Genomic DNA, 72,089 nt, shown 5'->3' with positions numbered 1-72,089 from the left:
GTTTTTACTTAGAAAAATAGGAGCAAATATTAAGGTAACAACAAAGAGTTCTAACAATTCAATAACTCAAAATAAAAACCAAGAAAAACATAACAACTCAGCAAACATAAATTCGACTACTATGAAAATGAGGAACACACAATTTACAAAGAAAAACATCTCAGCACAAAAAAGTAAGTGGAAAAATGAAATTGTCAACAACACGTACAAAAAGGCATCAAAATGATAGCACTAAACACATTCTTATCTATAATTACACTGAATGTAAATGGACTAAACGCACCAATAAAGAGACAGAGAGTCTCAGACTAGATAAAGAAACACGATCCGCCTATATGCTGCCTACAAGAGACACACCTTAGACACAAACTAAAACTCAAAGGATGGAAAAAAATATATCAAGCAAACAATAAGCAAAAAAGAGCAGGAGTAGCAACATTAATTTCTGAAAAAACAGACTTTAAAGTTAAATCCTCCACAAAGGATAAAGAAGGACACTACATAATGATTAAAGGGACAATTGACCGGGAAGATATAACCATATTAAATATTTATGCAGCCCATGACAGGGCTGCAAGATACATAAAACAAACTTTAACAGAACTGAAAAGTGAGATACACACCTCCACAATTATAGTAGGAGACTTCAACACACCACTTTCAGAGAAGGACAGGACTTCCAGTAAGAAGCTCGATAGAGACAAGGAAGACCTAATTGCTACAATCAACCAACTTGACCTCATAGACCTATACAGAACACTCCACCCAACAACTGCAAAATATACCTTTTTTTTTAGTGCACATGGAACATTCTCTAGAATAGATCACATATTAGGTCACAAAACAAACCTTTGCAGAATCCAAAACATCGAAATATTTACAAAGCATCCTCTCAGACCACAAGGACACAAAAGTGGAAATCAATAACAGAAAAATCAAGGAAAAGAAGTCAAATACTTGGAAACTGAACAATACACTGCTCAGAAAAGACTGGGTTACAGACGATATTAAGGAGGGAATAAAGATATTCATAGAATGCAATGAGAATGAAAACACTTCCTATCAAAACCCCTGGGACACAGCAAAAGCAGTGCTCAGAGGCCAATTTATATCAATAAATGCACACATACAAAAAGAAGAAAGAGCCAAAATCAGAGAACTGTCCTACAACTTGAACAACTAGAAAGCGAGCAACAAAAGAATCCATCAGGCACCAGAAGAAAAAAAAATAATAAAAATTAGAGCTGAACTAAAAGAAATAGAGAACAGAAAAACAATTGAAAGGATTAATAAAGTCAAAAGCTGGTTCTTTGAAAAAATTAACAAAATTGATAAACCATTGGCCAGACTGACTAAAGAAATACAGGAAAGGGAACAAATAACCCGAATAAGAGACAAGATGGCCCATATCACAACAGACCTAACTGAAATTAAAAGAATCATATCAGATTACGAAAAATTGTACTCTAACAAATTTGCAAACCTAGAAGAAATGGATGAATTCCTAGAAAAACACTACCTACCTAAACTAACACAATCAGAAGTAAAACAACTAAATAGACCCATAATAAAAACAGACATTGATAAGGTAATCAAGAAACTCCCAACAACAAAAATAAAAAGCCCTGGCCCGAATGGCTTCACTGCAGAGTTCTACCAAACTTTCAGACAAGAGTTAACACCACTACTACTAAATCTATTTCAAAGCATAGAAAATGATGGAATACCACCTAACTCATTCTATGAAACCACCATATCCCTGATACCAAAAACCAGGTAAAGACACCACAAAAACAGAAAATTACAGACCTATATCCCTCATGAACATAGATGCAAAAATCCTCAACAAAATTCTAGCCAATAGAAGTCAACAACATATCAAAAAAAAAATCCACCATGACCAAGTGGGATTTATACCAGGTATGCAAGGCTGGTTTAATATTCAAAAAACCATTAATGTAATCCACTATATAAATAAAACAAAAGACAAAAACCACATGATCTTATCAATTGATGCAGAAAAGGCATTCGACAAAGTCCAATACTCTTTCATGATAAAAACTCTCAGGAAAATAGGAATTGAAGGAAAATTCCTCAACATAAGAAAGGGCATCTATGCAAAGCCAACAGCCAACATTGTTCTAAATGGAGAGAGCCTGAAAGCATTTCCCTTGAGAACAGGAAGCAGACAAGGATGCCCTTTGTCACCGCTCTTATTCAACATTGTACTAGAAGTCCTAACCAGAGCAATTAGGCTAGACAAAGAAATAAAGGGCAACCAGATTGGCAAGGAGGAAGTAAAATTATCTCTATTTGCAGATGACATGATCTTATACACAGAAAACCCTAAGGAATCCTCCAGAAAACTACTGAAACTAATAGAAGAGTTCGACAGAGTCTCAGGTTACAAGATAAACATACAAAAATCACATGGATTTTTCTACATCAACAAAAAGAACATCGAAGAGGAAATCACCAAATCAATACCATTCACAGTAGCCCCCAAGAAGATAAAATACTTAGGAATAAATCTTACCAAAGATGTAATGGACCTATACAAAGAAAACTACAAAGTACTAGTGGAAGAAACTAAAAAGGACCTACATAAGTGGAAAAACACACCTTGCTCATGGATATGAAGACTTAACATAGTAAAAATGTCTATTCTACCAAAAGCCATCTATACATGCAATGCACTTCTGATCCAAATTCCAATGACATTTTTTAATGTGATGGAGAAACAAAGCACCAACTTCATATGGAAGGGAAAGAAGCCCCGGATAAGTAAAGCATTACTGAAAAAGAAGAAGAAAGTGAGACACCTCACTCTACCTGATTTTAGAACATATTATACAGCCATGGTAGTCAAAACAGCCTGGTACTGGTACAACAACAGGCACATAGACCAATGGAACAGAATTGAGAACCCAGATATAAATCCATCCACGTATGAGCAGCTGATATTTGACAAAGGACCAGTGTCAGTTAATTGGGGAAAAGAGAGTCTTTTTAACAAATGGTGCTGGCATAACTGGATATCCATTTGCAAAAAAATGAAACAGGACCCATACCTCACACCATGCACAAAAACTAACTCCAAGTGGATCAAAGACCTAAACATAAAGACTAAAACGATAAAGATCATGGAAGAAAAAATAGGGACAACCTTAGGAGCCCTAATCCAAGGCTTAAACAGAATACAAAACATTACTAAAAATGATGAAGAGAAACCAGGTAACTGGGAGCTCCTAAAAATCAAACACCTATGCTCATCTAAAGATTTCACCAAAACAGTAAAAAGACCACCTACAGACTGGGAAAAAATTTTCAGCTATGACGTCTCTGACCAGCGCCTGATCTCTAAAATCTATATGATTCTGTCAAAACTCAACCACAAAAAGACAAACAACCCAATCAAGAAGTGGGCAAAGGATGTGAACACACACTTCACTAAAGAAGATATTGAGGCAGCTAAGAGATACATGAGAAAATGATCTCTATCATTAGTCACTAGAGAAATGCAAATTAAAACTATGAAGAGATTTCATCTCACTCCAACAAGGCTGGCATTAATCCAAAAAACACAAAAGAATAAATGTTGGAGAGGCTGCGGAGAGATTGGAACTCTTATACACTGCTGGTGAGAATGTAAAGTGGTACAACCACTTTGGAAATCTATCTGGCGTTTTCTTAAAAAGTTAGAAATAGAGCTACCATACAACCCAGAAATCCCACTCCTCGGAATATACCCTAGAGAAATAAGAGCCTTTACACAAACAGATATATGCACACCCATGTTTATTGCAGCACTGTTTACAATAGGAAAAAGCTGGAAGCAACCAAGGTGTCCATCAACGGATGAATGGTTAAATAAATTATGGTACAGTCACATAATGGAATACTACACATCAATAAAGAACAGTGACAAATCTGTGAAACATTTCATAACATGGAGGAACCTGGAAGGCATTATGCTGAGTGAAATTAGTCAGAGGCAAAAGGACAAATACTGTATAAGACCACTATTATAAGTGCTTGAGAAATAGTATAAACTGAGAAGAACAGATTCTTTTGTGGTTACAAGAGCGGGGAGGGAGGGAGGGTAGGAGAGGGTTATTTACCGATTAGTTAGTAGATAAGAACTACTTTAGGTAAAGGGAAGGACAATACTCAATACACGGAAGGTCAGCTCAACTGGACTGGACCAAAAGCAAAGAAGTTTCCAGGATAAACTGAATGCTTCGAAGGTCAGCGGAGCAAGGGCGGGGTTTTGGGGACTATGACTTAAGGGGACTTCTAAGTCAATTGGCATAATAAACTCTATTCTGATAACATTCTGCATCCCACTTGGAAGTGTGGCGTCTGGGGTATTAAATGCTAACGAGCGGCCATCTAAGGTGCATCAATTGGTGCCAAGCCATCTGGATCAAAGGAGAATGAAGAACACCAACGTCACAAGGTAATTATGAGCCCAGGAGACAGAAAGGGCCGTATGAAGTAGAGACTACATCATCCTGAGACCAGAAGAACTAGATGCTGCCCAGCCACAACCGATGACTGCCCTGACAGAGAACACAACAGAGAACTCCTGAGGGAGCAGGCGAACAGTGGGATGCAGACCCCAAATTCTCATAAAAAGACCAGGCTTAATGGTCTGACTGAGACTAGAAGAATCCTGGCCGTCATGGTCCCCATACCTTCTGTTGGCCCAGGATAGGAACCATTCCCGAAGACTACTCATCAGACATGGAAGGGACTGGACAATGGGTTGGAGAGAGATGATGCTGAAGAGTGAGCTACTTGTATCAGGTGGACACTTGAGACTGTATTGGCATCTCCTGTCTGGAGGGGAGATGGGAGGGTAGAGAGGGTTAGAAACTGGCAAAAGGGTCACGAAAGGAGAGACTGGAAGAAGGGAGCGGGCTGACTAATTAGGGGGAGAGTAAATGGGAGTATGTCGTAAGGTGTTTATAAGCTTACATGTGACAGATTGACTTGATTTGTAAACTTTCACTTAAAGGACAATAAAAATTATTTAAAAAAAAAAGTAACTTGCCTGCCCGACCTTGGGAGCAGTTTTGGCAGCAGCAGCAGCTCCTCCTGACTCCTTTTCCTTCTACAAGGAAATAAAGGTGTCTTTCCTGTTCTCCCAAAAAAAAAAAAAAAAATTACACTGGTGTTATTTAGGAACTTAGTCCTGCAAGAAGGAGGTAGGGGGGAAGAAAGAAAGAAACATAACATTAGGTTAAGCTCTTTCTTTTCTTTTTTTTCTACACGTTCCGATTCTTTGTAAGTTTTATATGAATGACAACATATATGCTGAAGATAAAAGTTTCTTGTGAATTTCACTTAGCTGTCCCCCAATCTGGGCAAAGTACTGGCCCAGGAGGGGTGATATTTAATGAAAAATGAGCAATGGAATTTATACTAATATGGGTCACACAAAAGCAAAGTTAACACTCTGAGTAACACTGAAGAAATATTCATCATGCATTGTCTTCTTCAGTGGTGGCCTTGTTCTCTGGTAAGAGTCTGCAGTTCAGTGGACATTGCTTATTACAGAAGGCCTGATAATGAGTCAAGGGACAGAGATCAGTTGACTTCATGTCTGTATCTAAAAACATTTTCTCAAGAGAAAAAAGACCAAAGAAGTGAAGAAACTCTTACACACTCTTCTTAGATAATGTTCTTTAATTCCAGCAAGGTCCAAATATGACAACTTAAAAAATTTACTCAGTAGGGTGAATGCGAATAGATGTCTGAAATATGTATTCACTGAGAATTTCTTTTTTAATTTCTCATTCATTGTTCTCTGCATTTGCAAACTAGAACTCTTTTGGTGAGAATTTACTCAGCATTGTGCTTGGGAAGCAAAATTTTAACCACTTTTAATACCTGTCTAGTGGAGAGTGCACTACAATAATGGGTTTAGTGCCAAATATTATGCCTTGACTACAAAAGAAAAATAATTAGCAAATATCTCAAACATATATTAATTGTCCTGGATAACTAGTTTTAAGTAAAATAGCCTATATTGTAATGGGAAGATTTGAATGTATGAGATTTTGAGTTTTTATAAAGCATTTGCATTCCTGACATTCAGCATTGTACAGAGAAAAAAATAATTAAAATAATTAAAAACTTTCATGATTTGATGGCCATAATTCCAAAGTTAAGAGGCAGGCATAATAAAATTTAGAATAAAATTATTTTTCCCAGAGTTAACACTGATTACCTAATAGATGTTTGAATAAGTCATTTAAATTTTGGGGACCACAGTTTACTAATTTGTAAAATGAATGCAAGTCTGTCACAACTCAGAAGGTCATTGTAATTCACAGCTTATCCCAGCCCTGACCTAGTGACAATGATAAATGCCTGTTGCAGTCTACTACCCACTTAGTCAATAAGACAATGGGAACCAAGACTGGTGGTGGTAGATTCAGAACCAATTCCCAATGAGCAAACAATATCTGAAATTAGTTTAGAACAGAGATTTCCTACATGAGAGACCACAGAACCAATGTTTCCTTCTTATTATGATCTTCTAAAGAAGAATTTCAAGGCTTCACACTGTAGGGCAAATAGTTTTCAGTAAAAATAGCCCCACTAAGCTACTAAATAAATAAAAATGAAACAACAACAAGTACGAGAGAGGGGGTCAGTATCCAGAGATGCTATGTTACCCAAAGTGTCAAATTTTCAACAGAAAATTACAAGACTTATAAATATTTAGGAAAGTATGATCTATACAAAGGGGAAAGAAGTAGACAACAGAAACTTCTTGTAAGAAGGCCCGGATGTCAGAATTAATATGCAAAGAATTCAAAGCAGCCGTTAAAAATATGCTCAAAAACTAACAGATACCATGCTTTAAAAAGTAAAGAAAATTATGGTGATAATGTCTTATCAAATAGATCAAGTTAACACAGAGATCAAATTAATACAGACATTAATACAGAAATAGAACCAAATAAAATCCGGAGCTGAAAAATACAGTAACTGAAAAGACAAATTCACTAGAGAGGCTCACCAGTATATTTCAGCTAGCAGAAGAAAGAACCATTCATACTGATGATATAAGAACATACAGAGAAAATAAAAAATGGTCAGAGCTTCAGAGAATGTGGAATGCCCTTAAGCACATCAACATATGCATAATTGAAGGATCAGGAGGAGACAGGATAGACAAATGAGCAGAAAACAATATTCAATAAATCAATGGCTGAAAAAATTTTGAATTGATGTAAAACATTAATTTACATATCCAAGAAGCTTAACAATCTGCAAGTAGGGTAAACAAAGAGATTCACACTAAGCTACCTCCAAGTAAAATGTTCAAACCCAATACAAAGAGAAAAATTTCAGATGTAGCAGGAAAAAAATGAAACATTGTGTACATGGGAACTCTAATCAGTTTAACAGCTGGCTTATCACCAGAAACAATGGAACAGTGAGAGGGCATACTCAGAGGGCATAACTTCTCATTAATTAATTAAAAAAAACTGTCAGCCCAAAATCATATACCCTGGTATAAGCATCAACAGAAAAAAAAAAAAAAGATTAAACTAGACCTCATCAAAACTAAAGACAATATATTATACAATTCTATTCCTATAAAATGTCTAGAACAGACAAATTTATAAAGACTGGAAGTAGATTAGAGGTTTCCTAGGGCTGGGACTTTTGGGGGGAATAAGGACTGTGAATGAGTATGGATTTCTTTTGTTGAGTAATGAAAATTATTCCAAAAATGTGTGAAATATGAGTCAGACGAAGCAATTTCCAAAATGAGAGATCTAAAGAGGGTTTTGAATAAAATCATCCAAGATGGTATTTGTAAAATTTTTGCTGAGGAGAAATCACTTAATAAACAGATTTCCTAAATCTCTTCTATGAAATTGTTAATTATAACTATGTAACTCACTAGTGGAAACCCTGGTGGCATAGTGGTTAAGTGCTACGGCTGCAAACCGAAGGGTCGGCAGTTCGAATCCACCAGGCGCTCCTTGGAAACTCTATGGGGCAGTTCTACTCTGTCCTATAGGGTCATTATGAGTTGGAATTGACTCGACGGCACTGGGTTTGGTTTTGTGTTTGAACTCATTAATGCTCATTCCTACCCAGGGAGAGTGATGATTTAAAAAGTCTTAATTTCAAGATGAGGACTTCCCCGTGAATCATACAGATAGCATGATGGCAAAGGGAAATTTCCAGACAAAGATACTGCGAGAGCTTAGGGCCCTGGAACTTGGCAAAATCGCAGGGGATACCTAGGGCTTCCCTAATGATCTTCTTGCTGAAGATAATTCAAAAGTGGCTGCATCAGCATATTGACAAGGAACTACCAGAAATTCAAGCCGGATTCAGACGAGGATGTGGAATGAGGGATATTGCTAAGGTCAAAAGAATCTTGGCTGAAAACAGAATACAAGAAAGATGTACCTGTGTTTTATTGACTATGCAAAGACATTCGACTGTGTGGATCGTAACAAATTGTGGATAATATTACGAGGAATGGGAATAGCAGGACACTTAATTGTGCTCGTGCAGAACCTGTACATAGCCCAAGAGGCAGTTATTTGAACAGAACGAGGGGATATTGCATGGTTTAAAGTTAGGAAAGGTGTGCATGAGGGTTGTATTCTTTCACCACACCTATTCAATCTGTGTGCTGAGCAAATAATCCGAGAAGCTGGACTATATGAAGAAGAATGGGGCATCAGGATTGGAGGAAGACTCATTAACAACCTGCAATATGCAGATGACACAACCTTGCTTGTGAAGAGGACATGAAACACTTACTGATGAAGATCAAAGTCTACAGCCTTCAGTGTGGATTACACCTCAACATAAGGAAAACAAAAATCCTCATGACTGGACCAATAAGCAGTATCATGATAAACAGAGAAAAGACTGAAGTTGTCAAGGATTTCATTTTACTTGGATTCACAATCAACAACCGTGGAAGAAGCAGTCAAGAAATCAAATGACACATTGCATTGGGTAAATCTTCTGAACAAGGCCTCTATAAAGTGTTAAAAAGCAAAGACATCACTTTAAGGGCTAAAGCGTGCCTGACCCAAGCCATGATGTTTTCAATCACCTCAAATGCATGTGAAAGGTGGAGAATGAATTAGGAAGACCAAAGAAGAATTAATACCTTTGAATTATGGTGCTAAAGAAGAATATTGTATATACCATGGACTGCCAGAGGAATGAACCAATCTGTCTTTGAAGAAATACAGCCAGAATGTTCCTTAGAAGCAAGGACAGCAAGTCTTAGACTCACATGTTATCAGGAGGGACCAATCCCTGGAGAAGGACAACATGCTTGGTAAAGTAAAGGGTTATTGAAAAGGAGGAAGACCCTCAACCAGATGGGTTGGCATAGTGGCTGCAACAATGGGCTCAAGCGTAATGATTGTGAGGATGGCACAGGATCAGGGAGTGTTTCATTCTGTTGTACATGGGGTCGCTATGAATGAGAACCAACTTGATGACACCTAACACCAACAACAGGGCTTCCCCGACTGGGCAATAGTATTAGAAGCTGATGGCTATTTTATCCAGATTTCAATGATTAGGCTGCCAGGAGATTATCTCTCTGTCACATGCATAAACATAGCTTCTAAAGGAGGTAATATATATAACATAATTTTTGTTTGGTTGATTATTTATTAAAGGCACTTCTGACTGCTTAATTTTCTATTCTCATCAATGGCCAAAAGGTGCTCTCCATAGTATCGAAAAGCGTTTCTTCTTTCCTCTCACCATCACATTCCCTTTCCAGAGATTCTAATGTGTTTATCCCCATATCAGCTACCCTAAAGAAGTTTATCTGGGAATCTTTAGGAAAGGGGCACATGATAACAACAGTTATAAACAACTAGGTCACTTGGATTTTTGGCAAGATTTTTAACAGACCTTCCTGCTAGGTGTTGTAATTCTATATCACGCAGTTGCCTGGCATACTGATTCAGAAATAAATCACATTCTATTTTCTGAAATTTTAGGAAAGCCAAATAAATGACACCAGATAATGGATCAGCCATCTTGAACAGTGCAAGTCTACTTCAGCAAATTCTTCTATGTGTAGGTTGGAAATTCCTTTAACAAGCACTCTGTGTGTGGCAGGGAATGTCCCAAATAAATAGCTATAGCTCAATGAAACCAAATCACTGTCATACCTGAGTTCAATCCAGAAATAATTTTTTAAAAAGGCATATAAATTATTACATAGCAAGGTGATAAAAGTTATAATAGAGGTGTGTCTAGAACCAGTAGATAATAGATGATGGAGATGTTGGAGCTGAGTTTGAAGGATGTGCATCGATTTGCTGGTGTTGGGGGTAAATGAGAGTGTTCTGGTTTGGATGAAAAAGAGGGTGAGAAATGAGAAACCAAGTAGAGATAAGACTGAAAATTTAGGCTAGGGCCAGATTATACAGGATCTTTTTTTATTAGACTGCGGAATTTGGGCTTTATTCTATAGGCATTCTAGGAGTATTTTCAAGATTTTCGAGCAAGTGTGAAGTAGGATCACAGTTTTTAGACTTTGAAGAAATTAAGCCAAATGGGGCAGGGACAGGAGACAAGGAAATCCTTTTGGAGATTCCTATAATAGAGTAGGAGTCCCTGGGTGGTGCAAATGTATAATCTCCTGGTGAAAAATCAGCCCCTGAAAATCCCATGGAGTGCAATTCTACTCTTACACAGACTGGGTAACCATGAATTGGAATTGATTCAGTTGCAATTGGTTCATTATAGAATCAATAGAGGAGGACAGTAGTTTTCAAACTAAGCAAAGCGCCAGGATTTTCAGGATGACCGTGGCAGTAACAGGTTGGGTGGCAGATAAGGCAGGTTGGGTGGGTGTGGCCTTTGGTATCACACTCACTTTATCTAGAACAGCTTGACTTTTATTTACTGGGGTAGGGAAGGGAACACATATGATTTTATTAAATTAAAGGGTTCTCCATCTTAAATATTTTAAAAATCTAGTTGAGAGAAAGAATTTGTGAGCTTTTTTCCAATTTCATGGTACACAAAAATTGCATTTTTTTTTTTTTTTTTGGTGTTGTTGTAGTGTGTGAAACTGGGGGGAATTTGGGGGCATCTGTATGTGAAAAGGGAAGAAATATTAGGTTTTCTTTACATTTCATAATTATGATAAGAAATATAAACTACAGACTGTTAAGTATGATGAATGATATTAACTGTTGATTTTTTAATAAAGCTTCAAGTAAAATTCTTCCTTTTTTTAAAAAAACAAGCAAGCTGAGATTGCTTTTATCAGCATAAATTTTAGATTAGGTTTTAGCCTTTAAATGGTCACAGACATCCTCTTTCAAGACATTTTAACAATAATGTCTTGAAAATTTGAAGTGTTACTATTGAGAAATTAGTTTGCTAAATTAGGAGAAAAAATATTTAATTTCTTTAACCATTTAAAATTTATATCAGTTGAAATTATATTTGAAGACTCTTGAAGCTTTTCATTTTCTGTCATTGGCAAGAATTTTGAAATTTATTGTGAAATTGCCAATGGATTTCGTATCGTATTGAAACTATACATATAAAGTATTTAAAAGTAATGATGAGGTTCTAAGTTTCAGAACGTGAATTCATTCTTCATGTGCCACCCTTGGGTAGCTTGGATGTCACTACATAGGCACCTCAAATGCAAATTGACAAAAATGTATGATACATGTTAAGGTATATTTAAGAGTTTTTCCTGAAACTGCACCTGGTAGGATTCCTGACTGTCTTTCCTGAACCATCCCAATCCATAACCTGGTCACACTTTGTCCTTTGAGCTCTGCTCCTTATGTATTTGTCTGCAACGATCACCCTTTCAAGTAGAATGTTAAGATATGGTTTCTTGTGAAAGTGATGTGAGGCAGCACTGCCTGTGAGAACTTATATTTTAGACCAAAAGCATAGAAAATCCAACAAGCAACATATGATTAAAGATATGATAGGAGTATTAACCAAAACAGGAAGAAAGAATCATGGCCTTCAGGGACTCATCAGATCCAGAGTTGGTTGTTTTGCCTCCATCTACAGGTTACCGACAATGCAGTCAAGTCTGTGTACCGTCTTCCCTCAGTCCCCTAGGAGAGCTGCCAGCCACTGGCTTCTCTTTGATAAATAGAAAGCAGCTGGTGTCCCAAGGTTGACTATTAATCTCACAAGATGAAAGTAAGCCAGGAGCTGAGCAATGCTTTGTAATTAGTGATTTGTGCACTCCCTTCCTAAGAATAAAAGATCTTTGAAGCAGTTTCTGCTTGGAAGATGGATAAGTTCTAATTGATACATGGTCACCTTAAGAAATGAGGGTGCACCAAATGAAGTCTATACTTTAATCAAAGCTTCTTTCGGAATCGACTCAACGGCACTGGGTCTGGGTTTTACTGAGCTGTATTTTTTGGGGCTAAAGTGTGGTGACATGGTGATTTAAGTTTTAGAAAAATGATTTCCTTTGAAAGAAATAGTACATAGATATTAACAATTACAACAGCCTTTGGAAAATCTTAGCTTTCAATCTTTTTAATGTTGGAATCCCTTTTCAATAACAGACATATAATTTACTATCATTCATATTATTTCAACATTCATTGGTAGAGACGTTAGAGAAAGAATTAAAATTTCTGTGAAACTGCACAGTTAAATGAACATGCATTTTATTAATCAAAACAACCATTTCATCTAAATGCAATTAAATGAGTTAAGTCAAGTAATAATGCATAACACATATTGTTGTTGTTTTTAGTTGCATTTGTGTTGATTTAGATTCATGGCAACTCTATCTGTACAGAGTAGAGCTGCTCCATAGGGTTTTCAAGGCCGTGAACTTTTAGAAGCAGGTCCCTAAGGTGTCTAACCTTTTAGCTAGTAGTGGAGCACTTAACTGCACCACCCAGATCTCCTTAGCACATATTAAGGACTCAGTAATTCTAAAATAAATATTTTATTTTTGAAACAACGATAATTTGGGTAAAATAATATTCAGTGTGGAGCTTTTGCAAATGGATTCGAGAACAAAATGCAAAAATGAGAACGTTTGGCTTAGTTTCTCCTAATTCCATTTCCTAAGGCTTTTGTGTAGTGTTTGTTTACGGAGGAAGAAAAGTGAAGGAGACTCGTTCTTTATTCATTAGAGTGTCATCATCAAATCTTAAACTTCGAAGATTGACAAATTAAATCCTTCCTATAGGCAGCAAATACTAATTTAATATGAATCCACAGACCTCCAATCACAGGCTTATCAGCAAGCTACCTCTGTCTACTGAGAAAATATAGGAAGATAGAGTTATGTTGCCTTATGCTCTTGGAGGTCATAGAATAAGTATTCTGGATCTTCTGATCTATTTAGGGCTACTCTTAATTTATATGCATATATATTTTTTTCTTAAAATAAGAGTAAATGCTAGGTCCTATGTAATTATTAAGGTTGCAGTAATTAAATCCCAAGACCCTGACTGCTGCAGTTAGAAAACTGAATTAAAGCGTTGGGTTGCAATTACTGAAGTTTGCTTGCACAGATTGGATTAACAGTTATTGTAGACTGACAGCACACTATCATCATTGGCCACCACCTGTCTGTCTGTCTTACTGTAGTGGCTTGTGTGTTGCTATGATGCTGAAAGTTATCCAACTGATATTCAAATTCCAGAATGGTCATCCATGGTGGGCAGGTCTCAGTGTAGCTTCCAGCTTAAGACAGAATAGAAAGAAAGACCTGGTGATCTACCTCTGGAAATTACCTAGTGAAAACCTTATGGATAGCAACAGAGCATTGCCTAAAATAGTGCTGGAAGATGAGTCCACAGATTGGAAGACACTCAAAATACAACCAGGGGAAGAGCTGCCTCCTCAAAGTAGAGTTGACCTTAATGACGCTTTGGAACCTTCATTTGATACAGAGAAACCAGCAGTGCTTTCGGGAAGTTCTTGGGGTCAGTAAGAAAAAAAAAAGGAATTTGGGCCTGACCACTACAACAGACAGAACTTTTTCAGCCAATTTACTGGAAAGAAGAGACATTCAGAGAAGGGTGAACATGACCTGGTCTCAAGTCCTTTTCCCATTTTTAATATACACTGGGCCCCCCCCCCAAAAAAAAATGCCTATTTGAGTGGTGGAAATGTAGAAAGGAAGAAAAAATAATGGAAATAGTAATGGTATTAGCAAATCTAAATGACTCTTGGCTGTATAAAACAAAAATCATAATAAGTTTAGAGTTTAAAATATATGGAAACAAAAAAATACATGAAACAATAACACGAAAAGCAGGAGGAAGTAAAAGTAGGTAAAGAATTCTAAACCAAAAAAAAAAACCAAACCCAGTGTTGTCGAGTCAATTCCGCCTCATAGCGACCCTATAGGATAGAGTAGCACTGCCCCATAGAGTTTCCAAGGAGCACCTGGTGGATTTAAACTGCCGACTCTGGTTAGCAGCCGTAGCACTTAACCACTACACCACCAGGTTTTCCTAAAGAATTCTAAGGTCTTAAAAAAAAAAAAATTTTTTTTTTTTCTTTAACAATTACCTGGGAAGTGGATAGTGCTTATTTATATAAGACACAAATAAATCAAGGTTTTATGTTGTATATTTCTTGGATTACTATTAGACAAATTGTAAAATATTTTATAATAAACAATTTAACAGATAGGAAATTGAAATAATAACGATTTCATTTTGTATTTCACTGATAGAAAATATGGAAAGAGATTAAAAAAAGAACATAGAATGTGCAAAAAAAAAACAGAACAAATAGCAAGGTGGCAAGTGTAAATCCAAGTATATCAATAATTTCATAAAATGTAAACAGGTTAATTACTCCTTAATAAAGTTAAAGATTGCTAGTGGGTTTTTATAAAGGAAAAATATATTCTGCTTGGAAGAGAGACATTTAAAATAAAAGGATTACTGAAAATATAAGTATAGGGAAATAATTTCAATTCACACATTTTTTAAAAAAAAGAAAATTTCTAGAGAGCCAATGAAGCTACACAAATATAGATAAATAACAATACATGGGTTAATCCACTGGGATAATATAATGTTCCTAATACGGATGCAACTAACATAGTATGGAGCCCTGGTGGCTCAATGGTTAAGCATTCCCCTGGTGGCTAAATGGTTAAGTAATTCAAATCCATCCAGTGGCTTTGTGGCAGAAAAGACCCGGTGATCTGCTCTCGTATAGATAATAACTTAGGAAAATTTCTAGGTCAGTTCTACTCTATTCTATAGGGTCACTTTGAGTGGGAATCAAGTCGGTGGCACACAACAGCAACAATAACATAGGATCGTGATTGTAAAACAAGGACTAACAGAAGAGAAGTAGAGAATCCACAATCAAAATGGGAGACTTTATCAGTTTTCTCAGTGACTGACTCAACAGGGAAACAAACAAAAACATTAAAAAGAATAAAATATCAGAACATCCTAGTTTATCAAATTAAATTTAGCAGCATATATAGAACACAGCATGTAAACCTAGAATACACATTTATTTTAACTGTATAAGAAACATTTACTAAAATTGCACATCAGATCTAGAGGGATATAACAATTGTTCTAATGAGATAGTTTTTACCTTTAATGCACATAGTTTAGCTATCTATTGCTGTAAAACTGACAACTCCAATAGCTAGTGGCTTAATCAGCAATATTATGTTTATTACTCAAGAGTCTCTGGGTTGGCTGGGCTCCACTAGTCAAGTCAGTTTTCTCTTGGGGAAACTTATACCAGTAGAATCAGTGTTGTCTAGGGTTGGAGCTCTCAGTGAGATGACTCACTTAATGTAGCTGCCAGGTGATGTGGGCTGTTCAACGGGAGCTCATGTGGAGCTGTAGAACAGGTGACTTTGGTTCTCCTCCGTGTGGTCTCTTCACAAAGTTTGGCCTTCTTGAAGTAGGGAAGCTGTATTTCAAGAACAAGGATTCCAAGAATAATTCTGGTACCAATTCTTAAGGTAATTTTTCAACCTAGGACAATATCATTAATATCACACACAAGCAAAGTTTTGCTGAAGATTAGTCAACAGCAGCTGCAGCAGTATATCGACAGGGAACTGCCAGAAATTCAGGCTGGCTTCAGAAGAGGACGTGGAACCAGGGATATCATTGCTGATGTCAGATGGATGCTGGCTGAAAGCAGAGAATACCAGAAGGATGTTTACCTGTGTTTTATTTGCTATGCAAGGTTTTTGACTGTGTGAATCATAACAAATTATGGATGACATTGTAAAGAATGGGAATTCCAGAACCCTTAATTGTGCTCATGAGGAACCTACACATAGATCAAGAGGCAGTTGTTTGGACAGAACAAGGGGATACTGAGTGGTTTAAAGTCAGGAAAGGTGTGCGTCAGGGTTGTACCCTTTCACTATGCCTATTCAATCTGTATGCTGAGCAAATAATCCAAGAAGCAGGACTATATGAAGAAGAATGGGCCATCAGAATTGGAGAAAGGCTCATTAATCTGCATTATGCAGATGGCACAACCTTGTTTGCTGAAAGTGAAGAAGACCTGAAGCACTTACTAATGAAGACCAGGGACCACAGCCTTCAGTATGGATTACACATCAACATAAAGAAAGCAAAAATCCTCACAACTGGACCAATAAGCAACATCATGATAAACTGACAAAAGATTGAAGTTGTCAAGGATTACATTTTACTTGGATCCACAATCAACAGCCATGGAAGCAGCAGGCAAAAAATCAAACGACACATTGCATTGGGCAAATCTGTTGCAAAAGACCTCTTTAAAGTGTTGAAAAGCAAAGATGTCACCCTGAAGACTAAGGTGCGGCACCTGACCCAAGCCACAGTATTTTCAATCGCATCATATGCATGTGAAAGCTGGACAATGAATAAGGAATACTGAAGAAGAATTGATGCCTTTGAATTGTGGTGTTGGCGAAGAATATTGACTATACCATGGACTGCCAAAAAAACGAACAAATCTGTTTGGAAGAAGTGCAACCAGGATGTTCCTTAGAAGCAAGGATGGCGAGACTGTCTCTTACATACTTTGGACAAGTTGTCAGGACAGTCCCTGGAGAAGGACATCATGCTTGGCAAAGTACAGGGTCAGCGGAAAAAAGGAAGACCCTCAATGAGGTGGATTGACACAGTGGCTGCAAAAATGAGCTCAAGCATAACAACGATTGTAAGGATGGTGCAGGACCAGGCAGTGTTTCATCCCGTTGTGCATAGGGTCGCTATGAGTCACAGCTGACTCGACGGCATCTAACAACAAATATAAATAAGTATGCAATTCTCAGTAATGAATTTAGTAACTCTCAGCAAATTCTGTTCTCTTTATGAAATTCTGAAATCAACAACTAGAATGTTATAGATATATGCCAGAACTACTACAATCAGTGTCATAATGCAGCATGAGCAAAATCAAGTAAAGCACACTGTTTATGTTTAGATGTGGAAGAGGGGAGAGAAAAGCATCCTTGTTAGAATGGGCTCTCTAAAGTTTGAGAATGAAGGGTCCATGTAAACCTATGTAATTAATAATCTCCCTTGACTTAATTGGCCCCAATTCTTCACCTTTCTTCTTTAGCCACAGCCAGATTTTAGGATATTCAGAAATCTACATTAGTTTGAGTGACTTAAATCTTGATACCCTTAAGAGCAGAATTATTTTATTGTGTGGGTGTTGAAGGAAGTGAGGGAGGTCATAGAGAATGGGTTAAGAAAAAAAACAGTATTGAAGTAAGGTTTTTAGATTTATTTTTGAATATGAGTACTTTGAAAAAAAGTATTTTTTAGTTCCATATATTTAGATGAAGAAGAGAGCTAAGTTATAGAATTAGTGATGTTGTTAGGTGTCATCTAGTTGGTTCCCACTCATAATGACTCTATGTGCACTGGAACAAAACATTGCCTGGTCCTGAGCCATCCCCGCAATAATTGCTATGCGTGAGCCATTGTCGGAACCACGGTGTCAATTTGCCTTGTAGAGGGTCTTCCTCTTTTTTGCTGATTCTGTCCTTTACCAAGCATGATGTCCTTTTCCAGGGACTGGTCCCTTCTGAAATCATATTGAATAAAATAACTTGGAAGTTGTAGCATTGATACCAAACAGAAAAAAAGAGTTTTTGTCTTAAAAAAAATATGTATAGTGTAGTGCTCAAAGCTATAAGAAATCTCAAATTGTTCTATTACAAATTCATTCTTTGTCTATATTATTAACAAACTGTTTCAATTTATTTTTCCTAAGAGAACGGTATGGGGGAAAGGGAATAGTACATACTAAGGTAATAGCACAGTTGTACGGAAGTTTTTTGTTTATTTTATTTAACTAAAAGTTGACATAAAAAGGAAACCCTGGTAGCATAGCGGTTAAGTGCTATAGCTACTAACCGAAAGGTCGGCAGTTCAAATCAGCCAGGCACTCCTTGGAAACTCTATGGGGCAGTTCTACTCTCTCCTAAAGGGTCTCTACGAGTAGGAATCGACTCGATGGCATTGTGTTTTATTTTTTAAACATAAAAAACTGGTGTTTTTCTAACTTTTTACTGTCCAAATTTCACTTAAAATTTGGAGCTCTAACTTTAGGTTTTTTCCCCCAGTTACTGCCTAGCACATATTTAAAGTCATTCTAAACTATCTTCAGAAACATTTAACTTCCAGTGATGACACCTGCTTTATTTCATTCACTATGAAGTCTATTCTAAATGAAATATAAAACTCAAGAACCAATGTTTCTTTTCCTTGAAATTGGATTTTCATCATAAAATTGACCTTTAAATGTCCCATTTTGTTAGACAAACAACATTATTTGAAATTAGTCACAGGTTTCTTGTTTTGTGCAAGCGAGGCTTGATTACAAGCCTTCCTGTAAAGCTTCTACTCAGTTTAATAATTCATACTTCTTTGCTTATCAGCTTCAGAATTCTAAAGCAGGCATTTGCCTATAAATCTTTCCCACTGCTGCATTTTATTTTAATGCACAGCAACAGAACACTAACATAATTGGTGCAATCTGTTATTTACAGATATGTGGGGAGACGCAGGTGGCAAACTCTTTTTTAGTGGTGTAAGGAAAACTAAGACCTTCTTCACAACTTGAGTTATGAGAATAAAAATTGTTGCTGGGCTAGGGCAGCAGCCATTGCCACTATGGTTGTTCTCTAATTTCTTGCAGTAAATCTTCTCCAGATGGAAACCTATTCAATTCCACTCAACACCAGAATGCCTGTTCAATGTTAAAGACATTTATTCTGCAAAAAGTGACCCCACTCAAATAATATTGTTGGGTTTTATGTGTATAATCCTTAGCAAATGTCCAGAATAAATTGGTGTACAATTTTTTTCTCTTAATAACATCTATAAATGATTTCTGAAACTAAACACTCATAAATATTTTCCTGCCTCAACCTTAACTTCTAGATTAACTCAAATCTTTGTTGCAATGAAGCTTCTAATAAACTTTTTGAAAAACAACTCTCTAGTAAATTCATTTGAAGGCTGGATAATAAAGTCTACATTCAATTAACTAAAATACTTGAAGGAAAGTTGCCTCCACTGTGAAAATTCATCTGGTTGAGGATATTCCTTTTCTTCATTGACCTTCTACTTTACCAAGCATAATGTCCTTCTCCAGGGACTGGTCCCTCCTGATAACATACCCAAAGTACATGAGACAATATCTCGCCATCCTTGCTTCTGAAGAGCGTCCTGGATGTACTTTTTCCAAGACAGATTTGTTCATTCTTCTGGCATTCCATGGTGTAGTCAATATTCTTCGCCAACACCATAATTCAAAGGTATCAATTTTTCCATCTTCTTTATTCATTGCCCCTCTTTCACATGCATATGAGGTGATTGAAAATGCCATCACTTGGGCCAGGAACACCTTAGTCCTCAAACCAATATCTTTGCTTTTCAGCACTTTAAAGAGGTCTTTGGCCGCAGATTTGCCCAATGCAATACGTCCTTTGATATCTTGACTTCCGTTTCCATGGTCATTAAATGTTGATTCATGTAAAATGAAATCCTTGACAACTGCATTTTTTTTTCCATTTATCATGATGTTACTTAATTTCTAAAACACACACAAATATTTTCCTACCTTGACCATAATTCTAGATTTAAAGATCCCAAAAATTAAACTCAGACATTGACTTCATTTGCCACTCAAATCATTTAAATGAAAAGCAACTCTCTAATAAAAGAACTCATCTGAAGGCTAGACACCAAAACACACACTCAATTAACTAAAATACTTGGGGGCAGATATGATACAGAATGTAGAAGTTCTTAGATTGTTTAAAAGTAATATGGTCATTGTTGTTAGGTGGCATCAAGTCGGTACTGACTCATAGCGATCCTATGTACAACAGAATGAATACGGTTATTGCTGTGTGTTATATACAACTCCAGCACCCTGTAATTGTGGATAAATAATTATACAGATATTCTTATTTCAATTCAATCAGGATTTCTATCAAACTGCTTTAAATTAGCTGCATATGCCTCCTGGTGTTTTAATGCATCCTGGATTACCTGCCATTCGTAAAGGAGGCTGTTTATGTATTATGGACCATTTATAATTAAAACTATTACATCAGTGATACGGAGTACTAGTTGTGACTGGACTGTGACATAGGATGAATTAAGTTTCTAGATCATGTTTACTTTTTCTAACAACGAAGATATCAATAAAAAATCATAAGAAAAGTAATATACAAAATATTCAGTATTTTTAAGTAAGATTTTCAATGTTCTTCTCAATGATTACAAATGTATTGTGCATAAACTAATTAGGACATTGATTTCATTTCAGTAGATATATAAAAAAAAGATATATACTCACCCTGAAATGTACCAAGCAAGGAATCAAAAGAATATTTCTCAGAAGAATAAGAAATTCCCTTTTCTGAGGTACTTGTGGTGTATTAAATGGAAAATATTTGGAAAAAAAAAAAACTAACAACTAATGATATGAATAAAGTAATAAGGAAATGTATATATTTTTATGGAAATTTCAAAAGATTGTGATTGTGGAGATCTCAATGGTTAGGTATAATGAGCATCTTTAATTGCAGTTTTAATATGGACTTGTAGTTTCGAAGAATCAAGTCTCAGATTTAGAATTTAGAATTTAAATTAAAACATCCATTTATATAAAAGTCTATTAGTTAAGTATATGTGCACTTATACTTCAAAACTTAATTATGGGACAATTTCACAACAGTAACCAGAATAATTATCACTCTCTATCTGCCATAAAAGAACTGTTCATTTCTGCAGGACATATTCAGAATGTCTTGGGGCAATTGCCTCACTCACTGCTCTAGCAAGAAGTATCTTAAACTATTTGTTGTACGTTTGTATCTTTGCTGACCTCTGTACTATAAAGGGAAATGATGAAAGTAGTAGCAGTAGAGAAATAAAAATTCTCTTGTTTTGTTCAATTCTCAGAAGAAAATATATTATTTCTATTTTAACCCATTTTTGTAAAATGTGCTCTTTCATTTAAATTGCCATAGTACTAACAGCCATAACCATGACAAATGGCATTGTGGGGTTCTACTATTATTCTCATACGAAGATTTCTCAGGTGAATCTGATTTATTTTTCTAGTTCCTTCAAAAGCAAACTCTATCTGAAAAAAATAAGTCTGTGTCTTCTGTTATTACAAGAGCTAATACCCATTGCCACCCAACTAATTTCGACTCATAGTGACTGTAAAGGACAGAGTAGAACTGCCCCATAGGGTTTGCAACGATCAGCTGGTAGATTCAAACTGCCAACCTCTTGGTTATCAGCCAAGCTCTTAACCACTGGGCCGCTAGGGCTCCTATAGGGGTTAACTGACACCTTTTTCTTTAAAATAACCAGGCATTAAAATGTTTCATATTTTAGTATTTTAACTACAGCCTTATTTTAACTATCAAATAATTTTAGAATTCCTTTGAATGTGTAATATTTAAAATAAGTATATAACATAAACACAATTTAACCTCTTTTTAAGCAGATAAAATATAAAAATAAGAAATATGAGTAAAGAAAACTAAGAACAAGAAGAGTGATGAGGATCGCTGCTATTAGTTGAACTTGCCATGTACTAGGTACTGCGTAAGCACTTGACGTATTTTTTTCTTATTGAATAAGAATTAATTGTCCCCCCCAAAAGATATGTTGAAAGCCTGACCCTTGGCACTTGTGAATGTAATCTCGTTTGGAAACAGAGGTTTTGAAGATGTTGACATGAGGTTATACTGGAGTAGGGTGAGTCCTAATCCAAGGTGAATGGCGTCCTTATAAAGGAAGAGACACAGACAAATACCCAGAGGGAAGAACACCATGTGACTATGGAGGCAGAAATTGGAGTTACACTACAACTGTAAGCCTGGGAAAGTTTGGGACTACCAGAAACTGGGAGATCCAAGAAAGACGACTCCCCTAGAGCCTTTGAAGAGAGCATGGTCTTTCTCTCACCCTGAATTCAGACACTTCTAGCTTCCAGAACAGTGAGAAAATAAATCTGTCTTCTTTGAAGGCACCCAATTTGTGGTAGTTTGTTAAGGCAGTCCTAGGAAACTAACGCAGCCCTCATACCCACCTATGACATTAACTTCTCATTCTCAAACCTCTATGTTACTCTGCTCTGCCCCTCGCAGAAGTTTCCTTACCTGTGACTGCGCTTGCTGATGGAGTATTTCTATTGCATTAATCTAACCTAAATCTTAGTTTGTGAGAGCAAATTTCTTCTACAAATCACACACTTGCTCCTTCTTTCATTCTAGACTATGCAGGAACAGTAAACAGAGTAGGAAAAATAAGTCTTGGATAAGCGATTTCACATACTTGATTTTCAAAAAAAAAAAACTTTTTTGTTTAAAATCTTCCTCTAGTTGGGACCTTAGCAATAATTAAAATGGAATATGTTTTAAACTGCTGAGTGAGATATCTTTAATCCATAGCTCATAATGCACTAGAAAAATGCATAAAATTCTTTAAAATGCCTTCCTTATTATTTTATAGCAATCACACATGCTTCACATAATATTGTTGTTCACTGCCATTGAGTCGGCTCCTGACTCATGGTGACCCCATTTGTTTCAGAGTAGAACTTTTCCACAGAGTTTTCTTGGTTGAAATCTTTATGGAAGCAGATCGACAGGCCTTTATCTGAAGAGTTTTTGGGTGGATTCGAACCACCAATCTTTAGGTTAGTAGCAGATAACAAACCACTTGTGTCACTAAGGCTTCTGTATTTTACATATTACTTTATATTTAATAAGTGCCAAAACCAAACCAAACCAAACCCAGTGCTGTCCAGTCGATTCCGACTCATAGCGACCCTATAGGACAGAGTAGAACTGCCACATAGAGTTTCCGAGGAGTGCCTGGAGGATTTGAACTGCCAACCCTTTGGTTAGCAGCTGTAGTACTTAACCACTACACCACCAGGGTTTCCAATAAGTGCCTGCATATTAATTATATAGGTATACATATATGTGTACATATATGTATACATATATGCATATGTATAAATATATAAACCTGTTGCCACCGAGTTGATTCTGAATCATAGCTACCCTATACAGCAGAGTAGAACTGCCCTATAGGGTTTCTGAGGAGCAGCTGGTGGATTCAAACCGCCAACCATTTGGCTAGGAGCTGTAGCTCTTAACCACTGCACCACCAGGGATATGGCAAACCTATGAGTTTGGTATTATTATCTCCATGGATGAAGAGGAAACTATAAAATTCTAATGGCCTGTGGTGGTGCCTACAGATATCTTTTGAAGAAATTGTCTCAGGAACTTTTTTTCCTGAACAGATTGCAATGACATATCATGTTCATTGAATATATTTGAAGCTACTGTACTGGATGCAACAGATGACAACAGAAATTGGTTTGGGAGCCAAAGTAACCTATTGAGAGAGATCATAATAAAAGCTAACTGCCTTTGAGGTGGCTTAGAACAAAACTGTCCCTAATTAAATGGTCCCTATTGGACAGTGATAAATAGACCCAGTCAGATGATGTATCTTCACAAATTAATGCTAAGCTCACATGGAGAGTGTCAAATAATAAACTTCAGGTCTTATTGGTTATGATGTTTAATTCTTTTTCTATTTCTCTGTTAGACACAATGTTCATTCTAGCTTAAAGACTCCAGAACCCGGGGTGATTATAAAACTGCTAGGAGTTGACTACACCACCACATTTCTCCAAATTTCCTTACAATAGACTGTCACCATTAGAGATAAATTGTGTCTGTCTTCTGCTGACAACTAGAACACAGTTGATTATTGATGAGGCAATTGAAACTCAAAGTGTTTGGGGGAATAAGCTAAGGTCACATGGTCCCAGGTAACGCTAGCCACAAACCCAATCTCCTTACTTCAAGGCTTCTACTCATGCATATCACACCATTTTTACTACAATTACGCAATATCGGGACACACGTCACATGACTTCAACGAAAGGTTAAAATCCATTTCATGTTAAAAACCCTCTGGGCAACAGAAAGTGAACTACACCCCTAAGCTTGGACACAGGCTATAAATTACTTCATCTTTATCTATAATTTCACTATGTTTATCTACTCTCTTTTCATTGAAAACTGTTACAGCAAAAGAGATTTAGCATTTTGAAATTTGCTTATGAGGAAAAAGTCACTCCATCTATGAATGGAAGATAATATATTCAAAGATAAAAGTAAGACTCATCTTTAACCTCAGGCTTACTAAATAAAACCTCGCAAGGGCAAAACACTTGACTTGATAATAATCAAGAACCAGCCTCCCTATCTCAGGAGAGGTCTGAACAGGTTGGACTCATGACATGATGCTTGTGAAGTGCCTGGAAATATTGTCACCCCTGCTGAGGCTCCTGATGCTGCCACTTCTAATGCCAAACCTGCTGTCTCTCCGTGTTATTCTCTTGTTCATGCCACTTTATGCTCCTGTCCAGTGAGCCCAGGGGCAAATTCAAAATCTAACTGCTCCAGGTAAAATTAAAACATTTTTAGCAACCAAATTATGAATTGTTGGTGCTAAAGATCAGTACCCACGACTGATAACACCCTAGAACTTGAGTCTACAAAGAATATACTTAAAACAGAAAACCATAAATTTGTAGTTAAAAGAAAGACATTCACTAAATCACCAAAATGTAAAACAAAAAGTTTAATGTACCTATGTAATATGGAGGGTTAGCGTATTGTTTTTTTTGGCAGTCATCAATACGATTGCCTAAATAACATATTACTAAAGGTTTACAGGCTAGGTGAAAATAAGTTATATAGAAAAGTACATCCTATTTCAGGTGTGGATTGTTGTTGTTGTTAGGTGTCCTGGAGTCGATTCCGACTCATAGCGATACTGTGCACAACAGAAAGAAACACTGCCCGGTCCTGCGCCATCCTTACAATCGTTGTTATGCTTGAGCTTATTGTTCCAGCCACTGTGTCAGTCCACCTCGTTGAGGGTCTTCCTCTTTTCCGCTGACCCTGTACTAGGCCAAGCATGATGTCCTTCTCCAGGGCCTGATCCCTCCTGACAACATGTCCAAAGTATGTAAGACGCAGTGCCTCCATCCTTGCCTCTAAGGACCATTCGGGCTGCACTTCATCCAAGACAGATTTGTTCGAACAAATCAGGTGCAAATAGTCAAGTAAATGTGTATTTAATTGGATTTTAAATCTCATTTATTTAAGCAGATAGAGATGCACATAGCATATCAACAAAAATTTCTAGAGGTTTCAGTTAACTTCACTCATATTTTCCATTGTTGCTTAAAAAATAAACATCACAAATACTTCAAGTGTATATTCTTTCTGTCATTTATTCATTCAGTCAATCCTAATTGTTGAATTGAAATCGCTGATTTATAGCTATATATTTAGCATCTCTCATGGGCTTTGGTTGTGCAAAACTTTGGCCGTACAATTATAAACAAGCTAGTCCCCATAACTGCTATCAAAGAAGTCACTATTTAATGGCAGGAGAGTATACATATTCCCAGAATAGTATACAGGGAATACATAGTATTAAGTGCACTAATAGATGTACAAGATGTTATGGGATTACATAAGAGAAAAAGAACTCAGTCTCTGGAGAATGGGAAGTTTTCCTAGAAAAGAAAAAAATTTTTTTTTTCATTAAACCGTAGCATACTAAAATATTTACCAAAGTCAAGAAATAGGATGAGAGGTATCAGAAACAGAGTTACCGGTGATCACAGATCATCCAGGTGGTCACAGGTCACATGCTGTCAAGAGTATAGTGTGTTCAAAGGAACTGCAAATTATTGCAATTGCTTGATGCATGTATGAGAAAGTAAGAGAAATGAGGCTAAGGAGGAAGTGGGGAGGGGAGGAGGTTGCTGACAGATGAGGCAGGAGCGAATTTATCAGGACTAAGTTTTTTTTTTTTTTAAAGAGTTTGCTCTTTGTCACTTAGGCAATGGAAAAGCAATACAGGGTTTTGAGCAGGGAAAAAAAAAAAAGATATACATGTTTGCTCTTTAGACTGACCACTCTGTTTACGAATGTGGAATGGACTGGAGAAAACAATGTGGAGGCAAAGACACCAGTGTGAAGGAAGTTAGCAAATATATTGCAGTAGCTTGGACCAAGCTACTGGAAGAGGAATAAAGGGAAGGAGACGTTATTTAAGAAATACTTAGGGAATAAAAATTGCAATCTTTAGTGATTGATTATATTCGATGTTATTAGATTGGATTGGGTTGACTTAGATTACTTAATCCTTTTGTGTTTCAATTTCTTTATGTGTAGAATAAGGAGTCCTGGTGGCACAGCGGTGAAAAAGATCAACTGCTAACCAAAAGCTTGGCAGTTCAAAACCACCAGCGGCTCTACAGGAGAAAGATGTGGCAGTCTCCTGCTGTAGGAATTTACAGCCTTAGAAACCCTGTTGCTAGGAGTAGGAATCAACTTGATGGCAGAAGGCGAATGCATAGAATAAGTATAACCAAGGTTCTTACTCCATGTCATGATGTAAAGGTAAATGGAGATAATTTTGACTTTTTTATGTTTTATATTGAGAAACTGATGTATACTAGTTATGCCAATTGTCCAGTTTAGGCAAATGGCTGACACTTTTTTGCGAAATGAGAAAGAAATCATAAATGCAGATGATTAGTTCTAATTATGTTTCTATTATTATTGCAGTCATCCACGTTCAAGCTACCATTATTTTTCACCTGAATTTTTATTTTCCTAAGTGGCCACTCCAGGTCAGCTCTTATACCCTCCAAGCTGTTTGCCAGACCACAAACAGTATTTTTAATCTAGATATCAGATCATCTCATTGCTTCTTTTTAAAATAGTTAAAAAGGTCACCATTCTGAGGATGAGTCTTAGAATAAGGACCCAAACTGTTAGTATTGCTATCAATTCTCCTAAGTCTAAAGCTTCATGTCTCGACATTTTTTGCTCTCTGTCTCAATTCCTCCCACCAAATTTCTTCCTTAAAATATGACATGTTTCCTAGTATCTATGATTCATAGCCCTTTCACCTGACATTTTGACTATTGTTTCTTTTTTAAAAACTTTATTTCATCCTTCAGATACCTAAACGTTTATATTTTTTAAAGAACATTCATTGAATTCTAACTATGTGCTAGGAATTGTTTTATTTATTTTTTTTAATGTGTTACTTGTTCGGGGAAATTTTCTTTGCTCTTCCCAGTGGATCACTCCACAATGGTGTATACTCTTCTATGCCCTTTTTTCTAACACTTAATAGAGTTTGTAATTATACTTTTAATTTGTGAGAATGTATGCTAGTAACTAGAAAGTCTGCTAGTAGTATGGTCAAATGATCCCTGGAGTTAGGCCACCTAGTTTTGAATTCTGGCCTCACTACTTACTAGCTTTATGAATTTGTTTAGTCATTTACAACATCAGTTTCTCCTCTGGAATTTGTTGAGAATAACTCTATTGTCTTAGTTTGAGTTCTCCTAAGGAGCAAAACTAGTGAAGCATGTATAAGTATACATGAAGAAAATTTTCTTCAAGGAAATGGCCCACACAATTGTGAGGAAATGACTCAAGCAATTGTGGAGGCTGGCAAGTCCCAAATCCATAGGTGACATGACAGGCTGAAGACATCTGCCTGCTCAAATGGCTTGGATATTCCAAAATCTGCAGGCCAGATGGCAGGTCAGAGGCTTCTACAGGCTTACATTTCAAGAACCAGATGTCAGGCAATGAGAAGAGCGCAGGGTGGAGAAAAAGGGCGAGGTTTGCAAGAGCATCCATTTATACACTGGAGTCAGGCCACACCCCTAAGGAAATTCCCCTTCCAGTTGATTGGCTGCCCACATCAGATCACAAAATGAAAGGTGATTTCTTATCACTGAGAATCATAGCCTAGTCAAGTTGACACATAACATTAGCCATCACAACTATCTATGACGTAGTGTTATTGTGATAGTTAACGCATGTGTGTTGACAAACCAACTACAGAAACTGGGCTCTTAGGCACTTTGATTCTCAGCTCCAAGAAAATAAAAAGCAAACCATCACTAAAGAAATGTGTAAACAAGAAAAGGTAAGATGAAAGTTTGAGAAGAAATTAGATATTTACATAATCTGAAAGTATCTCTCCCAAAATACTTATTAATAATAATGGGAAAATGAAGATGTTGTACTGGAAAAGGAGTCCCTGGGTGACACAAATGGCTAAACATTGGACCACTAACCAATTGGCAGTTTAAATCCACTCAGAGGTACCTCTGAAGTAGTTTGGTAATTTGCTTCCAAAAGATTACAGCCTTGGAAACCTTATGGAGTGCCATTCTTCTCTGCACACATGCGGTTGCCATGAGTTCGAATCAACTTGAGCACAACTAAGCAACAATAACTTAGTGGAAAAATCCACAAGACAGTATGGTAACCAAGTGATAAAGTTTAATATCATCAGTAGCAATGTCATCATCATGCGCCCTGTGATTTGAGGTACTGAGAAGGCTACAACATCACATTTTTATTGTTCTTATCCAAATGTGTGATGTCAGTCAAATCATGAGAAAACATCAGATAGATATGTATTAAGGGATATTCTACAAAATAAGGAATGAGCAAAAAGACAAGGAAAGCTGAAGAATTGCCAGGGATTGGAGTAGACTAAGGAGATGTAATGACTAAATACAATACAGGATACTGGATTGGATCGTGGAACAGAAAAATGGCATTTTAGGAAAATACAGTGAATTTTTAATAAGATCCATGAATTTGTAATCAATACGGCATTGTGCTAATGTTAATTTCCTGGTTTTGAAAATTGTACTACAGTTATGCAAGATTTTAACAGTAGGCCAAGCTGGGTGAATATTTATAGGAACTCTTCTTACTATTTTTATAACTTTTCTATAAGTCTAAAATGATTTGAAAATTAAAAAGGTAAAACAAAATGAAGGCAGGAAAAACAGCAAAGGTCAGAGGGGAAGCCCAATTAGAGGGTAAACGGATTTTCTGCATTGGACTCAGAAGTATAGAAGCGTGAGGGCTCACTTTTACAAACGTTCTTTTTCTAAATCTTGAGGCACTTTTTTAAAATCCTTGGTATTGCTGACATTATTATAGGTTTCTTTTATCCAGCAGTGCCAGCAAATGGAAAGGTGTTCTATGTAAGTGAATTCTTCTGATAATGGTGGATAGTAAGCATAATTTACCCTCTTACCCATGGAAAGACAGAGTGCCTAATGGAAAGAGCCTTGGAAATTAGAATGTCTGGATTTTTAATACTACCTCCCTTTAGCCCTGTGATTTTGACCAAATGTTTAACCTTTCCTGAAACTCAGTAAATTGGGTATAAAGATACTTGTGCTACTTAAAGAAAATAAAATCCTGTTGCCATTGAGTTGATTTCAACTCATGACGACCCCAGGTATTACAGAGTAGAACTGCTCCATAGGGTTTTCTTGGCCGTAATCTTTACAGAAGCAGATCACCAGGCTTTTCTTCTGTGGCAGCATTCAGTGGGTTTGAACTGCTAAACTTTAGATTAGTAACCCAAAAAAATTAGTAGTAGATTGCAAACTGTGCCACCCAGGAACCATCCATACCGCTTAGTAGATGCCAATTAAATGCTACTTCTTTTTCTCCTTACATTATATTACTTATATTACTTACATTAAGTCTATGCAAGGCTAACAACAATTTGAACACTTTTTTGTTGTTGTTGTTACATGAAATTTTACCTACACAGAGTATTGACATGTGAAAATGTGATTTGTCCTTGCACTAAACTCTGTTTTTACACTCTTTGTGTCTTGTTCCTAATTTTAATAGTTCTTTATTTTCTCTCTTATTTTGCTATAAGCTTTCTTTAGTGAGAGTTGTCCATGTGTCTTTCATCCAAGAAATAATATTACTTTTGCTTTGGCTACAGCATATGGTGAGTACTCAAGTATATGGCAAGTGAGTGGGTGAACGAAGAAGTATGTAAATGAATAAATCGAACCTTCTAGTATTCCATGGATTGTGAAACTCCTATGAGGAAAATTCAAAGTTCAATGAGACACTGAAAGATATTTGCAAGCAAGCTTTTCACAGGCCTTTTGTGTATAATTTTGAGTCCTTTATTATGTATCAGAAAACCACCTTTGTTGAGTAAGAAATCTATATAATAAACATATTTTTTACATAAACTTCAACATTATATTAAATGTACAAAATTCCTGTCATTGAATCATAATTATTATATCCTTGCACGTTCTTAAGGAGCCCTGGTGGCGCCGTGGTTAAGTGCTTGGCTGCTAACTGAAAGGTCAACAGTTTTAAACCCACCATTCGTTCAGCAGAAGAAAGATGTGGCACTCTGCTCTGTAAAGATGTACAGCCTTGAAAACCATATGGAGCAATTCTACTCTGTCCCATAGCCTCCTTATGAGTCAGAATCAACTCAATGGAAATTTTTTTGCATATTCTTAATTCCTAAAATATATATTCATAAATAAATCCTCTAATTCAATCAACCAAATTAGTTAAACTTTGCAGATTTGTTCCCATGCTACAAAAAAAAATGTAATGAAGGAAAAATATTTCTCTCTTTCATGGATATGAATTTAGAAAGTAGCAGACCAGATTCCGAGCTACAAGGCGGAACTTTCATTAATGGTTTTCCAGTGTATTTTATAATTTCTAAAATACCAAACATTGGTAATTTGACTGATTTTTTGCCATATGGTTCTTGGTTTACACCAGCTTTGATATCAGCCATCCAAGTGTCCTCCTCCCCAATCCCAAAATTCCTAGATCATTGAAAGAAGCTGGATCAGCATCTTCTGGGAATACATCACTTTAAAAGAGAGGAGCAAGGAGCAGCTGTGACCAAGATCTGGGTCAGAGCAGCTTGTCTTTTCTGCCTCTATCACGGCCTACCTCATTAATCCACATAAGGCTACCGCAGTTTTTTTTAACAGCTTTACAACTAAGTTTAGACTTTGCATCAAAGGACCTGGAAAAGGATTGATTGTGCAAACCATGTCTCCAGGCAGCCTTGTCCAACTCTCTCCTAGACTGAGAGCTCAGTTTGTTGGCAATGATTTTTTTTTTTTATTTTTAGAAACACTGAAATGGTATATTCCAAAATTAATATCTTTTATTGTGTTTATTCAACTCCCCTCTTTTTTTGTTTTCCCTTGTCCTTCTTTCTTTGGAGCTCTGCTCTTTCCAGACTGAATACCAGATGTCTACTGCATTATATAGTGATAGTTTGTGTTTTGATGAAAAACCACTGCTGTAGTTCAGCTACCAAGAGGGCCATTCTATGGTTGTTTCTACAATTTAACATTTGGATTGGCAGATGGGGTAGAGAAGGCTGCCTGAGGCAGGGTGGCATAATATATTGATCTATTAAACTCCTGGTGCAGTACTGTAAAACAGGAAAATAAAGGGAAGATCATGATGCATACTGCATTTATCATACCCTCCCCTACTATTTGACCTCAGTAATATTTTAAAGGTTTTCTTTAATAAAAAAATTAACTCCATCCAAGCTGATGTTGTGTGATTTATATCGTAAGTGGGCTAGCAGAGCCTTGTAAAATGCCAGAGTCAAGCAATGTGTCTTTTTCCATGAACCATTGAGGAAAGTGTAAACTACATGAGAGAATCCCTAGATTGATTTTTTTTTTTATGATACCAACTTATTGTTCTAGTGATGGCTATAAATAAGTCCACTGCAAATTCTCTAAGGTTGAGTTATAGAAGGAATTAATTGAACAATTAAACCAAGCTCCTACCTCATGCCCTTCTAAACAGCGAACAGAATGATCTTTCTAAAATATCCATCTGGTTATGTTACTCCTAGCTTACAACCAGTCAATTATTTCCCCTCACCTGCAGGATTCAGATGCCTTAGTTTGGCAACTAAGCCCAGTCTACCTTTTCACTTTTTCAGACTCACTGTCCAAAATCTGTGGCTTCTACCTGTGCCCATCAGTTAGCAATAAAAATAATTAACGCTTGTTACAAATAGTGGGCCATTCCATGACTCTGTCTATTCAGTTATGCAAATTATGCTCTTATCTGTGCCTTCTTGGTGAAGGTCAATAGTCTTCCAAACCAACCATTTTCTTTGTAATTGAGTCATTTCTGTAGACAAAGCTTATAGCACTCGGCTCTGTTTTGCCTTTGTTTGCAACTATTTATATCCCTGTCGTTATTGTGTTGTATTGTAATTTTATTTTATTTTTTTAACTTAGATATATTTTCCACTATTAAAGACGAGAAGTCTATTTACGATAAGATCGATGTCTTATTTATTATTCTATTTCTAGTGCCTAAATTACAAAGTCTTTCATATATTAAGTTCTTAATGAAATATTTTCCTTTGAATTTACATTGTGATGGCAATTAGTAAGAAAAACTAAAATAGTTATATATTGAGTGCTTACTATGTGATGACAATATTCCAAACTCTTTGTACCACCTTATAAATATTATTCTCTTTTTTATCTTTTTTCCCACTCGTATGTTACATTTCTCCCTCTCATCTGGATCATTTATTTAAAAAGTAATAATAATACAATTTAAAAAAATCATTCAAAATTCTTAGTCCCTTTCCAGCTACTGCTCTAATTCTCTTTTTTGCGGATAAACTTTTTGACAATTACTGTAGTTAAGTTTCAAGTTACTCCCCTTTTGATCATTCCTCAGTCCATTCCAAACTGTCCTCCTTCACTTCTTCACTAAAAATGCTCTCAGTGAAGTCACTAATACCCACCAGGTCACTCAATGCAGGAAACAGTTTAGAAAACCCAACTTTTACTTGGCTTTGTACTTCACCTCATGTTATGTCCCTTGTTTCATTTTCCTCCTGCATCCATGGGTACTCCATCCCTATTTCATTTGCTAACTTCTCCTCTACCAACTCTGATATATTTGAGTATCTCAAGACTGTTTCCTGGGCTCTTTTCTCAACTTAAACATGCTCCTTACATAAGGTATTATCCAAACTCCTAGTTTTCATTACCATCTATCTACACACAGATAACTTTCAAATTTATGTCTCCAGTCCTGGTTGTTCCTTTGAATGAACCCTGGATATTCAAGTGCTTGAATAAGACATTTCCTCTTGTACGTTACAATAATAATAGAAAATTGTTTAAGAGCTTTGGTTCTAAGATGTAACTATTGCTCTCTTCACATCTGAGGCAAAAGAGAAAGAAGGAAACCAAAGACCCAGAGAAGAAACTATACAATATTAGACTACAGACTCATCTATCCTGAGACAGAAGAATTAGATGGTGCTTGGCTACCACTAATGATTATTTTGATCACCTACAATAGATGGATCCTGATAGAAGGGGAGAAAAAAATGTGGAACAGAACTCAAATTCTTAAAAAGTCCAGATTTACTGGACTGGTTGAGACTAATGGACTCCCTGAAGACTATCACGCTGAGAGACTCCATAAGCTTTGAATGGAAATCAGCCCCCTGAGGTCACCTTTCACCTAACTAACAGATTGGCTCATAAAATAAAGAATTTTACCAGTAAGTGCTGCACACCTTAAAAAAAAAAAAAATCTATAAGGTCACTATAAGTCAGAAACGACTAGATGGCAGTGGGTTGGGTTGGTTGGGTTATATGAGACCAAATGATCAACAACTATTCTAAAGAAAAGATGAAAGGGTAAGGGGACAGGAAGACCAGATCACTGCAAGCGAAACATCCAGAAGATTAATGAGGACATTAACACGTTGTAAAAAAAAGTAACCATTGTCTCTGAACACTTTGTCTAGTAATTATTAAATGTGAACCTTATTTGCTGTGTAAGCTTTCACAAAAACATACTATAACATTATTTAAAAAAAAGAAAAAAGTTTAGATTCTGAATTATAATCTATTACAACCTAATTATGTGAGTTTAAGCAAGCTGTATAACCATTCTGTCCCACCATTTTCTTTTCTTTTTCCTTTTTTTTTTTTTTTTAAATTGTGCTTTAGGTGAAAGTCCATAGCTCAAGTTAATTTCTCAATAAAAAATTTATACATATTTTATAACATTAGTTGCAGTCCCCACAATGTGACAACACACTCCCTTTTTCTTCTCTGTGTCCATTTGACCAGTTCTGGTCTCTTCCTGCCTTCTCATTCTGGCTTTGGACAAAATCTGCCCATTTGGTCTCATGTATCTGATTGAACTGAGAAGCACATTCCTCACGTGTATTAGTTTTTGTTTTATAGCCCTGTCTAATCTTTGAAGAATGGGCTTCAGAAATTATTTTAGTTCTGGCTTAACCGTGTGTTCAGGAGCCATAGCTTTAGGGGTTCCTCCAGTCTCTGTCAGGCCATTAAGTCTGGTCTTTATTACGTGAATTTGAGTTCTGTTGTACATTTTTCTCCTGTCCTGTCTGGGACTCTGTTGTGTTCCATATCAGGGTAGTCCTTGGTAGTAGCCAGGCACCATCTAGTTCTTCTGATCTCAGGTTAGAGGAGGCTCTGGGTCATTTGGTCCTTTAGTCCTTTGGGTTAATATTTTCCTTTTGTCTTTGGTTTTCTTCATTGTCCTTTGCTCTGAGTGGGATTGGACCAATACATGTATCTTAGATGGCCGATCACAAGCTTTTAAGACCCCAGATGCCACTGATCAAAGTGGGATGTAGAACATATTGTTAATCTAGATGTCCCCTGAAACTACAGTCCTCAGACTCCAGCTCCAGCTACTCTGCCCTCAAAGTGTTTGGATGTGTCTGGGAAACTTCTTCACTTTTGCTTTGGTCCAGTTGTGCTGACTTCCCCTATATTGTGTGTCTCTCAGTTTTCTTATCTATAGAATTGAGTTAGTAAAAAAAAAAAAAAACCTATCCCATTGGTGGCTGCAAGGATTTGATGAGAAAATATGTATAAAGCACTCAGAAAAGCGATTGCACATAGTAGATGATTAGTATAGGTGGCACAGTGGCTAAGAGCTCAGGCTTCTAACCAAAAATTGGCAGTTCAAATCCACCAGTCACTTTTTGGTAGGAGTGTGGCAGTTCTACTGTGTCCCATAGGGTCACTAATAGTTGGATTCAACTCAAAGGTAACGGGTTATTATTACATCAGGGTATTCCCCTTCTCCCATTATTTGTTTCCATGGTACCATGCACATTCTTTTTGAAACACTAAGTTCAAGTGACATTTTACAGTTAACCTATGTGATTCTATGAGTAATTCCTACCGCTAATTAATGAGTATCGGCTATTTTTATTTTACTCAATATTATATACTGTAGCACCTGATAAGGTACCTAGCATGGTGTAGACATTTAATAAATATTCATAGAATGAATAAACACTTTCCGTGCCAAAGGAAAGTAATCAAAGAACTTCCATACTAAAGAAAGATAATTCTCACTTTTTTTTTTTTTTTACCTCAAATGCTATCATTTTCATCATATTCAAATGAACTAAGACTCAAAATGTGCAGAGTGTAAATCAACAAGTCTGTTTATACAACTATCAAATTTTATGTTCCTCAGAATTTCAAATTCTCCTTTAATCCAGACTTTCTGGATCCATGGAGGCTGGATCAACCCCCAAAATTATTGCCCTGAGATTATTTTTTAAACTTTAAACCAAAAATTTCTCTAGAAGTCTTCTTAAAATCAAAGAATAGTTCAGCTTAACTAGTAAAGAATGTCTGCCTTGAGCATTATGGCTTTTTTAAGATCTGTCTATGTGGGATCAAATCAACATAGTAACTCGAAAGATTAGATGGGAACCTTAGGAGGCAGTGAGTTTATGTAAATGGGAAAGGAACAACTCAGAAAAAGAGGGCAAGAATGGTTGTACAATTCAAAGGATATAATGAATGTCACGGAATTATACTTGTAGAAACTTGAATTGATGTATGTTCTGCTGTGTATGTCCTTGACAACAATAAAAACAAAATTATGTCCTTTGACTTGAAATGACAAAATAGTCACCAATTTGCCATGTAGATGTGGACTGAAAGTAGTTCGATGGTGGGGGGGTACTTCTAAATAAAGTCGTTCTATAAGCCACTGTTTATCATTCATGTGAGTGAGTATTTATTTAACTAATCCAGATGTTTACCCACTGTGGTGGTTTTCTGTTATTGTTAAGAAAATTAACAATTGAATCTTGATCTCAAAACCTCAGTCTAACTGCCTCCCCTGCCCCCATCACTCACCCAACTAAAACACTGTATGTTTGGTTAACCAGGCAAACTTCATTCCTATGTTATTACAAATTAGCTAAAAACAAGTCTGCAAATTTTTATTCATAAAATTTACCCTCATTTCCATCCCACTGAGCACATTGAGAAAATAAAAAGAGAAGAGAGAAAATGTTGAGATAAATTACTTGTGAATGTTGGAAGGATTGGCAATGTCTTCAATTTGTGTGATTCTATTGATTCCAGCCATCACTGAAATAGCCTTGCATGGCATAGAGCTGGTTTATGTGTATTTTCTATATGATACTGTGCACACTAAAATACCCACATATCTAGTTGAAAAATTCATCAGCAGGTAACAGGAAACTCTAGCAAATGAACATACCTTTTTAAGCCTTTTCATTCTGACCAAACAAAAATGAATGTCTGTTTCATCCAACAAAAATAAATAAATTCAATCTTCCCGCCAATTTTCCAAAAAGTCTTTCATGCAAGATAAGATGTACCACTTAGAGAGTTATTTGATAAGTACTGCTTATTAAAGTCACATATGCCACATTTTGACTCAAAACAGATTTGCCCATATCTATAGCTTCAAGATTCACAAATTTTCCCCTATGACTGAAGTTTCACCTTCAAAGATGATTCAGAAAGTGAGACCTAAAAGAAAATCGTCTATGTTTGTTTGTTTTTCATTTCCTTGCATTTTTCCCTAGCCAAGTGCTCACCTTTTTTAGTTGCAAAGAGTTTCGATAATTTTGATTCAAAATGTATGTTTGATTTTTAAATGTCGCAGTAAGGGAGCTCATAAGAGTTGGTAAGATTTACACTCACTGAATCAGTCTGAATATGAAGTTCATATTTCAAATCAGTAAGTAGGTATAGTCTAAGCTTTTGGAGTGACTGCTGGGGCTTACTACAGATTTACCTCTGGTGATCAACATCATCTTCACTGTCAGTTTCACTGTGCGCAGCCTCAGGGACAATGCTGTGCCTGTCAAAATTCTCCATTAATTCAGGTTGTTCTGAATTTCCTTCATTACCTTGTTGTTTTTTTTTTTTTTTACCATTTCCAAACTTACACTACCATCTTTCCATTTCCTATAACATTCAATGCTCCTAGCTAAAAGTGGAGTTTAAAACATTACACTATAAAGTTAAATGAAGAATGCTATGAAAATAATTAATAAAATAGCTTCTGAAATTTACATCTTTTTTGTGTTATCAAGGAACTCACTGTGTTGGGAGACGAAATTACAGCTGGTCACATCTCTGTAAACCAAAGCTCAATCAAGCATTAGTTCAGCGAGAAAATAAATTGGCTTCTGAGGTGCAGTACAATTTGCGTAATAAAAAATTAATAACTCATAGGTTAGTAAAGTGACAAACTGGATGAGCCTCTGAAACATGTTGAGGAACATTCTCTTCTCTATGGGACATTAGCTTCATCAGTAGGTATCCCAAAGGCATATAAGTGCCAACATTTGACAAAACTCAACATATACAGACAATCTGCTACCCACCACCACCACCAAAAAAAAAAAAAAAAAAAAACTGGCCAATTTCTACACCTGATTTAATTTGGGGAGTACAGAAGTCCAAAAATGTCACCCAAAATCATTGGGAATAAAGAAACCCATTGCTGTCAAGTTGATTCCAACTCATAGTGACTCTATGGGACAGAGTAGACCACACCATAGGGTTTCCAAAGAGCAGCTGGTGGATCCAACTCTTGATCTTTTGATTAGCAGCCATAGCTCTTAACCACTGCACCATCAGGGTCAATGTGCCTTCTGGGGATATTACCCCAGTTTGAGATGCATAGTACTAAATTATTCTCAACATGTCAGGAAAATATTTTCAAAATATTTTGATAAGAATTGAGAAGTGCCACACTTGTTTGGTAGTATTAATTTTCGTTTGATATTCTTATTTGCACGCTCTTACATGTTTCTTCTTTTTATTTGTTCACCAGCTTTCAGGATTTATACTTGTGACATCTTTTGCTATCAAATACAATATTGCTGTCTTTAGAGGAACTTGAAATCAAGCAGTTTTGTTAAAAGACAGCAGCAGCTTGTGGCAGCAATGTCACAACTGTGAAAATGGCACATTACTGATGCTACTTGCTCTCTCATTAGGCTGATCTAATCAGCTAGCTTGTAATTTTTTTTTCCTCCTGATGCATCTTCTGTGAATCTATAGTTTCTTAGAAGTATAGAAATGCAATAAACAAAGATCATTTAGTTCAACCCTCTCAGACTGCAGATGAGAATGTCGACTCCTAAGGAGAGAGAATTAGGGCCATTTGCCCAAAGACTGACACTGCAATATAGAGGCACAGTCAGATCTAAAAAACAAAAAACAGGATGTCCTAATTCCAGAAGGAACTGTGATGACACAGTGCTTAAGTGCTCAACTGCTAACCGAAAGGTCTGTGGCTTGAACCCACCAGCCCTCCATGGGAGAAAGATCTGGCAGTCTGCTTCCATCACTTGGTATCCCCTTGCTCTCTTCAAATGACTGCCTCTTTATCTATGTACAGGTTCCTCATGAACACAATAAAATGTTCTGGAATTCCCATTCTTCAAAATGGTATCTGTAATTTTTTATGATCCACACAGCTGAATGCCTTTGCGTGGTCAATAAAACACAGGTAAACATCTTTCCAGTATTCTCTGCTTCAGCCAGGATCCATCTGACATCAGCAATAATATCCCTGGTTTCCCCTCCTCTTCTGAATCTGACTTGAATTTCTGGCAGTTCCCTGTCAATGTACTGCTGCAACTGCTTTTCAGTGATCTTCAGCAAAATTTTGCTCGCATGTGATATTAATAATATTGTTCAATAATTTCCACTTTCAGTTGATCATCTTCTTGGGAATAGGCATAGATATGGATATCTTCCAATTGGTTGGTGAGGTAGCTGTCTTCCAAATTTCTTGGCATAGATGAGTGAGTACTCCCAGCGCTGCATCTGTCTGTTGAAACATCTCAATTGGTATCCCACCAATTCCTGGAGCCTTGTTTTTCGACAATGCCTTCAACATAGCTTGGACTTCTTCCTCCAGTATCATCAGTAATGAATAGGTACCTTCAGTATTATCAGTAGTAACTAGGTCTTTGCAATATGAGGAATGGAAGTCTATGGAATTATGTACAATTTGTCAGTTAGAATGGAAAAGATATATGTGCAATTTTTTGGTTGGTGAATTATAAGGAAAGCACTTAAATCAACTTATGGCCCTTTCCATTACTTTGAAAATCATTGTTCCATGGAATTTCAAACTACTCTGAAATACAATTGATCGTATAATTATCTGTCTAGCCTATATGTAATTGTGGGATTGAAAATCAATTTTAGAGATTATGTTTCACATTCTTATGATTAGGTAGAAATAAACTTAACTGAAAGCAGAGTTTTTTTAAGCACACAATTAGTGAGTCCTTTATTCCTCCCTAGAAAGGAGATTTCACAGCCCCATTTAGTGGCTTAAACTAATTTTTATGGAAATTATATCTGTGTCAGTTGAACCCTGTGCCATGTTTCTTAAGACAATTTTCTTTCTTCTTTTCACTTTATCTAAATCCAGAAGAAAGAAAAAAAAAAAAAAAAACTTAGGATTCTATTATATACATCTTTAAAATCTCTTCTTGGAGTTATAAAATTGGTTGTAATTACCTTACATTAAAAACTAGGCAATTTTTGGAACAGGAAAAAGTAGCTAGAAGACAGGTGGTTATTGGTGGTGGGATTTAAATTAAAACGATTAACAGAAATTTCATAAGGCTTGATTCCTAGTTAAAAAAAAAAAAAAACTCTAGCGATGATTAAATTTTTTTTTTCTATATCGTGAAATTCTTGTTTCAAAATAGGCTGCACATGAATCTAAGTAAGATTTTAAATCTACTGCCAATTTTACAGGAAATTAATGGGTAGAAAGATAAGTTAAATGTTATCCAAGAAGTGAATCATAGTTCAGGGCATCCTGTATTTGTTCTTTTCTCCTCTTTATTCTTATTAAACAAGGTTGTTGATACATCTTTGTTTAGAAATATTTATAAAAATTGCAATCCATACCCTGTGCCATGTACCTATATACATCACCTGATTTAATCATGAACAAATTCTAAAACACTGCCTCTTTAACCCGTTTTATACTTGATGAAAATTAGGCTCATTATCACCATCATACATGCTTTCATAACCAAACCAAACCCACTGCCATCGAGTCGATTCCAACTCATAGCGACCCTATAGGACAGAGTAGAACTGCCCGATAGAGTTTCCAAGGAGCACCTGGCGGATTCGAACTGGCGATCTCTTGGTTAGCAGCCTTGGCATTTAACCACTACGCCACCAAGGTTTCCCATGCTCTCATAGACCAAGTCAATTAGCTTTATCTTTGGAAAGTATCCACAGGTATATTCCCGTATTCAAAGATGCTCATCTTATTAGAAATCCTAGGGGTGGGGCGGACCGAGCTATTTAAACAATCCTTATCTGGAGCATTACGAATTATGGTGTTGGGGAAGAATATTGAATACACCGTGGACTGCCAAAAGAACAAACACATCTGCTGTCAAAGAAGTATAGCCAGAATGCTCCTTAGAAGGGAAGACAGCCACACTTTGTCTCGACTTTGGACATGTTATTAGGATGGACCAGTCCCTGGAGAAGGATATCATGCTTGGTAAAGTAGAGGTTCAGGTTCAGCGAAAGAGAGAAAGGCCTTCAATGAAATGGACTGACACAGTGGCTGCAACAGTGGGCTCAAGCATAACAACACTTGTGAGCATGGCGCAGAACCTGGAAATATTTCTTGTTCTGTTGTACATAGCATTGCTATGAGTGGAAACCAACTTGAAGGCACCTAAAAACAACAACAAAAATATACCTTTCAAAACAATCTCCATTTTTCACCTTCGCTAACAATCTTCTTATAATTAATTTCTATTTTGGCCCATGCGGAGGAAGTTGGAATCATGTTCAGAGTCTTCTTTGACAACTGAAAGCTTCTTTACTCTGACATTGCTGTATGTCACTTGGTTCTTGCTCTTAGATGTTTATCAAGGAAGAAAACCTGCACCGAAACACTGCCCGTTATCATTAGTAATCCCTGATAAGAAAGTGGAGGAGGACATTCTTCTATACTTATCTATTTCTCTCTTTTTTTTTAAACGTGATTTTTTCTTTTGTGTTTTCCCACTGCTGCCTCTTCTCCTTTTTTTTTGCTCGATTTTTTCATAAGTTTTAAATACTAAGGTTATCTGTTATATCCAATAAATTATTAAGATACAAATAAATATGTTTAGGAAAAAAATAGGTAATGATCTTATCTCATCTTTGCCCGTGTCCCTTTCTGCTACATACAAATATACAAATACAAGAAATAAATGTCCCTAATTTTTTTTAGGCCTTTCTGGGTACAGAAAACAAAGTTTTAAATAAAAATAATGGCTAATATTATAAATGCTGAAGTTGTCTAAGTCATTTTCTAATATATTTTATAGTTTGTATAAATATGTCCATTTTGTCTTTCAACCAGCACCCCTCTTGAGTGGAGGAAAGAATGCCTGTTAAACACACTGACTTGAGGTCATACTCTGGGGTTGTACAATATGAATGACAGTACCGGTGACCATTTCAACATGGAATGGAGAATCTGGTACATCACTTAAATTGTGAAGTAGTAAGGAAATGTCGATTGCAGTAAGAACATCCGAACACATGGTTTATTACTCCACTGTGGCTGTCAGAAAGATTTGTCACATTTTTTATACCCAGACTTGACATTTAGAGAGAAAGTTAAAAAAAAAAAAAAAAAGAAAGAAAATCTTCTAAAAACATTTTACAATAAGGACGAACATATTCTTAAGGAACTGTACTGGGTCATTTGAAGAGCACAGGGCTTTTGTTTTTATTTCACCATTTGTCCAAAAAATTGTGGTACATAGATAAGCATCACATACGAAAAATAAAAATAAAAAATATTTTTGTAGCATCCAGAGTTTTAGAAGAGAATTTGACTTTGTTTTGGCTTCACTTCAGGAAAAACTGGAGCTGTTTATGTACCATAGCATTGAACGTTTCCACCCCTGGAGAGTCGTATTCATTGCTTATTTATTATAATTATTTTTTTTCATTTGAAGGAATCTCTCTTGACTTGTGTATCAAAGAAAGCAATACATAGTGGATGTCTCCTTTTATTTTGTTTGAACTGTAATATGCCACTTATGTCTCTTTTGTGAAAAGCACATTATTCATTGAAAAAAAAATTATTGCCATTCACATAGGCAGAAGAGTTGTTGATGTTGATACAAGGACAAGAATATCCCATTTAAAGATATTCATTATAATGACTCTCAACATCTAACATTTACATTCTCTCTACTATGCAAAATCTAAACTAATTTTGATTTAATTTCAAATTCTGTGGGGTTGAAGCTTTGTCATTATGTTTTTATTTGAAATCTTTCTGCATGTTGTATAACATGCTTCACTGATTTTAAAATATTTAAAAACGTGAAGGTTAGTAATTATTGTCAAAGAAACAACATCATAGCATGAAAATATGAAAAGGTTAGAACAACAAAACAGTGAGGATATCATTTTGAAATGGAATGAGCAAGAGCCAGAAGTTACTAGTTTTTGATCCTAGGTTTGAGCATTCCTCATCTCAGATGGAGTACACAGGAATCAAATCGATTACATCTGTGGAAAAAAGACTTTGGAAAAGCTCAATATCATCAGTCAGAGCAAGGTCAGGGGCTGACTGTGGAACAGACTATCAGTTTCTCATATGCAAGTTCAAGGTGAAACTGAAGAAAATTAGAAGCTGACAAGAGCCGAAGTATGACCTTTAGTAATCCCACCTGAATTTAAAGACCATCTCAAGAATAGATTTGACGTGTTGAATACTAATGACCAAAGGCCGGACAAGTTGTGGAATGACATCAAGGGCAACATCCATGAAGAAAGGAAGAGGTCATTAAAAAGATAAGAAAGAAAGAAAAGACCAAAATTGATGTCAGAAGAGACTCTGAAACTTGCTCTTATACCTCGAGCAGCTAAAGCAAAAGGAAGAAATGATGAAGTAAAGGAACTGAACACAAGATTTTAAAGGGCAGCTCAAGAAGACAAGTGTTATAACGACATGTTATTAAATGACTCAGGAAGCATCAAAAGAAGCTAGAAGAGTCATTATACCAAAAAGAATTGGTCAATGTTCAACCATTTCAAGAGGTAGCATATGATCAGGAACCTATGGGACTGAAGGAAGAAGTCCAAGCTGCACCCAGGGCACTGGTGAAAAACAAGGCTCCAGGAATTGTTGGAATACCTAATGAGATGTTTCAACAAAAGGATGCAGCCCTGGAAGTGTTCACTTATCTATGCCAAGAAATCTGGCCAGGTGACTGGAAGAGATCCATATTTATGCCTATTCCCAAGAAAGGTGATCCCAACGAATGTAGAAATTATCTAACAATATCATTAATATCACACACAAGCAAAATTTTGCTGAAGATAATTTCAGAGTGTCTGTAGCAGTATACGGACAGAGAACTGCCAGAAATTCAGGCTGGTTTCAAAAGAGGGTGTGGAACTAGGGATATCACTGCTGATGTCAGAAGGATCTTGGCTGAAAGCAGAGAATACCAGAGGAGGTTTTCCTGTGTTTTATTGACTATGCTAAGGCATTTGACTGTGTGAATCATAACAAATTATGGATAACATTTAGAAGAATGGGAATTCCATAACATTTAATTGTGCTCGTGAGGAAGCTTTACATAGATCAAGAGGCAGTTGTTCAGACAGAACAAGGGGATACTGACTGGTTTAAAGTCAGGAAAGGTGTGCATCAGGGTTGTATCCTTTCACCATACCTATTTAATCTGTATGCTCAGCAAATCATCCAAGAAGCTGGACTATATGAAGAAGGATGGGGCATCAGGATTGGAGAAAGACTCATTAACAACCTTGCTTGCTGAAAGTGAAGAGTTCTTGAAGCACTTACTGATGAAGATCAAAGACCACAGCCTTCAGTATGCATTACACCTCAGCATAAGGAAAACAAAAATCCTCACAACTGGACCATTAAGCAACATCAAGATAAATGGAGAAAAGATTGGAATTGTCAAGGATTTCATTTTACTTGGATCCCAAATCAACACCCATGGAAACAGCAGTCAAAAAATCAGAGGATACATTTCATTGGACAAATCTGCTGGAAAGGACCTCTTTAAAGTGTTGAAAAGCAAAGATGTCACCTTGAAAACTAAGTTGCGCTTGACTCAAGTCATGGCATTTTCAATAGCATCATATTCATGCAAAAGCTGGACAACAAATAAGGAAGACTGAAGAAGAATTGACACCTTAAATTGTGGTGTTGGCGAAAAATATTACATATACTGTGGACTGCCAAAAGAACTAACAAATCTGTTTTGAAAGAAGTATAGACAGAATGCTCCTTAGAAGCAAGGATGGACAGACTGAGTCTTACATATTTTGGACACGTTGTCAGGAGGGGTCTGTTCTTGGAGGAGGGCATCACGCTTGATAAAGTAGAGGGCCAGTGAAAAAGATGAAGACCCTCAATGAGATGGATTGACACAGTGGCGGCAACAATTTCCTCAATCATAACAATGATTGTGTGGAGGGTGCAGGACCGGGCAATGTTTTGTTCTGTTGTACAAAGGATCACTATGAGTCAGAACTGACTCAACGGCACCTAACAACAACGACATCTCTTAGATAGTCTTCGTTTTGTGAAACAAGGTTGTTTCACACGATGATGTCATAAGTTTGATGCAACTCTAAAGTAGTTTATTTTTACATGCCCAGTTATTTTTTTTTTAATTTTTAATTACAGCTCAAATTAACCTGATCTACTTTTATACTGAGATCTCAATCAAGAAAATTAAAATTGTTAATATTTATTGAGATGAGGTCAATATTTATTAAATACAAAATTTTGAACATTGTAAAATATATTTGCAATTTTTAATTAGATAGTGATATACTTGTGTTAGTTAGCTTTTTGTTCCCAAAACAAAACACCCAAGCATTTAGTGGAATAAAAGAACACATTCATTTTACTCTGTGGTGTGATGGATCAATTTTATAAGGACTTTCTCTCTGTGGTCTTGTAACTCTCACCCAAGTGATTGGGTGGAGCTATGCAGATAAGGTAATTGTGGCTCATGAAGAGGATATGTCAGTTTTTCACTTCTATTAGGCTTAAAATGAGCCATCCTGGGGCGGAAGGAGAGGATCTCACCACCACCAAGACAGAAGAGCCAGGAGTGGGATACTTCCCTTGGACCCAGGTTCTCTGTGCTGAAAAAGTTCCTAGTACCATGATACCAAGAGAAAGAGCTGTAACACTGGAGAAGCCAAGAAGCAGTGGCAGAGAAACAGCGGCAGCAGAATCAGGAGATGGCAAGAGACTGACAGGAGATTGCGTGGTGGCCTGGAAGCCCAAGGAGTGAGAAAGCTGAGTGTCCTAGGGCCGGAGACTTGCAGACAAAGTAAGATGCCTCTGGGCATCTGGTAGAGCTGGATTTGCCGACCCATGGAGCTAGAGCTGAGTGCCTTTGGAAGGAGGCTTACTAGAAGAGTGGGGTGCCTTGGGACAATTATCAACAGAGCTGAAAGAACTTTGTAACATTTGCCCAAGCAGGGCAGAGGCTGAGGGGCCAGAGACAGGTATGCCTGCATGCACAGCTGAGAAGAGGCAGCCCTGATGGAAGAAATGTATCCTGAAGGTTCCTGAACCTGAATTGTAACCTGTTACTTCCTTGATAAATTCCATAACTGTGAGTACTATCTGTGAGTTGTCTGTGTGGCCATTGCAATGAGCTATAGAAGCCAGCAAAGAAGTAGAAAGTGCCATGGGAGGGACTGTTGGTGTCAGAAATGGTAAAAAAGTTGGACGGTGGAGGCATGTCTGACCTTCTTCCTCATAGGAATCAGCTTTGGACTTTGGATCTTGATTCTCCTTCCCCCTTGTTAAGTTAGAGAAAGTCTGATGCCTTCACCACGTCATTTTTACAAGGTACAATTCTGTGGGGGCAGCAACGTATACTGGCTTCAACTAGGTGATTCTGCTAGTTTCTTGGCTGGGCTCATTCATGTGTCTAGGGTCAGGTGCCTGGTTAAGTGAAACCTGGTTGATTGAGAATAGGATGGCTATTCTCTACTCCACATGTTCTTTCTGGAATCACTTACCAGGCTAGCCCTAGGCTTGTCCATAAGGCATCTGGAAACCCGTGAATGGCAAGAGCAGAAGCTGTAAGGCTTCTTGACACCTGGCTCAGAGCTTATGCAGTGTCACTTCTGCCACATTTTAGTGGTCAAAGCAAGTCACAAGACCAGTCAGATACAAGGGATGAGAAATACAAAAACAAACAAACAAAACTCGACTCCTTAATGAAAGGAGTTGCAAAGCGGTATGACTGGTTTTGCAAAAGATCACCACGATTCAATGTCAGCGTGTGGTTGGAGAAGTTTTGGTTCTTTTCATACCTGCACTTTGAAGAAAATTTAGAAGAAGAAGCTGGTTCAAACTAAAAGGCTCTGCAGCAATAATTGATTGCCCTCTAGAAACTCTCTCAGGTCTTTCTCACTATCCCAAATAACAGTAAACTTCAATTCCCTTTATCTTCATATTCTATGCAGCTTAACTTCATTTTTCTTATTGTTCACTGTTATTAAACTTATCATAATGCTTGTCTTGATTAATTTTAATCATGTAGCAAGGAATAATGTAAAGCAATGGAGAAGGATGAAAAATTATAGTAAATGATAAGAAAAGCTTCAAGATAAATATATAAATGCTAGTATTATTTTCAATTCTATAAAAATGTTCACCTCTATATAAATAAAAATAAAGTATATTTCAGATTAGTGAAAATATATTCTATATAAAGTAATTTTCATACATTAGTTTTAATGCACACAATTGAGTAATTAGTTGGACAATTGTTCTAATTACTGCTTGCTGCCTAAGAAACTACCCAAAACTGTGTAGCTGAAAATAAAAATCAGTATTATTTCACACTTTCTGTGGGTTTCCCTAGAAGCAACTGGATGGTTCCCCTTTAAGATCTTGCATATGGCTAAGAATATCTAAAGGAAATCCTAGGTGGTTTCTTCACTCTCATGGCCGATACGTCAATTGTTCTTGGCCACTCTCTCTATGCAGAACCTCATCCTAGCTATGTAGCTTGAGTTTCTTAGAACAAGGTGGTCTCAACCTGGCTTCCAAAAGTCAAGAAGCAGAAGCTACTAGGCCAATTGAGTGCTCCGCCCAAAGCTGTCTATATGTCAGAACAGTTACAAGGACTGCAGTGATGACAGGGAGTGGAGAAAGATTCTATTTCTTGACGGAAAATGGGAAGGTTACGTTACAAAAGCCATGTGAGATAGGAGATGCTTTTGTAGCCATTTTTGGAAAACAAATTGTACCATAATCATCAATAGGATTTTACCAGTGGGGAAACTGTGTCTCAGACTGAGTCAACGAATTGCTCAATATGTCACCACTAGTGGGTGGAAGAGTTGGGGAGAAATGCCGGGTTCACCCCGATCTAACATCCACAGCTTTTTTCAAGAACAATCAAAAATGATCTCTACTACTTAGCCTAGTTTTTTTTTTTTTTTTAGTAGGTAAACCCCATTTTAGAAATTTTATCTTTAGATATGGTTGTTAGAAAGGTATTCTACAAACCTGGGTTTTTTTTTTTAATTTTCCATGCGAATGCTAAAAAATAATTTCCATAAGGATTTAGCTCACATTGTGTGCAATACAATCAAGTTAAAAAATATGAGGTGTTATTTTGATCATAATCATTAGATCATTGGAAGATCTTACTGTGTACCTTGATAAGGTGAAATGATTAACCATAGCCAATCTTCTAAAAAGTGAGAAAAAAACAGAGGCATATTTAGGTTATTTGTCTTAACACATTAACATATAGGTAATTTGAGTGGTACAAATGGTTAAGCCCTCGACTACCAGCTGAAAGGTAGGTTGTTCGAAGTCACCCAAAGGTGCCTCAAAAGGCAGGCCTGGAGATCTACTTTTGAAAGGTCACAGCCTTGAAAACTCTATGGAGCAGTTCTATTCTTCACACATGGGGTTGCCATGAGTTGGAATCAACTTGATGGCAACTAACAATAATTTTATACGGCATATTAACAGGTGTGCATCAGGGTTGTATCCTTTCACCATACCTATTCAATCTGTGTGCTGAGCAAATAATTTGAGAAACTGGACTATGTGAAGAATACCGGGGCATCAGAATTGGAGGAAGACTCATTAACAACCTGTGTTATGCACAGGACACAACCTTGCTGGCTTTAAAGTGAAGATGACTTGAAGCACTTACTGATGAAGTCAAAGACCACAGCCTTCAGTGTGGATTATACCCCAACATAAAGAAAATAAAAATCTCCACAAATGGACCAATAAGCAACATCATGATAAACAGAGAAAAGATTGAAGTTGTTAAGGATTTCATCTTACTGGTATCCACAATCAACTCCCACGGAAGCTGCAGTCAAGAATTCAAAGGACACATTGCATTGGACAAATCTGCTGCAAAAAGCCTCTTTAAAGTGTTAAAAAATCAAAGATGTCACCTTGAAGACTAAGGTGCACCTGACCCAAGCCATGGTGTTTTCGATCACCTCATAGGCATGTGAAAGCTGGACAATGAATAAGGAAGACTGAAGAAGAATTGACGCCGTTGAATTGTGGTGTTGGTGAAGAATATACCATGGACTGCCAAAGAACAAACATCTGTCTTGGAAGAAGTACAACTAGAATGCTTCTTAAAAGCAGGGATGGTGAGACTGTGTCCCGCATACTTTGGGTACGTTATCTAGAGAGATCTGTCCCTGGAGAAGGAAATCATGCTTGGTAAAATAGAGGGCCAGAGAAAAAGAGGAAACCCCTCAATGAGATGGATTGACACAGTGGCTGCAACAATGGGCTCAAGCATAACAACTATTGTGAGGATGGTACACGATCTGGCAGTGTTTCAAGTTGTAGGTAGTGTTGTTATGAGTAGAAACCAACTAGATGGCATCTAACAACAACATTATTGGGAACCTTAATTAACCACTAATTAACAGAGAGAGAGAAAGAGAGAGAGACAGAGACAGACAGATGCTTTGGAAATAGGGCTAAGATTATCGAATATTTTACATTTATTTTGGAAGACAATTGACCTTTCTTATTAACAGCCAAAATATAATTTTTACCCTAAATAAGCATTGTGGTTGTTGTTGTTAGCTGCCATTGAGTCAGCCCCAAATCATAGCAACCCCATGCACAATGGGATCTGACCATTGTCACCCATAGATATTCACTGGCTGATTTTCAGAAATAGATTTCCAGAGCTTTCTCCTTAGTCCATCTTATCCTGGAAGCTCTGCTAAAACCTATTCAGCGTTACAGCAACATGCAAACATTCACTGCTAGACCAGTGGTAGCTGCAAGTGAAATGCACTGGGCAGAAATTAAACCTGGGTCTTCCTCATGGAAGGCAAGAATTCTATCACCAAACTAACACTGCCCTCTGAAACAAGGTTACTATTCATTAAATGTATATTCAATTGTCAAATTTTTTTCATTGGTTTCCACTTGATATCTATGGAGACCTGGGAGTTTGATGTTAGTGTTCTGCTTTGATACCAACTGGAAACAGTTTTAAAGTACTTTGCAAATATGAAAAGAAAATTCAATAATAATAATGACAATGACACTAAAACCAACCCAGTGCCGTCGAGTCGATTCCGATTCATAGAGACCCTGTAGGACAGAGTAAAACTGCCCCACAGAGTTTCCAAGGAGTGCCTGGCGCATTAGAACTGCAGACCTTTTGGTTAGCACCCGTAACACTTAACCACTACGCCACCAGGGTTTCCATACAATGACACTAGATAAGGAAGAATATTAGGAATATTTATATAAAGCTAAGAACACATGCGTATATCGTATTAAAGGCTCAAATGCCAGACAGCTTGCACTGCCTGTGCTATTCCAGAGAAATAACGAGAAAAAAGTATGTTTATTGTAAATAAAAGTTGATGGCATTTCAAATTGTCAGTCCTGTATTAATATGTTAATATACAAAGATCATGAAGGTTATATATTACTTAAAAAAATTATTTGTTTCATATTGTTTATGAAAAATCTTGGCAAAAACTGTATGTCATTAAACAAAATTGAAGACAAGCATTATGTTCAAAGGATTTATATACCTTAGGTTTGACTCCAGTAAAGGTGTGATTGACAAAGGACCTTCCTTGTTTTTTCATTGATGTTTAATAAAAATTGATTGTGCCTGTTATAGCTTCATGCCATCACTCTCTTGTAGGAGCTGAGGAGGCATTTCTTGATAAGTTCTATTTGCAGCCACTTACCAGCCTTCAAAAACCCATTGGCTTGACATTCATCATAATTTTTCTACTCAGTCCTAAATGAGGATTTTCACTGAAAATTTGGTGAAATTCCATTTTCCATTTTTGAGTTACTGAAGCAGTAAAATCAGATATTTTTCACCTGGCTGTTGTTTTAGGTACAACTTGAAGTATTTTTCTGGTGAAGGTCATTGAAGAAAACTGTGGTGTGAGTATAGTTCCAAAAGTGGAAAGATTTGTATATGACATTTTATGTACAAAGTTCCCTCTACACGCTTTGGATTTGAAAGTCAAAACCAAATAAACAAGGCAAAAAATATATATATATGTTTATTCTTAGTTGGCATTTTTCATATTGTAATTCCCTGTTCTTTTTTCTAATTCTTGTTGTCTTTCTGTATTCACATCTCTTTCTTTTGTGATACATCTCTTTTCTTATGGTATATAGATTTCAGTTGGGTTGATTTTATTGTGTTCCCTATCTTAATCAGAAAGCATATGTTTCAACACTGTATCTATTGTCTATCATATAAGCTATTTTAAAGGTGATATTTTATGTTAAAAAATGTGTTCATGTAATTTTTTTTTTTTTAACTTTGTTCATATTGCATGAGTTAACCCATTGTAATAAAAAGATCACAGAACTGGATCTAGTTTCCATGGCCAGATTTATTAGCTAGCCAGTAGATTCAGTTCTGGAAAGTAAAGGAAATGCTTGAAAGTAAAGCATGTTTATTATTATTTTAACTTTTGAAAACGTAACAGCTATATAATAAAATTATGGAAATAATAAAATGAAAAGATAGAAACCTTCCCCAATACCCAGACCCAAACATAACAATGTTGTAGTAATTCCTCCTAATTTGTAGTAATTCTTTCTAATATATGTAGAATGAATATATAAAATGAATGTAGAATATATAATTCATTCCATATATTGGAATTCATAGGTGGCACAAACAGTTAAGCGCTTGACTACTAGCCGAAGGTAGTTCAAACCCACCCAGAGGTGTCCCAGAAGACAGGCCTGGTGATCTGCTTCTGAAAGGTCACAGCTTTGAAAACCCTGTGGGGCAGTTCTACTCTGTACACATGGGGTTGCCATGAGTAGTCAGAATTAACTGGTGGCAACTAACGAAACTAACAACATATATATATACGGAAACCCTGCTGGCATAGTAGTTGAGTGCTGTGGCTGCTAACCAAAAGGTCAGCAGTTCACATCTGCCAGGCACTCCTTGGAAACTCTATGGGGCGATTCTACTCTGTCCTATAGGGTCACTATCCGTCAGAATCGACTCGATGGCAGTGGGTATTAGTATATATGTATATATATATAATTTTTAAGTATATAATTATAAATATTTTCTGTATAAACAATTTTGTTTTCTACTCTTTTCATTTTATTTATTCCTCTATGCCATTCTTCCCCCAGTGTGTAAATTTTACATTTATTTCTTTAAGTCACTGATACTTATGTCTTTTTAAATTTTTATGAACAATTGTATGAAATAATAATGATAATAATCAAAAACAATTGCTTTATTCACTTGAAATAGTTATTTATTATTCAATGTTGTTGAGCCATGTTAAAAAAAATTTAGACACTTTCTAAAGTATTGCTACTATCAATATTGCTGTGTCAACTACATTTGTACTTAATTTATTTCCTTATTTCTACATAATTTATTTCCTTAATTTACCTATCTTCTTGGGATAAGCAAGTCTATTAACATCTCTTTGCCCAAATTTCTTCATCTAGAAAGGAATTATTTGGTTAAGATGATATGTAAGTTTACTTCCAGCTCCTGTATTTCAATCATTACCACTTACCAAGTAGTGGAGAAGAGATAGAAGTTGGAAAGTAAAAACATTTAAGGTAGTTTAAAATTTGTCACATTGTCAGGACGTACATATTTGATAGTTACGTACGTTTTAAAAAATATTTAGGAGTATTTCAAGATGATAAAGAGAGTACTAAGGGGGTAGAGTGGTTTTGATGACGCCCTAAAGATGTGCAACATTGAGTTAATTTAACAATTGCATGTAGATTTTAGAACACTAGGCTGTACCGTAAAAATCATCACTTGTTTTTCAAATATTTCCTCCCGAAGAATCTGTGTTAGGAGATTTGGTTTCTGGCCTGAACTATGGTCCCCCACTCCAAGTAAGAAATTTCTTTTTAAGTCTCTCTTTTTTTTTTTTTTTTTAAAGGTATAAACATCAGAGTTCTTGCCATATCTATTTTTCCTTTTCCATCAGCTGTAAAGGTAGATTTGACAGCCTGGCTATTGCTGTCAAAGGAAAGGAAGAACATGAACATCGTCTTCACTTTGCATGTTTTCTTTCTGCAGCTGTATGTGCTGGTATTGAATATTGATGCAACAAAGCTTAACGGCCCCAATTTTTTTTTTTCCTTCTTTCTCTTTCGGTGCCTGAGATTTCTGACAATTCACATACTGGTACTTTTCAAAGATGTTTGATGGTAGTTATCTCATAGAAGAGTCTCAGAAAGCAAGAAACATACTGATTTCTTACATGCACAGTCCACCAAACAAGCCCAGCATCATCACAGGGAGATATCTGGGCTTAAATATCGTGAACCGGTTCTAAGTGCATCGGAAGAATAAAAGATGCCATGTCAATACCACGCAATAAGTTAAAAACACTATCAGGAGGAATGGAAAAGCCTCAATTGTTTGGGGCCATTGCAATTGTGAATGGACTATGGATCTATGTTTTAAGGGAAATAAAAGATTAAGACAGGTTTATATCACATTCTTGTGTTACACATAAATAGAACCAATAAATAGTTCTCAGGGATGATATATTATTGATCCAGCAGGGGAAGAAGCAAGAGTGATTCTCTTCTCCACCTTTGGTGATATGATAATGCCTTTCATTTATGAATGAACTCCACATTTAGCCATACAAAACTTCTCTGCTTGTTTCATTTTATAGCAGTAATTTATTTTTTTGTAATTACACATGTTAAGCAATGAAACTACAGCGCCCAGAAACCTTTGAGGCTTAAAGGAATTACTTTAATACTCAGGTGGTTGTACAGCTTGCAGGCTTGCAGACCTGTTTGGGGATTTGGTTTTGTTAACTTTTCCTTTTGTGTGTGTATTTTGGCAGCACAGGGGTCATTTCAGTCTTGTGAAAGAAGCAACACAGCTTTCACATTAACTCTTCCATTTCTTCAACTTGTAACTGAGTATGCGCATATGTGTGTACAAGAGAGAGGAACAGAGGCAGAATATCAAGGATCAATGTCTAAATTGTTGGTGACCAAAGATAGTTATGAATGAGTTCCTCTTTAAAACATGCAGTATTTAATATTAGTTTTTTCATGTGACACTATTTTTTGCTACATCAATGAAGTTAATTTTAACTTTGCATATGGAGCAACAGTGGCTATATTTTTAATGGATATGAGTTCTATATTTTGGTTGGACTGTTTGTATTCAGGACAAGAAATAAAGGAGCGGGGACAGTACTTTGCCTAGTTTTAGACTTTGTTTTTCTTTTTGAAGCTGCAGTATGGACAGATCTCAACAAGATGGAGCAATAGTCTTATCAGTGGTAGAATAGCAGATGTCTGGAGTCGGAATGGACTCAACGGCACTGGGTGGGTTTTAGAGGAAGCAGCAATAAATAACAGCATTTTTAAAGTGGCTAAGGAGAAGTTAAGGGCTAAATAGTACATATCATTCTTATCACTCTATGACTGATTAATATTTTCTGATATTTCTATAATGTTGTTTTTGTTGTGTGCCATCAGATCAATTCTGATCTGACCTTACGTGACAAAGTAGACTTGCTCTATGTAATACTCAGGTAATAGCTGGGAAATCCTGTAAGTTTGTTTTTTTTTTTTTTAATTGTTGGTTTAGTAAAAGACAAACAGATCATTTTGACATCTTTCAACTTTTTTTTTTTTTAAATAAACTTGTGAATAGATTCCAGTCCAGTGGTTCAGTCAGTTTGGGTTCTAGTGTATTAATTCCTATATGCAGATGACAAACACCCACTTTATCTTGGTGTTGTTTGATGATGCAATTATCAGTTTTCAATATGAGTTAAATAGGAGTGAAAAAGAGAGAGGGATTGGGGCAAAAAAGAAGACTGAAGGGAAAGGGAGAAAGTGAGACGGGTAGGGAGGATGAGAACGGGCAGGGTTGAGTGAAGACAAGAAACAGTGACTGCCTGACCTGACCGCTTTTTTCTTTTAAGCATCATCTATAGAATTCAGCAGCGATGGGTTTGGTTTTGGTTTATGGCTCAAGTACTATTTCCAGATAAGAACCTCTTTTCATAAAGTACTTCACATTGATGCCTTTCACCCTGAGCCATCATACTTATTATGGACTGAATTTTTCCCACTGAAAATCAGGTATTATAAATCCTAACTCCTATACTTGTGAATCAGAGCCTTGGGGGCACAGTAGTTAAGAATTCAGCCTCTAATCAAAAGATTGGCTGTTTGAGACCATCAGTCCCCCTCACTGGAAACATTATGGTGCACTTCTACTCTGTCCTGTAGGATCACTGTGAGTCAGAATTGACTTGGCAACAGGTTTGGGAATGGAGTTTTCTTTATGCTAATGAGGCCATATCAGTATAGGGCATATCTTAAGCCAAATATTTTTGAGAAATAAAAAGAGGAGATTAGCACAGAGAAGCCAGCACAAATGGAGGGGAAAATACATGCCACATGAAAATCACCAAGGAAACGAGACTCAGAAGCTGAAAAGAGGCAAGGAAGGACCTTACCCCAGAGAGAGAAAGCCTCCTCCTAGAGCTGGCACCCTGAATTTGGACTTCAACCCTTATAAACTGTAAGAAAAATAAATTTCTGTTTGTTAAAGCCACCACTTGTGGCATTTCTCTTACAGTAGCACTGGATAACTAAGACGGTATCCAAAGACATGAGTTGTTGCTCTTGGTTGCCTTCAAGTGGAATGGATTTGTATTCATGGCAACCCCAGAGACGTGAGAAGGCCATATTATTCTTGTTATGAAATGATATCAAAATACACTTTAAATTTTGGCAGCCTGAAAGTCATTCTAAAATTTCGTGGAAGAACTATTTTGTTAGTTATAATTTCCATGTCTATGCATTTCACACTTTTTTCCAGAGGTAATTAGTACTATGGAATGTCACAGAGTTGGCATGCTATGGTCCCTCAGAACACCAGGTAATACTTGAAATTCAGGACAGGTACTCTGTTACAAAGCTACATTGATAAAGTTAATTAATATAAGCCAAGTTAATGCAGGGCTGGTATTTGAAGCAGGGAGTTCCTCTTACTTCTATGCTATCATCCCTGATTGTGTGTGTGCAGGTGTGTGTGTAGCTTTTGATGGCTGAATGATTTCTTTCTTCTCATTTATGCTGCTTTTGCTACAGCACAAGTTCCTTTGCCTTTGCCAAGCCTTTATTTTTCATGTTTCTGAGACTAGTCACTGAATTACACATTTTATTTTCTCTGAAAACCTGGATTCTTATTTAGTGAAATTCTTCAGGAAAGGAGAATTTTATTTTCTTTTTATTTTATATTACTTTATTTTTTTTATTAATAATAAATATTTTCCTTGCTGCTTTCTGGATTTCTTCTTTCCTCTCCTTTAACACTAGTATGGTTAAGTGCTCAACTGCTAACCCAAAGGTAGGCAGTTGGAGCCCACCAGCTACTCAAGGGAGAAAAGACCTGGTGATCTGCTCCCATAAAGAAACCCTATGGGACTGTTTTATTCTGTCATATAGGGTCACTATGAGTCAGAATTGACTCAATGGCACACAGCAACAACGACCACTACTATTATGCAATTTTTGTCAATGTTTTTTACTTCATAACATGCCTTGAAATCCTTGAATGTTTGTGACACACTTAGTAAGATTAAACTGTATAAGGAACCCTAACACTAGTCATTTGGAAGCTCTTTATCACTGCCCTTGTGTATAGAGTTTGGACTCTTTAGTTCCCTGACCTTATGCCTCAGAAGTCAAGATTTTACTGAATCTCATAAACACGTATTCTCTTCTCTGAGCCCTCTTGTCCTGACTTACCTCTTCTCTGACACGACCATTTTATCTTTATAGTCCATCGAACATAATAAGGTGCCCTCATTTGTAATAATAATAAAAAAAAAAATGCACGTTAAGTGAAGTTTGACTGCACTCAGGTCAATGATTTTTTCTAAGCAATCTTCAAAATCTTTTCACGGAGGTATTTTCTGCAATGCGTGACCATAGGCTTTCCGTAGTTTGCTTACCATAACCCACTGCCATAGAGTCTATTCCGACTCATAGCGACCCTATAGGACAGAGTAGAACTGCACCATAGAGTTTCCAAGGAGGGCCTGGTAGATTTGAACTGCCGACCTCTTGGTTAGCAGCCATAGCACTTAATCACTACACCAGGGTTTCCGAGCTATAATATTTTCCTTTTGACATATAACAGAAAACCATATGGTTATAATAATCTCTATACTGCTACATGATAGACTATGTCCTCATGCATTTCATTAACTTAGTTTTCTGTAGGGCTTAGTGTATAATCCGCTATTAGATGAAGTCCTTGAAACAGAATAATCACGTATATACAGTTTGTCCAAAATTGCTCACACTTATGATGTATTTGTCACTATCCTCACAAGAAACATGAAATAAAATATTTTAAAATATGACTTTTTAAAATGTCATCTTTTTTAGGATAGCTATTGTAAAGACCAATAGAGCTTTCATTAAGTAAAATGTACTTTGGTCAGCTTTCTGCATCCCCCAGTTAAATTAAAATTTAATCATAGCAAATAGCACAGCAGCCTTTCTTCTTATGTTAATATTAGTATTGTCATTCACAGCTCTCCATAGCTTCAGGGAGTAAAAATGGCTAAGTTCTAAAACTGTGAACTTCCTTAGAGGGCATTTCTAGTGCTAATTTCCTTCAGTCTTTGATAAGCTCTTATTTAGCCTCTTGAAATATCTCTATAAAGTCCCCCGGGCCCTGTTCTAATGAATTTTCCAGGCTCAATGAGGAGGGTAGTATGTTTGCTTTGAGGATTCCTGTAGCTACTTATTTAGTGTTTTTCTCTTCCCACCTTCTCAAATAGAAACTAGCTATTGTGATTGTGTGTTAAGTCGTTATTTATTAAATCTTCAATTCAATTTCACTTCTTTGGTCTGTAAAATTATTGATTGTGACACCACTTATATCTGGAAATATATTTCTACAGACATAAAAGTGAACAATCTAAAGCAAGATTTAGTCATTTTATTTGGAAGAGGGAGGATGTGGGTAGTCAACACTGGAAATTCACACTACACCACATTCCTAGTAATATGCATACCTGGCATTTGATTTGTGAAACTACAATTTTTGGTGTTTAAGAATACTTTGCATAATTTGAAATTCGCTTTCCAAAGTAAAAAAAATCAATCATATCTTTGAAACCCCCTCCCCCCAAAATCAAAAAAAGCTCTCGATAAAATTTAGGTAAAAATATTTTATCTCAAATGGCTATGGATCATCCTCACATCCAGTTTCCCTTTTTCATAAACTTTGTATCTCCTTAAAAAAATTATTTTTTTCTAGTCTTTAATTGACTTCATTTCTGTGTCTTCCCACATTATTTTACATCATTTGTTGTGATCTTAAATTCTGGGAAGCAAGTTTTTCTCTCATTTTGGTTCTTATAATATAGTTTATAGGAAACTTTTGAGGGTCCTGAGATGCAGCAGATATTCTGAGTTGTTGTTTCAAATAATTAGATTCAGCCCAGAGAGAATCGTATTATTGCTGATGGGTGTACTATGAGGCCTTTTTTCATATATCTTCTCCACAGCGATGATATGCTAGAATGAACTCAATCATGGGCCAGAGACAAAAAAGAAAGAAAGAAAGAAACAGAGGACTCTGCCTTGTCTGAGACAGATATTACATACACTAATTCATTGCTGCATTAAGTAGTTTCCTAACTGAGGTCTGGATTTTTTTTTTTTCTTTTTTAAGAAAATTACCTAAATTCAAAAGATAAGAACATTACTCAGAAACAAATGTGAAATAGTTTCTATTGGCAGGGATTTAAAAAATGGATGCCAATATTTCTTAACCTTGATTTTAACAAAAGATATAAATAATAGCTTACACAAAAATTTTCAACAGAAGGCGTAGATATTGTATGTGCCCGATCCTTACAGCATGAGCTACAACTATTTGCCAAAATCATAAATTTTGAAGATTGGGCCTTTAGATTACAAGATATTATTGGCAAGTTCCCTGTAATTCTTTTATGGCAGAAATTCCCCAGTATACAATGGCCTATTATACTCACAACATGAAAAGATTCACCTAAGGAGAAAACAAAACAACTCATCCTGATAGGAAATGACGCCTAAAACTTAAGACTTAAATTATTTTTTAATATAAAAGTCACATTCATACTACATTGTGGGAAATATAGTAAAAAAGAAAAAAAATAATGCCACATTTCATATATAACTACTTTTAATATTTTTATATCAACTTATCTTTCAAAGGTCCTGATTATCTCATGTACAAAACAGATAACCAGAAACCAAAACCAAACCCTTTGCCTTCGAGTAGATTCCGACTCATAGCGACCCTAGAGGACAGAGTAGAACTGCCGCATAGAGTTTCCAAGGAGCGTCTGGTGGATTTGAACTGCTGACCTTTTGGTTAGCAGCCATAGAACTTAACCACTACTCCAGGTACCATATTATCTCCTTTCATTTCATTGTACACTAAGATCTAGCCTTTCTCAAAACTGGCAAATTAACTGCCTTAATATCTACAACACTGTGATGGTTAAGGTTATGTTTCAACTTGGGACCTGTACACATTTCCTTAAACCTTATGTGATCTCTAAATAAAGACCATTACAAAGTCATATGTGTGCCTAACATGATAAAACTAACAGGCATACAACCAAAAGCGTACTAGCCCCATTTACATCTTATATTTCATAATAGGTAATGGAGTAGGAAGAAAACAAAGATATTATATACATATACATATTTAACATATATACGTGTGTGTGGGTATACATATATATACACACATATACAAAACGAGGAAGAAATACTCATAACAATCACAGTCCTCCTTTCTGCAATTGGTCACAAAATCACAGCTGGTATTTAGAACTACCTTCTTCTACCACCCATTCCATATTCCCTTTGCCCTCTGCAAGCACTTCAGCTGGTTGTAGTTCTTTGCCTGGTGGGGTGACATAAACCTTCATTCCTGAAGGATATGGGCCATTAGTAGTCATGTCTGATTTGATTGTTGTAGATTTCCATTGACTTTAATCACAGGACATGGCATTGCTAAGAGATGTCCTAAGGGATCGCCTGTATTCCACACATACTTCTTTACCTCTATTATGTAATATTAATCTGATTTCCCCTTGATAATCAGGATCAATCACACCACCAATATGGTAATTCCCTTCTTTGCCTATTGATCCAGAGGCATGAGATCCAAAGTGGTTGGGTAGTGTTCTTAACTTCCAGTTAAATCAAATCAGTGTTGTCTCCTTGTGAGAGCATTACTTGCTTTGCAACTAAGACCTCTAGACCCACAGAGCATAGGGTTGTGGAGATAGGAAGCAAAAATTTTGCAAGTGGGTCACAAGGGGTAATAATGAGAGTTGCCACTCCCATTTCCACCCACTGATTCCTGGGGCCATGAATCCTGTCAATGGGAGAAACAGCACCATATATTGGATGCTGGTTTAGAGCATAAATAGGCTCCTGGGGAACATTGCTCCAATCCTGCAAAGTATTGCCACATAGTTGGTACTGTAATTGTGCCTTTAGAAGGCCATTCCATCATTTTATTAAGCCAAGTGGTTCAGGATGATGAGGAATATGGTAAGACCAGTGAATTCCATGAGCATGGGCCCATTATGGTAGTTCATTTGCTGTGAAGTAAGTTCTCTGAGGAACCCTGGTGGTGTAGTGGTTAAGCGCTATGGCTACTAACCATGACGTTAGCAGTTCAAATCTACCAGGTGCTCCTTGGAAACTCTATGGGGCAGTTCTACTCTGTCCTATAGGGTCGCTATGAGTTAGAATTGACTTGATGACAGTGGGTTTTTTGTTGGTTTAAGTTCGTTGATCTGAGGCAATGCTGTGTGGAGTACCATGACAGTGGAAAAGGCATTCTGTGAGTTCAGGGATGGTAGTTTTGGCGGAAGAATTGTATGTGCATGCAGGAAAGGCAAAACCATATCCAAAGAAAGTATGTATCCCAGTAAGAGCAAAACACTGCTCTTTCCATCATGAAAGGAGTCTGATGTAATCAACTTACCACCAGGTTGCTGGCCGATTGCCATTTGGAATGGTGCCATACCAGGAACTCAGTGTTGGTCTCTCTTGCTGGTAGAATAGACACTCAGCAGTGGCTGTAGCCTCGTTGGCCTTGGTGAGTGGAAGTTCATATTGCTGAGCCTGTGCATAGCCTGTACCCTGCCACCATGGCCATTTTGTTCATAAGCCCATTGGGCAATGATGGGAGTGGCTAGAGATAGATGATGACTAGTTGCCACAGAACATGTCATCCTATCCACTTGATTGCTAAAATCTTCCTCTGCTGATGTCATCCTTTGGTGAGTATTCTCATGAGACACAGATACCTACAATTCTTTGGCCCATTCAGAGAGGTCTATCCACATGTCTCTTCTCCATACTTTCTTGTCACCAGTTTTCCAATCATGTTCTTTCCAAGTCCCTAACGATCCATCCAAACCATTGGTCACAGACCATAAATCATTATACAGTCTCACATTTGGTCATCTATCCTTCCAAGCAAAATGAATAGCCTGTTGAACTACTCAAAGTTCTGCCCACTAGGAGGATTTTCCTTCACCACTGTCCTTCAGGAGTTCCCAAAAAGGGGCTATAGTGTTGCCACTGTCCACTTCCAAGTGGTGTCTGCATGCATATCACACAGAGCCATTTGTAAACCAGGAATGAGTTTTTTCTTCCTCAGTCAGGCAATCATAAGAAACTCCCCATGAGGGAGAGGGAAGGTAACGTGACACGATTGGAGACCACAGGCATTTTGGTCACTTCCTCATGTAACTAACTTGTGCCTTCAGGTCCTGCTCAAAACCGATCTCATGGATGCGGAGCCAAGATGGTGAAACAGACACTTCCGTCAAGCCCTCTTTACAACAAAGACCCGAAAAAAACAAGTGAAACGAGTATTTTTGTGACAAGCGGGGAGTCCTGAGCATCAAAGGCAAGCTTAGACAACAAACTGAGGGGCAGGAGAAGGAAGAGACCGTTCATAAGTGGAGAGGAGTTGCTGGACCTGAATCGCGGGGAGCCCTCAGGCACCATTCCCGGAGCGGCCTCAGCAGCAGTGGGCTGGCACTAGCATTTGGCCACAGTTTCCTCAGGGAGAAGGAGCCAGCCACACAGCCCACTCACACCTCCGGAACCTGAGCAGAAGGGCACTCTCGGCAAAAGCTAAGTACTTGAGTAAATTTTACCGTGCCCCTCCACCCCCAAGCCAGCTTCAGCAGCTGAATCCCTAGGCCTGAGATAGACCCTAGTGAGCACCTGGAGCTGTCCTCCCGGACTTGGGGAATGAAAAAATTTTCAACTGCGGGGAAAAGATAATTTGCTAGCTCCATTAACTGGGGGAGCTCAGGACAGAAGTGGCTCCTGTCCAGGCATAAACCATCCATGGACCTTGAACACCTTTTCCTTCTGCATGGACCTGTGTGGGCCTATTTCGGGAGAACAGGCCCTTGTTGGCAAACTCCAACCATTTCACCGGTGCGGTGGAGAGGTGGGTGTTTGACGTTTGACATTGCTTTGCCTATTAAACAAGGTTCTTGCCTACCCACAACAGGGACATAAGGACTGGTAGCTCCACTTGGGTAGCCCAGCCACCCGTGACAGGGACCCAGGGATAACTGGTACCTCCCAGCCCTTACAACAAAATCTTTGGGTGCCCATGGTCCCTCTGCAGAGGCCACCCACCAGCACACTCTAGGGAACAGAGACACATTTTCCTCAGAGACACTTGGGGGTCGGTTCTCAGCCCCCTGCCTTGTTCAGAGCATAACCCCCTGCTGCAATCAGATATGGGTATATACGCCAATCACCCCTGCCCCTCTAAGACTGTAGGACAGAGCCTGTACCACACACTTGATATCAGCTACCTGGAAACCTGAGCTGAATTCATACAAGACAATTGAATGGACTCCTAGATTGATATAACTGAAAACAGCTCTATTCAGCTGGGGACAGGACACCAGAGCTCCAAAGGTGAAAATAATCAAGCTAGCTCACTCAAGCAACCCATAAGGGTATAACAAAACAAAACAAAGCAAGCAGCTACGACACAGTAAGCAAGCATAAACTAATACAATAACTTATAGATGGCTCAGAGACAACAGTCAATATCAAGTCACGTAAAGAAATAGGCCATGATCACCTCAACAGTGTCTCAAAACAAAGAATCCAGGAATCTTTTAGATGAAAGTGCATTCCTGGAATTACCAGATGCAGAATACAAAAGTTTAATATACAGAACCCTTCAAGACATCAGGAAGGAAATGAGGCAATACACAGAACAAGCCAAGGAACACACAGATAAAGCAACTGAAGAACTCAGAAAGATTATTCAGGAACATAATGAAAAGTTTAATAGGCTGGAAAAACCCATAGACAGACAACAATCAGAAATTCAGAAGATTAACAATAAAATTACAGAATTAGATAACTCAATAGAAAGTCAGGGGAGCAGAACTGAGCAAGTAGAAGCTAGAATTTCTGAACTAGAAGATAAACCACTTGGCACTAATATATTTGAAGAAAAATCAGATAAAAGAATTAAAAAAAATGAAGAAAACTTAAGAATCATGTGGGACCCTATCAAGAGAAATAACCTACGTGTGATTGGAGTACCAGAACAGGGAGGGGTAACAGAAAATACAGAGAAAATTGTCGAGGATTTGTTGGCAGAAAACTTCCCTGATATTGTGAAAAATGAGAAGATATCTATCCAAGATGCTCATCGAACTCCACATAAGGTAGATGTTACAAGAAAGTCACCAAGACATATTATAATCAAGCTTGCCAAAACCAAAGATAAGGAGACAATTATAAGAGCAGCGAGGGATAAAAGAAAAGTCATCTACAAGGGAGAGCCAATAAGAATAAGCTCGGACTACTCAGCAGAAACCATGCAGGCAAGAAGGCAATGGGATGACATATCTAAAAAATTGAAGGAAAAAAATTGCCTGCCAAGAATCATATATCCATCAAAACTGTCTCTTAAATATGAAGGTGAAATTGAGACATTTCCAGATAAACACAAGTTGAGGGAATTCGTAAAAACCAATCCAAAACTACAAGAAATACTAAGAAAATCAATAATATCAGGTATCGACCCAAGACTATAACACTGAGCAGAGCAACCAGAAGTCAACCCAGACAAGGAAATGCAAAAAAAAAAAAAAGGTAAGATTAAAAAAAAAAAAAGCCCAACACAGGGTAACATAGGTGTTATTATATAAAAGAAGAAAAGATTAAAATAATAAAGGGGGACTAAGAAATGTAATCATCCATCTTCCGTAGGGAGAGGAAGATACGGCGATACAAAGAAATAAAAGTTAGTTATAAATTTAGAAAAATAAGGGTAAATAAAAAAAAAATAATAAGGTAACTGCAAAGGAGACAAACTATCCTACTCATCAGTATAAAATACAAGGGAAAAATACAGACTCAGCAGAAACAAAATCAACAACAACAAATATGAGGAAAGGGCAATATATAAAGAAAATCTACTCAGCACATAAAATCAAGTGGGAAGAAAAAGCTGTCAACACACAAAAAAAGACATCAAAATGATAGCACTAAATACATACCTATTCATAATTACCCTGAATGTAAATGGACTAACTGCACCAATAAAGAGACAGAGTGGCAGAATGGATTAAAAAACAAGATCCGTCTATATGCTGCCTACAAGGGACACACCTTACACTTAGAGACACAAACAAACTAAAACTCAAAGGATGGAAAAAAAATATATCAAGCAAAAAACAATTAAAAAAGAGCAGGAGTGGCAATATTAATTTCTGACAAAATAGAATTTAAAGTTAAATCCATCAGAAAGGATAAGGAAGGACACTATATAATGATTAAAGGGACAATAAAGATATAACCATATTAAATATTTATGCACCCAATGACAGGGCTGCAAGATACATAAAACAAACTCTATCTCCATTGAAAAGTGAGATAGACAGCTTCACAATAATAGTAGGAGACTTCAACACACCACTTTCGGTGAAGGACAGGACATCCAGAAAGAAGCTCAATACAGACACGGAAGATCTAAATGCCGCAATCAACCAACTTGACCTCGTAGACATGTACAGAACACTCCACCCAACAGCAACCAACTATACTTTCTCTTCTAGTGCACATGGAGCATTCTCTAAAATAGAGCACATATTAGGTCATAAAGCAAGCCTTAGCAGAATCCAAACCATTGAAATATCACACAGCATCTTCTCTGACCATAAGGCCATAAAAGTGGAAATCAATAACAGGAAAAGTAGGGAAAAGAAATCAAAGACTTGGAAACTGAGCAATATCCTGCTCAAAAAAGACTGGATTATAGAAGACATTAAGGATGGAATAAAGAAATTCATAGAATCCAATGAGAATGAAAACACTTCCCATCAGAACCTTTGGGACACAGCAAAAGCGGTGCTCAGAGGCCAATTTATATCAATAAATGCACACATACAAAAAGAAGAAAGGGCCAAAATCAAAGAACGAGCCCTACAACTTGAGCATATAGAAAGAGAGCAATAAAAGAGACCCACAGGCACCAGAAGAATACAAATGATAAAAATTAGAGCTGAACTAAATGAAATAGAAAACAGAAAAACAATCGAAAGAATTAACAAGATCAAAAGCTGTTTTTTTGAAAAACTCAACAAAATTGATAAGCCATTGGCCAAAGTGACAAAAGAAAAACAGGAAAGGAAGCAAATAACCTGAATACGAAACAAGATGGGCGATATTACAACAGACCCAACTGAAATTAAAATAATCAAATCAGATTACTATGAAAAACTATACTCAAACAAATTTGACAACCTAGAAGAAACGGATGAATTCCTAGAAACACACTACCTACCTAAACTAACACAAACAGAGGTAGAACAACTAAATAGACCCATAACAAAAGAAAAGATTGAAAAGGTAATCAAAAAACTCCCAACAAAAAAAAGCCCTGGTCCGTATGGCTTCACTGCAGAGTTCAACCAAACTTTCAGAGAAGAGTTAACACCACTACTACTAAAGGTATTTCAGAGCATAGAAAAGGATGGAATACTACCAAATTCATTCTATGAAGCCACCATATCCCTGATACCAAAACCAGGTAAAGACACCACGAGAAAAGGAAATTATAGAGCTATATCCCTCATGAATGTAGATGCAAAAATCCTCAACAAAATTCTAGCCAATAGAATTCAACAACTTATCAAAGAAATAATTCACCATGACCAAGTGGGATTCATACCAGGTATGCAGGGATGATTCAACATTAGAAAAACAATTAATGTAATCCAACACATAAATAAAACAAAAGACAAGAATCACATGATTTTATCAAGTGATGCAGAAAAGGCATTTGATGAAGTTCAACACTCATTCATGATAAAAACTCTCAGCAAAACAGGAATAGAAGGAAAATTTCTCAACATGACAAAGGGCATTTATACAAAGCCAACAGCCAACATCACCCTAAATAGATTCTGAAAACATTCCCATTGATATCGGGAACCAGACAAGGATGCCCTTTATCACCATTCTTATTCAACATTGTGCTGGAAGTCCTAGCCAGAGCAATTAGGCTAGACAAAGAAATAAAGGGCATCCAGATTGGCAAGGAAGAAGTAAAAGTATCTCTATTTGCAGATGACATGATCTTATACACAGAAAACCCTAAGGAATCCTCCAGAAAACTACTGAAACTAATAGAATTCAGCAGAGTTTGGGATACAAGATAAACATACAAAAATCAGTTGGATTCATGTACACGAACAAAAAGAACATCGAAGAGGAAATCACCAAATCAATGCCATTTACAGTAGCCCCCAAGAAGGTAAAATACTTAGGAATAAGTCTTACCAGAGATGTAAAAGACTTATATAAAGAAAACTACAGTACACTTCTGCAAGAAACCAAAAGAGACTTGCAAAGTGGAAGAACATACCTTGCTCATGGATAGGAAGACTTAACATTCTAAAAATGTCTGTTCTACCAAAAGTGATCTATACATTTAATGCAATTCCGCTCCAAATCCCATTGACATTCTTTAATGAGATGTAGAAACAAATCACCAATTTCATATGGAAAGGAATGAGGCCTCACATAAATAAGGCATTACTGAAAAAGAAGAACAAATTAGGAGGCCTTACTTTACCTGATTTTAGAAGCTATTATACCGCCACAGTAGTCAAAACAGCCTGGTACTGGTACAACAACAAATACATGGACCAATGGAACAGAATTGAGAATCCAGACATAAATCCATCCACATATGAGCAGCTGATATTTGACAAAGGCCCCAAAACAGTTAAATGGGGAAAAGACAGTCTTTTTAACAAATGGTGCTGGCATACCTGGATATCCATCTGCAAAAAAATAAAGCAAGACCCATACTTCACTCCATGCACAAAAACTATCTTAAAATGGGTCAAAGACCTAAATATAAAATCTAAAATGATAAAGATCATGGAAGAAAAACTAAGTACAACGTTAGGAGCCCTAACACATGGCATAAACAGTATATAAAACATTATAAAGAAAGCAGAAGAAAAACTAGATAACTGGGAGCTCCTAAAAATCAAACACTTATACTCATCCAAAGACTTCACCAAAAGAGTAAAAAGACTACCTACAGACTGGGAAAAAGTTTTTAGCTATGACATTTCTGATCAGCGCCTGATCTCTAAAATCTACATGATACTGCAAAAACTCAACTGCAAAAAGACAAATAACCCAATTAAAAAACGGGCAAAAGATATGAATAGACACTTCACTAAAGAAGACATTCAGGTAGCTAACAGATATATGAGGAAATGTTCACGATCATTAGCCATTAGAGAAATGCAGATCAAAACTACAATGAGATTTCATCTTACTCCAACAAGGCTGGCATTAATCCAAAAAACACAGAAGAATAAATGTTGGAGAGGCTGTGGAGAGATTGGAACACTTCTACACTGCTGGTAGGATTGTCAAATGGTACAACCACTTTGGAAATCGATTTGGCGCTTCCTTAAAAAGCTAGAAATAGAACTACCATACGATCCAACAATCTCACTCCTTGAAATATATCCTAGAGAAATAAGAGCCTTTACATGAACAGGTGTACTCACATCCATGTTTATTGCAGCACTGTTTACAATAGCAAAAACATGGAAGCAACCAAGGTGACCATCAACGGATAAATGGATAAATAAATTACGGTATATTCACACAATGGAATACTACACATCAATAAAGAACAGTGAGGAATCTGTGAAACACTTTATAACATGGAGGAACCTGGAAGGCATTATGTTGAGTGAAATTAGTCAGATGCAAAAGTACAAATATTGTATAAGACCACTATTAGAAGAACTTGAGAAATAGTTTAAACTGAGAAGAAAACATTCTTTTGTGGTTATGAGGGGGGGAGGGAGGGAGGATGGGAGAGGGGTATTCACTAATTAGATAGTAGATAAGAAGTACTTTTGGTGCACGGAAGGACAGCACACAGTACAGTGGAAGTCAGCATAACTGGACTAAACCAAAAGTAAAGAAGTTTCCTGAATGAACTGAATGTTTCGAGGGCCTGCGTAGCAGGTGCAGGGGTCTGGGGACCATGGTTTCAGGGGACGTCTAAGTCAGTTGGCATAATAAAATCTATGAAGAAAACAGTCTGCATCCCACTTTGAAGAGTGGCGTCTGGGGTCTTAAACGCTAGCAAGCAGCCATCTAAGATGCATCGATTGGTCTCGACTCACCTGGATCAAAGGAGAATGAAGGACACCAAGGACACAAGGTTATTAGGAGCCCAAGAGACAGAAAGGGCCACATGAACCAGCGACTACATCATCTTGAGACCAGAAGAACTAGATGGTGCCCGGCTACAACTGATGACTGCCCTGAGAGGGACCACAACAGAGAACCCCTGAGGGAGCAGGAGAGCAGTGGGATAAAAAAAAAAAAAAAAATGCAGATCCCAAATTCTCATAAGACCAGACTTAATGGTCTGACTGAGACTGGAAGGACCCCAGTGGTCATGGCTTCCAGACCTTCTGTTGCCCCAGGACAGGAACCATTCCTGAAGCCAACTCTTCAGACATGGATTGGGCTGTACAATGGGTTGGAAAGGGATGCTGGTGAGGAGTGAGCTTCTTGGATCAGGTGGATGCTTGAGACTATGTTGGCATCTCCTGCCTGGAGGGAAGATGAGAGGGTGGAGGTGGTTAGAAGCTGGCGAAAAGAACACGAAAAGAGAGAGTGGAGGGAGAGAGCAGGCTGTGTCATTGGGGGAGAGTAATTGGGAGTGTGTAGCAAGGTGTATATGGGTTTTTGTGTGAGAGACTGATTTGTTTTGTAAACTTTCACTTAAAGCACAATAAAAATTATTAAAAAAAAAAAGATCTCATATATACCGCTTCTATTTAATGATGGAGTGCTACTGTGCGTGTCCAACTTTATGACTCTCTGGGTGAGACAACACCCAGTTCATGACGGGCAGCTCAGGCCTCATGGTGACTTGATGACCCATGGCTGAGTGTTCAGTCTCTGCTAAGGTCCAGTTATAAGCCAGTAACTATTTCCCAAAAAAACAGTTCTCTGAAGAGGATGGCAGAGCTTTGTTCCAAAATCCTAAGGATCTAAGATGTGATTCACCAGTAGGGGCCGGGCAAAGTCTCCAAACATCTTTATCTGCCACTGATACATCAATCACCATTGGATCATATGGCCTAAGTGGCAGATCCTTCTCATGTTCTGGGCCTGACTCAAAACTAGTACCCCTTTGATTCACTTGCGAAATAGGCTGGAGTATGGTGCACAAATGAAGGATATGTTGCCCCCAAAATCCAAAGAGGCCCACCAGGCATTGTGCTTCCTTGTTAGTTGTAGGAAGGGCCAGGTGCAACAACTTATCCTTCACTTTAGGATGAATAGCTCCACATACCCCATACAAATGGAGCCCTAGAAATTTCACTGAGGTCAAAAGCATCTGTCTTTTTCCCAGGTTGCTTTATTATCCTCTAGCATGCAAATGTCTTACCAATCAGTCTAGAGTCATCGATACTTCTTCCTTACTAGGTCCAATCAGCATAACATTATCAATACAGTGGACCAGTGTGAGATCTGGTAGAAGGGCAAGGTGATCAATGTCCCTGCAGACTAAATTATGACTTGCAGCTGGAGAGTTGACACAGCTCTGAAGTAGGATAGTGAAGGTGTATTGCTGTCCTTACAAGCTGAAGGCAATCTGCTTCTGGTGGTCCTTCGAAACAGGTATGGAGAAAAAGGCATTAACCAAATCAATAGCTGTATAGTAATTTCCAGGTGGTGTATTAATATACTCAAACAATGAAACCACTTCTGGAACAGCAATTGCAATTGGAGTCACAACCTGGTTAAGTTTTCAATAATCCACTGTCATTCTCCAAGATCCAACTGTTTGCTTGTTTGTTTTGCACAGGATAAATAGGTGAGTTGAATGAGGGCATGTTGGGAACCACCATCCTTCAAGTCCATGATGGTGGCAGTAATCTCTTCAATTCCTCCAGAAATGTAGTATTGCTTTTGGTTTACTATTTTCCTAGGTAGAGGTGGTGCTAATGGCTTCCACTTGGCTTTTCTTACCATAATAGCCCTTATTCTACATGTCAGGGATCCAGCGTGAGGGTTCTGTCAGTTGTTGAGTATCTCTATTCTAGTTATGCATTGTGGGTTAGGGAACCCATTGGTCCCAATGTGAGACAGACCTGAGCTAAGACTCCATTAATAACCTGAGCTCCATATGCCCTTACTCTGACTGGCGGGCCATAGTGATGTTTTGGTTCTCCTGGAATTAGTGTCTGCTCAGAGCCAGTACCCAGAAATTCCCAAAAAATCTGATTATTGCTCTTTCCCCAGTGAACAGTCATTCTTGTAAAAGGGCACTGACCTCTTTGGGAGAAGGCTGGGGGACATTTTTGGCATAAATTTTTGGCAGTGTAGTGGGATCCTTCCTCAAGGACACCTGGCCTCTTTTGCATTGAAGGGATTGTGGTTCTTTAAACTGGCCGAAATCCATGAATTGATTGAATGGCTGTGACTTATTTTCTGGCAATTTGATTCAGACTACTGTTTACTTGGCCTAGAATTCTTCCACTTTACAGGTCAAGTAAATATTCAGTAGATGTCCAAGTACCTGCCTGGCATCCTGAATTCTTGTGTACGCCTTACTGTTAGAAGCTTTTCTCCTTTATTCTTTCAAACAATGTCCTACATATAAACTAGAACATCTGCTTTCTGCCTATTTTAGGGCATTTCATGTTGCTACAAATTTATCTTATTTCCGTTATCTATTTCTGGACTTGTCCATCTACTCACCAGTTTACTGTGTTAGTCCCAGTGAGGACAAAATAAAATGTGTAAATATTTTATAAACTACAACTACTGGACAAACGAGATTAAATTTGTTTATTTTTGGTAGACCCAGCAGAGATATACAGTTTGGATTTTTGTATCATGGTATTTTAAAAATCTACCACTCATCTGTCAGTTTACCTTACTGTGGTTGCTTAAGAGTTGCTGTGATATTGAAAGCTATGCCACCAGTATTTCAAATACCAACAGTGTCACCCATGTGGAGAGTTTTCAGCAGAGGTTCCAGACTAAGACAAACTAGGAAGAAGGACCTGTGATGTACTTCTAAAAAACTTGG

Source organism: Elephas maximus, chromosome 7, assembly GCF_024166365.1.
Source record: "Elephas maximus indicus isolate mEleMax1 chromosome 7, mEleMax1 primary haplotype, whole genome shotgun sequence".
In the NCBI taxonomy this organism is placed as follows: domain Eukaryota; kingdom Metazoa; phylum Chordata; class Mammalia; order Proboscidea; family Elephantidae; genus Elephas; species Elephas maximus.
The sequence above is the reverse complement of the archived record's forward strand: the minus strand, read 5'-3'. Positions refer to the sequence as shown.